The sequence below is a fragment of the Phacochoerus africanus genome, chromosome 6, assembly GCF_016906955.1.
Source record: "Phacochoerus africanus isolate WHEZ1 chromosome 6, ROS_Pafr_v1, whole genome shotgun sequence".
Classification (NCBI taxonomy): domain Eukaryota; kingdom Metazoa; phylum Chordata; class Mammalia; order Artiodactyla; family Suidae; genus Phacochoerus; species Phacochoerus africanus.
Window position 1 is genome coordinate 93,102,732 of NC_062549.1, and position 71,586 is coordinate 93,174,317.

Sequence of the window (71,586 nt, forward strand, 5' to 3'; positions counted from 1 at the left end):
TTCTGTATAATACATAAAAGGAAGCTGGAACACTGCAGTACAGTGTCAAGAGAGGGCTGTGGAGGACATGAAGGAGCATCTTCACTGGTCAGTGTCCAGAGATAGGGAAGGATATGGGTGAGCTTATTCCAGACCACAAATGGTGGGGGTGTGGGAGAAAGCTGATAAAAAGTATGATGAATTAGGGGACTCTGCTTAAGTTTTCTCATCAATGAATACTAGAAACAATTAAAATTACACTATTTCTTTCTTCCCTAAGATTGTGACAATAAAGTAAAATCACTGCATGTGAGGTGATTAACATAGGACCTGACAAGTCACATGCACTTTATCAACTGCTCTTCAAGGTGAGGGGAGAGAAAGGAGACAAGGACATGGCCCAGGTTTCTGAAGTGGGCCACTTACTAAAATAAGAACCCATAAATAGGCTAGAAGTTGAAGATAATGAATGCAGCATCAGACACATTGAGTATGAGTCCCAGTGGTGACGCCTAGTAGAGTTGAATGCAGGGTCTGATGCTAAGCAGAGGTTGTGGTGGGGAAACAGTCTTGGGCATTAGCAGCATGTGAATGATAATAAGAGCCCACAGAGTAGAGGTCCTAGCAAGAGAATGAAAAATGCAATGAAGCGGGGGCTGTTCCAAAATCCATGGAAGCACCAATATTTGAAGTAAGGATAGCAGTAAAGGAAGAGGAGCCAGAAAAGGAACATGAGGGAGAAGGCAGTTTGGAAAGGGAGCTCCAAGAAAGTGTGATATCAAGGAAGCTGAGGGAAGAGAGATTTTACAAAGGAAAGAGGAGTAGGGAGTTCCCGCCATGGTGCAGTAGAAACAAATCCTACTAGGAACTGTGAGGTTGCGGGTTCCATTCCTGGCCTTGCTCAGTGGGTTAAGGATCTGGTGTTGCTGTGAGCTGTGGTGTAGGTCGCAGACACGGCTGGGATCTGGCATTGCTGTGGCTCTGGCATAGGCCAGCAGCTACAGCTCCAATTAGACGCCTAGCCTGGGAAACTCCATATGCCAGGGGTATGGCCCTAAAAAAAATAAAATAAAATAAAATAAAAAGGAAAGAGGAGTCAACACTATCAAATACTGGAATGGTAGCAGGTCACCCTGTGATGTCCTAAGGAGTTCTGATGAAGTATGGCCAAGGAGCGAGGGTCTTGAAGCAAGTGTAGAAGTGTGATGGTGATGTAGAAGAGGAGGAAAAAGGGCAGTAGTTGGGGATATGGGCTTAAGGGTGAAGTCAAGAAGGGAATGTGCGGAGAACAGTCAAGGGCTGTAGGAAAAGAGTGAGTAAAGAGAACACAGTTGAAGCTACCAGAGAAAGAGGAACTGCATTAGAGAGCAGTACTTCTGAAATGGTGAGAGAAGACCAGACTTGAGGCACAGATGAAGGTACTGACCTTTCATAGTAGACCAATATCTCTGGGGGACAAGAGAAAGTTAGGATGGATATAAATCAATCAGGGACAGTTAAAATTTTTTGTTAGGTAGTTGAAGTCATCCCTTTCTGATTTCTATATTTCCCATCATTTGCCAGAGTGATAGGGTGCTAAAGATTTGGAAGAATGTGGGAGGCCATGAGCAGAGTCATTAAGAGGTGGGCTCTGGAACAGAACTATCTGGATTTAATCCTGGTTCAGATTCTTCCCAGCTATATGCCCTTGAGCAAATGACTTCCTTTTTCTGTCTTTGTTTTCTAATCTGTAAAATGGGAATAATAATATACACATCTCAAACAGTGTTTATGAGCATCAAATGAGTTAAAACCTACAAGATGCTTAGAACTGTGCATGATACACAGCAAGCACTCAGCAAGTGTTAGCTATTATTAATTTATATTATATCATATCATATCATATTATATTATATTATATTTGTCTTTTTTGGGCCACACCCACAGCATATGGAAGTTCTCAGGCTAGGGGACAAAACAGAGCTGCAGCTGCCAGCCTACACCACAGCCACAGCAATGTAGGATCCAAGCTGCACCTGAAACCTACACCACAGCTCAAGGCAATGCCAGATCCTTAACCCACTGAGTGAGGCCAGGATCAAGCCCACATCCTCATGGATACTAGATGGGTTCTTAATCCACTGAGCCACAAAGGGAACTCCAAAGTATTATCTTTAAATAGCTGTCATCCCAATGACTGGTTGCTGGGTGGTGTTAAATATTGATTGAGGCTAGATATTGTGAATTTATAATGGCTTTGTCTGGGAGGTTAGTGATTTTGTCAGGTGGCGTGAGTAGAACAATTAGATCAGTCTTCAACAGATGAAACCAAGTGATGGCTGAACAAGGGAATTTAAGAAACTGACACCAGAGTTTTTGATGAGGTGATACATGGCTTCAGCAGAATAGTGAAAGAAATGTGGTGGATACGATGATGAGGTACTCGATGGGACTCCTGGATGGCAGAAGTGGAAAAACGAACCCCACAAATGAGGAATTGAGAAACAAGAAAAAAATATGAGTGATATATACAATAAACAGGAAAATGGCAGATATAAACCTTCTTTATCAATAATTACATTAAATTAAATAGTTACAGGCTCCAATTAAAATATAGAGTTGCCAGAATAAATAAAATAAAATAAAAATATGATCATGTATGTGCTTTCTGCAGGAGATAAACTTTACATTTAAAGATACAAATAGAATGCAAGTAAAAGGACAGAAAAATATGTGCCATATAAACATAAAACCAAAGAGCTTGCATGACTCTACTAGTATCAGAAAAAAACATACTTCAGGACAAAAATTATTCCTAGGGACAAATAAGTATATTTTATTATGATAAAAAGGCCTATCCATAAAGAAGCTATAACAATTATAAACATACATGTGCCTAAAAATAGGGCCTCAAAATAGATGAGGTAATAACTGCCATAATGGAAAGTAGAAATAGACAATTCAACTCTAATAACTGCAAATGTCAATACCTCCATTTCAATAATGGATGGAACATCAAGACAGTTCAACAAAGATATAGAATGTAATAGAACACTATAACTAGACCAACAGACCTGTATTGAGCACTCCACACTCCTTCTACTGAACCATTCTCTGTTGAGTAGATTACACATTCTCCTCAAATATATTTGGAACACTCTCCAGAATAGACTATATATTAGGCCATAAAAAGCCTCAATAAGCTTAGAAAGATTGAAATCATACAAACCATATCATCTAATTCTAAATCAGTAATAACAGGAAATTTGGCAAGCTCACAATAATATGGATATTAATATATTCTTCATCAACGAAAGAGTAAAAAAAGAAATTGAAGGGAAATAGAAAATTCTTTGAGATGAAAAAACAACTGAAAACACAATATTCCAAACTCTTGGGTTGTGGTAAAATCAGTACTTGAGGAAATATATAAATGCCTGTGCTAAAAAAGAGGAAAGATAACAAGTCAATGGCAAATTTCTAACATAAGAAACTATAAACAGAAGAACAAACCAAACCTAAAGCAAGCTGAAGTAAGGAAATAATAAAGACTAAATATGCCTTTGAATGGATAGCTATACCACCTTTTATTTATTCACTCATAAGGCGATCTATATTCAGGTTATTTCCCCTTTTTGAGTATTGGTAACGATACTGATTTTCTGAGAACATGTTTTCATTTTTCTTGGGTGTTTATCTAGGAATGAAATTTCTGGATCAAATAATAACTCTATGGTTAACATGTTAAGGAAATGTCAAACCGTTTTCCAAAGTGGTTGCAGCATTTTACAATATTCCAATTTCTCCACATTCTTGCTAATACTTTTTACTGTGCAAGTTTTTGCTTCTAATCATTCTAGTATCTATGAAATATTTTCTCAATGTGGATTTTATTTTCATTTCCAAAATGACTAACAATGTGGTTCTTCTTTCCATATTTCTCTATTCACTTTGGAGAAATATCTATTTAAATTTTTTGAACCATTTAAAAAATTCAGTTATTTGTCTTTTATTGCTGAAGAGTTCTTCATATAATCTGGATACTAGACTCTTATCAAATTATTTAACTTGCAAATATTTAGTCCCTTCCTCTGGGATATTGTCGGTCTGTTGGTACTGCCACAATAAAAATATCATGCGCAGGTGCCTTAAACAAAAACATCTATTTATCACAGTTCTGGAGGCTAGGATGCACAAGATTAAGGCACTACCAGATAAACCAGCCTAGTTTCCTGGTTTATAGATGACAATCTTCTCTCTGTGGCCTTAATGGTGAAAAGGATGAGAGAGCTCTTTTGGGTATCTTTTTTATGTCTTAAAGCAGAGAGAAGACTTCCCATCGTGATGCAGTAGGGACGAATCCAACTGGGAGCCCTGAGGTTTCGGGTTCGATCCCTGGCCTCGCTCAGTGGGTTAGGGATCTGGCGTTGCCATGAGCTGTGGTGTAGGTCACAGACATGGCTCAGATCCTGTGTTGCTGTGGCTGTGGTGTAGGCTGACAGCTGTAGCTCCGATTGGACCCCTAGCCTGAGGAACTCCATATGCCGCAGGTGTGGCCCTAAAAAGAAAAAAGAAAAAAAATAAGGCAGAGAGAAAAATAACAAAGATGAGATTATTGATGGTCTTAAAGTTTCTAGTCAGAAGTCCTACATGTAACCTCTGCTCATTCTATTGATGAAAACAAATGATATGAACAAGCCCAATGTGAGTAGGGTAGAGAGGTATATTCCTCAAAGAAAGGGCAGCTATTAATAGGGAATAAAAATAAATCCAACATAATAATATATGTGATTTATTTATCTTTCTTGTCTAATTTTATTCTACTCAGGATTTTATAAAAATGTGTTTGCACTCCCTGAAGCACAGACCACTGAGTCTAAGGAGGGCTCAAGTGGAAGATCAGTGAGAAATTCATCATTGACTTGGCACGTCTTACTGGCTACAATATTATTGGCAATTGCTACTATGGCATGTGTGTTGCCAGTATCAGTATATGGCACGGTCCAATGATTTGCCAAGTTTATTTCTTTCACTGCTCTAAGCTATCTTCCAGCACATCAAAACATAGCAGTTCAATACATGCTTTATAGCATCTTTTAAGTGGTCGATGGGGCTGAATTTGGGTTTTTTGTTGTTGGTTGTTTTGGGGTGGTTTTTTGTTGTTGGCTTTTTTGGGTTTTGTTTTGTTTTGTTTTGTTTTTTGTCTTTTGCCTTTTTTCTATTTAGGGCTGCACCCGTGGCATATGGGGGTTCCCAGGCTAGGGGTCTAATTAGAGCTGTAGCTGCTGGCCTACGCCAGAGCCACAGCAATGCCAGGTCTGAGCCATATCTACAATCTACACCACAGCTCATAGCAATGCTAGATCATTAAACCACTGAGCAAGGCCAGGAATCAAACCCCCAATGTCATGGTTCCTAGTCGGATTTGTTTCCAGGAGCTGAATTTGTGTTTCTGAGATGATGTACTGAGCTAGAATTGCATTTTCATTTTTCAACCAAACTGACACTATAGAAGGTCTCTTTTATAAGAGCACTAATTCCATTCATGAGGGCACCGCACTTATGACCTAATCATGAGGCCCAAAGACCTCATCTCTTTTATATATATATATATATATATATATATTACTCAATGAATTTATTACATTTGTAATTCTACAATTATCATCACAATCTGATTTTATAGGATTTCCATCCCACAAACCCAGCGCATTCCCCTACCCCCCAAATTGTCTCCTTTGGAGACCATAAGTTTTTCAAAGTTTGTGAGTCAGTATCTGTTCTGCAAAGAAGTTCATTCTGTCCTTTTTTCAGATTCTACATGTCAGTGAAAGCATTTGATGTTGGTGTCTCATTGTATGGCTGACTTCACTTAGCATGATAATTTCTAGTAAACACCTCATCTCTTAATATCTTCACTTTGGAGGTTAGAATTTCAACATATGAGTGGGAGGCACAAACATTTCAGCTTGTAAGAATTGCCTTTCACTCTCTTGATGAGATCCTTTGAAGTACAAAACTATTTATTTTATTTTAAGAGCTTGTTTGGAGGTTCTAGCAGGGGATCTCAGCTACTCCTATACTCTTGACTAAAGAGCAGTCCTCTTATATTGGGGAAGGTCATTCTCTTTCACCAAACATGCAGCTTGAGGAAGGATGCGCATGGAGCAGTGAGGGAGGAAGGGACACCAGTCCAACCAGCCAGATCAGCTGAATTAACCCTGGTGATCAATGGGGTGACATATTTTGCAACCAGATCACTCTCATACCCAAAACTTTTTATTTTGTTGAAGTCCAATTTATTCTTTCTTAGGTTGATTGTATTAGGTGTCATCTCTAAGAATTCATGGCCTGATCCAAGATCATATTTTGACTTATTGTTTTCTAAGAATTTTGTAATTTTAGATCTTACACTTTAGTTTTGATCCAGTTTGAGGTAATGTTTGTATATGAGATAAGTGTTCAAATTCATTCTTCAGTATGTGGCTATCCATCTTTCCTGTGCCTTTTGTTGAAAGCACTATTCTTTCCCCCACTGAATTGTCTTGACACCTTTATTATAGATTAGTTGGCCAGAGATGTGTTTTTTGCTGTGCTTTCAATTCTACCCCATTGATCTATTCTTGTGCTAGTACTACATTGTCTTGGTTACTCTAACTTTGTGGTAAGTTTTAAAACCATGAAATGTGAGTCCTACAATTTATTTTTCATTTTTAATATTGTTTTGGCTGTTCTGGAACGCTTGTTCCATATGAATTTCTATATAAATTTTAGGATTAATTTGCAAGTTTCTGCAAAAAAAAAATCTAGCCGAAATTTTGATAGGTGTTGAATTAAATCTCTAGGCAAGTATAGAAAATATCACCACTTTACCAATATTAAGTGTTTTAATCCATGAACATGGGAGGTCTCATTTATTTAAGTCCTCTTCAACTTCTTCAACAACTTTTTTCAGTTTTCAGTGCAATAGTCTTGCATTTCTCTTGCAGTTCTTGCCCAAAGATATTATTGTTTTTATAGTTATAAAGAAAATTGTTTTTTAACGTTTTTTAACTACTTACTTACTTGCTTGAAGCCACACAGTGGGATGGGAGAGGGGTTGTGATTTGGGCTGTGGGCTTTAGACAGAGACTAAGAGAAAGAGGAAACTGCACAAAGAAATATATTTGGGTTGATCGTGAGTTGAGAGGGAAGTACTATTGGTTTCCTAGTGTGATGATGCGGAAGAGTCAGAAAACGGATATGTCCTAAGCTTGTTGTCAAGAGTCCAGACCTTGCCTTTTGATTATCTCTGTGATTTTTACAAGTCTCATAACCCCTCTTGGAGTAGGGTTTCACATCCATATAGTGGGTTTAATATGCAGTAACCCGACTAAATTAAGTGCATGGTCATGGGGCCAGTCCTGTGGTATCTGCCCGAACGGCTGAGGGAGGAGATTCAGTGAGAAGAAGGCATGGCCTGGGTTAGGAAGATGGTGCTGCTCCCCCAGGGCATGAGAAGTAAGAGTCTGTGATGTTGTGGGGTATCCAGTCTGGGGAGGAGCCAGGGCCTGACCCTCAGCCAATTGTGTGGAGTTTGAGGGGCTAAGGCTGCGGCCAGGAGTGGGTGTAGATCTCTATCGCTTCCTCCCTGTGACAGCAGGAACAAGGCTGGCAAAGACTTAAAGGGAAACGCTTGGTTGTGGTACAGTCTCTGCGGGGGTCTGGCTTTGCCTTGTATGTAGGGAGCTCTGGTGACGGCCGGGAAGGCCATAAAGATGTCAGCAATATGAAAACACCAATGTTTGTGTTGGGAAAGAGTTTTGTTCTTTGCCCACAGCTTCTTACATTAGGCAACTGAGAAAGTATGTTGAAAATCAGAAAGAAAATGTGACTCATTAAATGGAATAGAGACAGAGGGAAGCCACCAAACCAAAGCAGGGCTTAGCCTCGACTTTTTGCAAAGTGGGGCTTGAGTGTCTGACCATAGGCTGGCATGGGTGAGCAGGGCTGATTGGGGCAGATGTGTTACCTGAGGCAAGCACAGAAGAGCACATGAGACCTCCAAGCTGGCTGTGACTTCATGGGGTGGGGGTGCACAACACTATATCAGGCACATCATGGAGTGAGATTGTGTATACATTCATTCTAAAATTATTTATTGACCAGGTACTCTATGTGCTGGGGATAAGATAAAAGAGCTCTCTCTAGACTGCAGGGCCGTCTCCCCAGAACGAATACGCTGGCGAGTGGTCAGCTAGAAACTAATTATTTAGCTCCTCCCTGAGGGTGGGAAGTTAGGGCTCAAGCTTTTCCTCTTCTCTTGCAGCTACCTCCATCATTGTTTCTTCTGCAGCTGAATAGGCTGGCAGGCAGCCTGAAATGGGGACCTGCTCAGAAGACCCCCACCCCTGCTGGGCATCCCGGCTCCTCGGACTCATCAGTCTCTTTCTCAGTGAGTGGCTCAGGCTCCTGGGGAGGGAAGGACATGGGACAGAGCCAACAAAGCAGGGCCCTGACCACTTTGAGGGCTGTTTAGGCTTTGACGTCTTTGGCGAACAAAAAGGGAGAACAATTCTGTTATGATTTTTCAAATGCAGTGCACTTGCTTTAGAGCCCCAGGGTGAAAGGAAAGAATAAAATGGCCTTTTGGTTGTGGGAAGGGTGAACCTTGAACTCGGACAACTTTGGCTGCAGTAAGGGAACATTTTCCAGGGAAGTAAGGCTGCTTCTGCTTCAATAATAGGGAATATGGGAGAACCTGGAGCTGCCTGGGGAGAAGGATGGAGACAAAGAAGCTAGCCTGTTGGGGCCGGAGGTGTGGGAACAAGGCTCCCCTGGTCTGGGTCCAGAGGGGACCTGATGGCCTCTGCAGCTGTCCTGTAGAGAGTAGAGCCAACGAGAATCCCAAGTCTGAGCTGGAGGAAGCAACTCTAATCCGGGCTCCTTGGGCTTTTCCCAAAGAGGGTGAACATGTACTCCCCACCTGGGTTTGGGGCTCAGCTCCTAGCAAATCACCATGAAGGAGAGAGTCCTTGAAGTCTCCGGTTTATCTCAAAAGAGCTTATGAATTTTGGATTCCACCTCAGTGTTAGTTTTCATTTTCAAGGTTAAAAATGTTAGCTTCAGGTAAAAATTCTCTAGGATGATGCCCTCTGTAGATGTAAAGCACAGTTTTAGAGCATAGCCCTGGAAACAATGGACCTGTCCATCAATTCGGAAATGGTTGAACAAGATGGGAAGTATCTATGCCATAGTGTATTACGATACCCTAAGAATAACCCCTCCAAAATGCACCAATTGGCTGGGAGTTATTTCTAATTTCCATAGGTCAGATGCATGAATTTCTCTTAGTAAAATGCAGAAAACTGTGTATAATAAAATCCTAATTTTTTAAAGGAAACAGTAGCATTTGATATTCAAAACATCTATACACCCATATGTTTATAAGAGTACAGGGGAAATGCAGAAAAAAAAATAACAGATTGCTAACAGCGACTAAAACAGAGAAAAGGTTTGAAGGTAAAGGAGAAAAAGTTAAAAGAACAAGTTTTTGGAGTTCTCGTCGTGACTCAGTGGTTAACGAACCTGACTAGTATCCATGAGGATGCAGGTTTGATCCCTGTCCTTGCTCAGCAGGTTAAGGATCCCGTGTTGTTGTGGCTGTGGTATAGGCCAGCAGCTGTAGCTCTGATTGGACCCTAGCCTGGGAACTTCCATATGCCATGGGTGCAGCCCTAAAAAGAGAGAAAGGGGGGAGGAGTCAGAGAGTGGGGAAGAGAGAGAGAGAAATGGTCTGAATTTCATTTTAGGAATGGGACTGTCTGCACCCAGAGAAGAAAAGTGACTTTCTCAAGGTCACACAGGATCTGGAGGAGTGAAAGTGGTTGCCCCCTTAATCCCAACCTCCTCGGTACTGAGTGAGATGGATACCTTCCAGTGGAGACTGGCCAGCCTGGGTGAACTGGAAGAGGCATCATTGGGAGGAATATCACTGCTAAATTGCTCTACATATCGGAGGCGGGGATGAGGGTGTTGATGCTGTGGGTGAAGAATTCGTCTTTATCATTCTTAAAATCTTTAACTCTTTCCTGGACACAAGTTTGGAAGGAGAAATGGGAAAGGAAGCCTGAGGATGGGCTCAGTTCACACTGTAAATTCCCACAGACATAGAAGCTGCTGATAGGGACAGTCCTTGTCCCATGGGACCCCCTCACCCTAGCAAGAACAGCATTGGTGAATGTGTCCCTACGTCTGCCGGCAGAACCTGGAGAAGAAAGAGTTCCTGCCACTATGGGCTCTAGACAGAGACTAGAATAAAGAGGAAACTGCACAAAGAAATATACTTGGGTTGATCGTGAGTTGAGAGGGAAGTACTGTTGGTTTCCTAGTGTGATGATGGGAAAGAGTCAGAAAATGGACAAAATTTTATGTTGATCATTGCATTTTTAATTTTATATTATTTAAATGTATTTTAAATCAGTTTGCTTACAACCACACCTTCCCCTGGCTTTATTCCTTCATCTCAAGGATTAGATCTTTTGTAGATCACAGCTCCTGCTGCCTCCCTTCTCTTTCTAAGTCTTCTTCCCTCTTCCTCCCAGTTGGACTTAGCAGCCCTTCTGGGTGGGTCCTCCCTGCAGCCTGAGGGCTGAGCCTCCTCTCCCCCTGGTCCCCTCTTCCCAGCAAGTGAAGGATGTGGCTGGGTTGCTCAGCTGGCCAAAGTCCCTGCCTCGTGAAATCCCACTGAGTGCTGGCTTCCTCTTTCCCAGGAGAGGCACAGTGGAGGGTGAGCCTCCAGTGGCTGCTCATATGCTGACAATACTGGGAGGGGGAGCTCCTGGGGAGGATGGGGCCGGGGTGGAGAGCTGATGGGCAGCTCCCGCAGGGGAGAAGCACTGTGCAGGGAGGGAGGGGCCCTGGCTCCAGGTCTGGCTCTGCCCTGTGTGACCCAGGCCAGGGTCACCCCTGGGGAGCTTCCTCCTCTGTGACAGGAAGGGTCTGGGCAGATCCCTTCAAGTGTTCCCCAGTTGTAATGTTCTGGAATTTGGTGCCTCCAACTAGACCGGACTCTCTTCGGGGACTCCAAAACCTCTGCTAGGTCCCTTCACCCTTTTCTGTCTTATTCCAGTATCCTGACACGGACTGATAGCTAGTGACCCTGCTTAGGGCACCTTCTGGCCATCATCTCCTTCCACATGTGGGTGGAAACGTGCCTGCAAACCACGCTCTGGAAAGCATGCTACAGCTGTTCCATTTAGAAGCAGCTAACTTAGTCTTCACCAGAGCTTTGCACATGTTCATTTAGCAGAAAATGCCAGCTTCTTCCCCCCTCTTTCCCAGGTGGTGACCCTTTCTTACCTCTCCTATTGGGAGTAACAAAAACATCATTTTGGTCACAGTTAGCCAGTGAAAATCCCTTAAGTATGTGCCACATTGGAGACTGAAATACTGTCCCCCAGTAAATCTTAAGGCACATTTCCCCCTGCTGGAACGAAGTTTTGTACTTTGAGGCCCAAATTAAATAAAGCACTTATGTGATGTCCTTTTTTGCACAGAAAATTATATATTTAAATGGTAGATTAACTTGGAATGCGATCTTGACTGGGGTATTAAAGAATACTTTTATTTTGCCTATAAATTAATGGAGGAACCAATAGTATACTACAACCAATTCAAAAGAAGAGTCAGACATACAGGTCATTAGCAATGCTAAAATGAATTTTAAAATAATGTCCTGTGTTTATTCGAGTTTCCAGCATTTGTCACTACATAAATAAAGGCCAGAAAGAAGACACATCAATAACAGTGCTTACCTTTGGGAAAAAGTGCACTTTTAACTCTTATTTGAAGCAACTTTGTAACCCATTGTTTTCAGTGTGCAAGTAAACTTTTCTAATTACAAACACATGGAGGTCAAACACTATGCTACTAAACAACCAATGAATCACTGAAGAAATCAAAGAGGAAATTTAAAATACCTAGAGACAAATGAAAATGAAAATAAACAATCCAAAACCTATGCAACTCAACAAGAGCAGTTCTAAGGGGGGGAGTATATAGTGATACAATCTTATCTCTGAACGAGAAAAAATCTCAAATAAACAACCTAACCTTATACCTAAAGCAGCTAGAGAAAGAAGAACAAGCAGAACCCAAAGTTAGTGGAAGGAAAGAAACTGTAAAGATCAGAGCAGAAATATAAAGATCAGAGCAGAAATAAATGAAATAGAAACTTAAAAAAGAGAGAGAGAAAGAAAAGAAAAGATCAAAGAAACCAAAAGCTGGTTCTTTGAAAAGATAAAATTGATAAACCCTTAGCCAGACTCATCAAGAGAAAAAGGAAGAGGGTCTAAATCAATACGATCAGACATGAAAAAGAAGTTACAACGGACACCGCAGAAATACAAAGGACCATAAGAGACTACCACAGTAACTATACGCTAATAAAATGGACAACCTAGAAGAAATGGACAAATTCTCAGAAAGGTACAATCTCCCGAGACGAGACTGAATCAGGAAGAAATAGAAAATATGAACATATCAATTACCAGCAATGAAACTGAATTAGTAATTTTTAAAACTCCCAGCAAACAAAAGTCCAGGACCAGATGGCTTCCCTCTGCCTACACCTTGACAGCAATGCACATCTGCTGTCACAGTCAGTATTTCAGAGCCCAGTGACAAAGGACACCTTAAATACCTCACCCTGGGCTGTGTCCCATCCTGTCTACCTTGGGACAGTCCCAAGCCCTGCATAGAAAGATCTTAAATTTTTCTATATATGAATACGAGCGTGACCTAGTCTCTGCTTCTAGTGAGAGCCAGGAATGGGTCTAAGTACGGCAGGAGGGAGGCAGTCTTGATAAGGAGAATTCAACAAACTAGACAGAGGTCTGTGGCCCTGAAAGGCGACAGCAAACCCAACCTGCAGGGAAAAAAAGCAGATTGTCCATTTTTCAGGATAATGTCATTCTGCAGCACATTCCTTCATCCCACTTTGTCCTATCTTGGTCCTCAGAAAGAACAGAAGGTATCATGAGGTATCCTAGAGCCTGTGTCTGAACGGGGAGGTTGGGCTCTGGAGGAAGTGGCCCTGAGGGCAACGTGCCCACTGGTCACAGCTCTGTAGGGAAGTGACTGAGCAGAAAGGCCCACTACAGCCTCTTGGGGACTGGTGCTCTGGCTGGGGAAGTTCTCTCTTGGTGGAGAGACAGCAGAGCTCACAAAATCATCACTTGCTCCCCACATATCCTAATCCCTGGCAGTTAGCCAGGACCTTGTGACCAGTGCTGACCAAAAGGATAAGCAGAGGCCATGCTTCTTCTGGGTAGATGCAGTGAAACCCCTGTGTGACTCTCCTGCCTCCCTTCCCTGCTGTGGGGCTGGGAGCCTGTGAGGACACTGTGGGTTCCATGGGTGCAGCTACAAGGTGTAGAGGCTCCACCATATGTGACAGGACCCTTCTCTCACCCTCTCATGGGACTTGTGGTGGGGGATGTAAACCCCCCTTGTTCTAAGACCTGAGATATAGTGACTGTTTGTTACACAGCACAGCCTAGCCTGCCCTGACTGACTACTACAATGCCTAGAAGGAGCAGGGAAGGAGAGCAGCCTTCATATTTGTATTAGGTATCTACTTCTGTGTGACCTGTCACCCCAAAACTTAGTGCCTTAAGCACCACCAAGTGTGGTCTCACAGTCTCTGTAGGTCAGCGTCCAGGGGTGGTTCAGCCAGGTCCCCTGGCTCAGGGTCTCCTAGACTGAAGTCAGAGTTTGGTTGGGGCTGCATCAGCTCAAAGGTCAACTGGGCAGGATCTGCTTCCAAGCTTACTTGTGTGATTGCTAATAGGAGGCAATTCCTGTGGCTATTGGACTGAGCACCCCAGTTCCTCCCTGGATGTTGGCCAGAAGCTCCCTCAATTCGTTGCCATATGGGCCTCTCCATAGGGCAGTTGACGAGACACGGCAGCTGGATTCCTCAGAGACAGCAAGAAAGAGAGTAAAGGAGAGAGAACATGTGTGTTTGAGAAAGAAGGAAGTCACAGTCTCCTATAAGCTAGTATCACTGAATAACATCCATCGTGTGGGCTGTGTTCCGTTCCTTAGAATCCAGTCACTAGGTGCAGCCCACACTCCAGGGGAGAGTATTGTGCAAAGATATGAATGGGGGGCAGGGGACCTCTGAAAGACACTTTAGAGGTTCCTCCTACAGTTGAGCATTCATATTGACAGAAACTCTGCTAGAGGCCTTTGATCACCTTTAATTTCACTGTCATTATCAGGCAAGTAAGAAACAACAGATTGGCAAGTTCAGTCCCTGTTCAAGGTTATATTCCACTAGAACCAGGACTTGATACCGGCAACCACTTCAAATTTATTATACTAGGCTGTCTGTCTAGATCAGTGGATTATATTTGATGGATTTCATTAGAAAGAGGTTTCTGTGGTTCTCATCTTTATCCTTGAGGAAATAACATATTTCCTGTTTCCAATGCCCTAGGCGTCTGCAGCAGTGGGACCAATAGTGGAGGTCCTGCTCCTGGAGTTCAGGATTCTGGAGCTCCTGATCTTCTGCAGGGGATCCGAGGAGGTTCTGTGCTGTTTCATGTGCTCAAGAAGCAAGACGCTGAGCTGGAGGAGGTTGCGTGGGGCTTTGGTCCTGGGTCAGAGTACAGAGTCCTGCTGCAAGTCCGTCCTGGGGAAGCTCCCACCTGGGTCAGCCTCCAGGACAGGTACCAGCAGAGGGTCCATGTGCCCAACATGACATCCCTGAAGATTGAGAACCTGACCACTGAGGACAGTGGGCTGTACCGGGCTCGAGGCAGCTTCACTGGAGGAGTAGAATTTACCCATGTTTTCCACCTCACTGTCTATGGTACGTGACCTCCCTCACCCCAGTTCCATGCTTTACTTCCTTTTGTGCTAGGAGGGGCACATAGGCCTCATTTTGCCGGATTTCCTTAAAACTCCAAAGTTCAGATTCTGTTTTCTCCCCTGATAATAAGGTATGTAAGTTAGCCACAAAAGGAATGTATAAATGAAATCCACAAGGAGAAAATCAATTCAGTGTTTTGGGAAAGGAAAATGGAAATTTGAGGAAAATGGGAATTTTTGTAATAACATTGTTCTTTCTAAAACTGGGTTACCTAATTTCTGTATTAGTTCTCTATCATTACAGTAACAAATTATCATAAACTCTGTGTCTTAAAACAACTCAAATCTATTATCTTACCATTTTGTAGGTCATACGTCAGACACAGTTCCTTCAGGGCCAAATCAGGTATTGGCAGGCAGTGCCTACCTGGCCGCTCCAGGGGAGACTCTATTTCTTGCCCTCTCTACATTCATGTTGCTGCCTGCACAGCTGGTATCCTCTCTTCCTCCATCTTTAAATTAGCAGCAGTGGGTCAAGGTCTTCTTACATTGCATCCCTCTTACTTGCTCTTGCTGAGTGCTTTTATTATGGGTCTGTCACAAATAAACCATATTCAGTGTTGTAGTTAACAATTACAGGGAGTTCCCATTGTGGTTCAGCAGTTAAAACCTGACTAGCATCCACGAGGATGTAGGTTCAACTCCTGGCCTCTATCAGTGGGTTAAAGATCTGGCATTGCCACCAGCTATGGTATAGGTCAAGGATGAGGCTTGGATCCTGCATTGCTGTGGCTGTGGCTGTGGCCAGCAGCTGAAGCTCTGATTTGACCCCTAGCCTGAGAACTTTCATATGCCACAGCTGCGACCCTAAAAGAAAAAAGAAAAAAAAAGCAATGGAACGAGGTTAAGAAGCCCTTGAAAATGTGGAGTTCTCAAAAAACATAGATATTAAACAATGGAATCTAGAAATTAAATCTAGATAGTAAACACTAAATGTTCATATCTATAAATGGTGGTGACAGAATCAAACAACTGAGGTGCTGTTAGGATGAAGCTAATATTATTTTTCAAAAAACCATTTTATTGAGGTATGATTGACATACAGAGAGCTATACATATTTAATGTATACAACTCAATGAATTTGGATATGAGTATACACTTGTGAAACCGTCATCATAACTTATGCCATAATCAAATTCATGTTTTCCAAAAGTTTACTCCCACCCTCTTTAATTTATTACTATTGTTGTTCTTTTATTTTGTTGGGTAACAGCAAAAAACATAAGATCTACTCTCTGCAAAATTATAAATTGTATAGTATTGTTAACTATAGGCACTAGGCCATGCAATAGAGCTCTAGAATTTACTCATACTGTATAACTGAAACCTTGCACCCTTTAACTAATACCTGCCTTTTCCCCCTCCCTCCAGACCCTGGCAAGAATCATCCTACATTTGCTTCTATAAGTTTGATTATTTTAGATTCATCATATAAGTGATATCATGTAGGATTTGTCCTTATCTCTCTAGCTTATTTTACTTAGCATAATGTCTGACTCATCCATGTTGTCAAAAAAGGCAGAATTTCTTTCTTTTTTTTTTTTTTTGGCTTTTGTCTTTTTTAGGGCCACACCTACAGCATATGGAGGTTCCCAGGCTAGGGGTCTAATCGGAGCTGCAGCTGCTGGCCTTTGCCACAGCCACAGCAATGCAGGATCCGAGCCAAGTCTGTGACCTACACCACAGCTCACGGCAATGCCTGATTCTTGACCAACTGAGAGAGGCCAGGGATCAAACCTGCAACCTCATAGATACTAGTCGAGTTCATTAACCACTGAGCCACCAAGGGAACTCCAGGATTTCCTTTTGTAAGGCTGAATAATATGCCAGTTTACCTACATTTCCATCAGCAATGTACAAGGGTCTCATTTTCTCCACATCATCAGCAGCACATATTTTTTTTCTTTTTTTGATAATAGCCTTTACAACAGGTGTAAGGTGATACTCACTGTGGTTTTGACTTGTATTTTCCTGGTGATTAATGATATTGAGCATTTTTTCAAATACCTGCTGGACATTTTTACATCTTGTGTTGACAAATGTCCATTCAATGCATATGTTCTTTTTTAATAGAATAATTTGGTTTCCTGCTCTTCAGTTGTATGAGTTCCTTGTGTATTTTGAATATTAACCATTTATCAGATATGTGGTTTGCAGATATTGTCTCCCATTCTGTAGATTGCCTTCCCATTCTGTTGATGTTTCTATTGCTGTGCAGAATCTTTTTAGTTTGCTATAATCCCATTGGTTTTGCTTTGTTGCCTATCCTTCCGGTATCATGTCCAAAAAATTACTGCCAATGTGATTGTCAAGATTTTTCCCTTTGTCTTTTTCTAGGAGTTTTACAGTGTCAAGTATTACTTGTAGTTGTTTGATCCATTTTGAGTTGATTTTGTGTATTGTATAATATGAGTCCATTTCATTCTTTTGCATGTGAACATTGTTTTCCCAATAGCATTTATTGAAAAGACTCTCCTCTCCCCATTGTGAATTCCTGGTGCTCTTGTCCAAATTCAGTTGACCATATATGCATGAGTTTATTTCTAGGCTCTTTATTATTTTCCATTAGTCTATGTGTATGTTTTTATCTCTGTAGCACACTGTCTTGATTTTATTTATAGCACTATACTATAGTTTGAAGTCAGGAAATGTGATGCCTCCAGTTTTATACCTCCTGTTCTAATTTACTTTGGCTATTTGGGGTCTTTTGTGGTTCCAAATGAATTTTAGGATTGTTTTCTTTCTATTTTTGCAAAATTCCATAAGTATTTTCAGACAGTTGCATAGAATCCAAAGACTGTTTTGGATACTATGGACATTTTAACAATATTAATTATTTGAATTTGTAAACATTTAATACCTTTCCATTTATTTCTGTGTTTTAAAATTTCCATCAATGTCTTATAGTTTTCAGTGTATAGATCTTTCATTTCTTGGTTAAGATTATTCCTAAGTATTTTATTCTTTTTGATTAAAATGTGAGTAGGAGTGTTTTCTTGATTTCCTTTTCAGATAGTTCATTGCTAATGTACAGAAATACAAGTGATTTTGTATATTGATTTTGTATCCTGCAATTTTACTGAATTCATTTCTTAGTTCTAAAAAGATTTTTGTTAAATCTTCAAGTTTTTCTACATAAAAGATCATGCCATTTGCAATTAAAGATAATTTCACTTTTTTTTTTTTTTGGTCTTTTTGCCATTTCTTGGGCTGCTCTCGCGGCATATGGAGGTTCCCAGGCTAGGGGTCTAATCGGAGCTGTAGCCACCGGCCTACGCCAGAGCCACAGCAACGCGGGATCCAAGCCGAATCTGCAGCCTACACCACAGCTCATGGCAACGCCAGATCCTTAACAAGGCCAGGGATGGAACCCGAAACCTCATGGTTCCTAGTCGGATTTGTTAACCACTGAGCCATGACGGGAACTCCAAATTTCACTTCTTCCTTTCCAATTAGGAATGCCTTTTATTTCTTTTTTCTTGCCAAATATCTGTGCCTAGAACTTCCAGTACTAAGTTGAATAAAAGTGTCGAGTGGGAGTTCCCGTCGTGGCGCAGTGGTTAACGAATCCAACTAGGAACCATGAGGTTGCGGGTTCGATCCCTGCCCTTGCTCAGTGGGTTAACGATCCGGCGTTGCCGTGAGCTATGGTGTAGGTCGCAGACGCGGCTCGGATCCCGCGTTGCTGTGGCTCTGGCGTAGGCCGGTGGCTACAGCTCCGATTAGACCCCTAGCCTGGGAACCTCCATATGCCGCGAGAGCAGCCCAAGAAATGGCAAAAAGACCAAAAAAAAAAAAATAGTTTCAAGTGGACACACTTGCCCTATCCCTAATTTTAATTTGAGAGGAAAAAACTTTCCATATTTCACTATGGAGTATAATGTTAGCTGTGGGCTTTCTATGTGACCTTTATTGTGTTAAGATAAGCACCTTCTATTCTTAATTTGTTGTGAGTTTTTATCATGAAAGACTATAGATTTTTTTTGTCATATGCCTTTCCTATATCTATTGAATGATCATGTGACTTTGCCCTTCATTCTGTCAGTGTGGTTATCACATTATTGATTTGCATACATTGAACCACATTGTATCTTTGGTTTAAATGCCACTTGGTCATGGTGTGTGATCCTTTTAATGTGTGGTATTGAATTCAGTTTGCTAGTATTTTGTTAAGGATTTTGCATTTATGTTCATCTGGGATATTGGCCTGTCACTTTGTGTGTGTGGTGTTTTAATCTGACTTTAGTATCAGAGTATGCCAACGTCATTAAATGGGTTTGATGGTGTCCCTCTTCTATTTTGGGAGGAGAATTAAGAAAGATTAGATTAGGAGTTCCCTCTGTAGCACAACAGGATTGGGGGCTTCTCTGCAGTGCCAGGATGAAGGTTCAATCACTGGCCCAGACCAGCAGGTTAAAGATCTGACATTGCTGCAGCTGTGGCTTAGGTCACAACTGCAACTCAGATCCGATCCCTGGCCCAAGAACTCCATGTGCTGTAGGGTGGCCAAAAATGAGGGGGAGGAGGGGAGGAAGAGTTTGATTAATTCTTCTTTAACTGTTCAATAGAACTCACCCATGACTCCAACTGACCCTGGGCTTTTCTTTATTGGGGGTTTTTAATTGATTCAATCCCTTTTCTATTTTTGCTCTGTTCAAACTTTCTATTTCTTCTTGATTCAGCCTTATTAGTTTTATGTTTCTAAGAATCTATCAATTTCTTTTGGAAGTATTGGACAATATTGGAAAATATCAAAATGGACAATTTGATGATGTATAATTGTTCGTATTAGTTTCTTATGATCCCTTTCATTTCAGTAGCATCAGTTATAATGTCTCATTTGCTGATTTTCTTTCTTTTTTCTTTTTTTCTTTTTTAAATTTTATTATAGTTGATTTACAATGTTCTGTCAATCTCTGCTGTACAGAAAAGTGACCCCTCATAAATATATACACATTCTTTTTCTCACATTATCTTCCCTTGTGTTCCATCACAAATGACTAGATATAGTTCCCTGTGCTACACAGCAGGATCTCATTACTTATCCAATCCAAATGCAATACTTTGCATCTACTAACCCCAAACTCCCAGTCCACCCAACTCCCTCCCCTTCCCCCTTGGCAACCAAAAGTCTGTTCTCCCTTCCATGAGTTTTGTTTCTTTTCTATAGATAGGTTCATTTGTGACATATGTATTAATCTTATTAAGAGCTTGTCAATTTGTTTATCTTTTCAACAAACAAACTCTTAGGTTCACTGAATTTTTTATTATCTTTCTACTCTTTTATTTTGTTCATTTCTGCCTAATCTTTATTGTTTTCTTCCTTCTGCTAGCTTTGGGCTTAATTTGTTCTTTGTCCCCTAGTTCTTTGAGGTGTAAATTTAGGTTTTTCATTTGAGATATTTCTTATTTTTTAATGTAAATGTTTATCACTATAACCTTTTCTCTTAGTACTTCTTTTACTGCCTTTCATAAGGCTTATTTTTTTTTCCTTTTCTTAGAAAAGAATGTGTATTCTGCTGCTGTTGGGTATAATAGTCTATATATGTTGGTTAGGTCCATTTGTTCTACAGTGTTGTTCAAGCCTGCTATTCTCTTGATATTCTATCTGAATGTTCTATCTATTACAGAAAACAAAGTATTCAGGTCTACTATCATTGTGTTGCTGTCTATTTCTTTTGTCTGTAGATGTTTTCTTTATATATTTATGTTCTACGATATTGGGTGCATAAATATTTATCACTGTTATATCTTCCTGTTAAATTGACCCTTTTATCATTATATAATGATCTTCTTTGTCTTTAGTTACAGTTTTTTTATTAAAGTCTATTTTGTCTAAGTATAGACTCCCTGCTCAGTTTTAGTTAGCATTTATTTGTATGAAATATATTTTCCATCTATTCATGTTTAGCCTATGTATGCCCTTAAATCTAAAGTGAATCTTTTGTAGACAGTATATAGTCAAATCTTGTTTTATTCATTCAGCCATTCCATGTCTGTTGTTTGGAAAAGTTAATCCATTTACATTTAAAATAAACTATTGATTGTAAGGACTTAGAATTGTAATTTTGTTATTTATTTTCTGACTGTTTTATAGTTCTTCTGTTCTTTTCTTCTTTCCTTTGTGATTTAAGATTTTTCTGTATTAATATGCTCTAAATTCCTTTTTCCTTTTTTTGGGGGGGTTATGAAATTTTAATGAGAAAAATATATAATACTCAAGGACACTGTGTTTGATGTGGCACTGGGCCAAGCGTTGGGGATACACAGAACAGAACCCGTGAACAAGAGATATGTAAACAATGGAAGCAAAGATATGCACAGTCACAGAATGAAAAACTGGTGCCTGGAATGGCTTTAAGTCTTGGTTTCCTCATCAGTCATCAGTGTGTTGGGGATCCCACAACTGGTGGGAAATAGACATCCAGACTCTGGACACTACAGGGTCCAACATATCCACCTCCAAACAGCACATGGTGCATCTTCCCCAGAAATTCTCATCATGCTCATATGCCTGAATTGGCTCTTTGGGCACATCAACCAGATGCAAGGTGTCAGCTACCTCCAGAAGCACTGCCTACTCTACTTTGGGTATTGTCCATGCCACAAAGTCAAAGTTGAACTCCACAGAGCTGATGCAGACCTCAGTGACTTGGAGGCATAGGGAGAAGCCACGGGTCCCCACCCCAACTGCACAAGCAAGCTCAGCGGGTTGTGGATGAGCAACTTTATGTCACCAAGACAGGCTCTCACCAACCCAGAACCCATCTTTTTATTTTGTGTATCTTTTTTTTTTTTGTCTTTTGTTGTTGTTGTTGCTGCTATTTCTTGGGCCGCTCCTGCGGCATATGGAGGTTCCCAGGCTAGGGGTCGAATCGGAGCTGTAGCCACCGACCTACGCCAGAGCCACAGCAACGTGGGATCCGAGCCGCATCTGCAGCCTACACCACAGCTCACGGCAACGCCGGATCGTTAACCCACTGAGCAAGGGCAGGGACCGAACCCGCAACCTCATGGTTCCTAGTTGGATTCGTTAACCACTGCGCCACAACGGGAACTCCATATTTTGTGTATCTTTTTAAGTATATTCTTTGTGGTTACCATGAGGCTTACATAAAATATCTTATAGTCACAACAGTCCATTTTAAACAAACAATTTAATTTCAATCACATACACAAACTCTACCCTTTTACTTCTACCCCCACACCTATGCTACCATTTCACATCTTATATCTTTTATATTTTGTACCCATTAACATGTTTCTATTATAGTTATTCTTTTTTTTTTTTTGTCTTTTTGTCTTTTAGGGCCACATCTGTGGCATATGGAGGTTCCCAGGCTAGGAGTCCAATCAGAGCTATAGCTGCCAGCCTACACCACAGCCACAGCACCGCAGGATCTGAGCCATGTCTGTGACCTACACCACAGGTCATGGCAACACCAGATCCTTAACCCATTAAGCAAGGCCAGGAATTGAACCCACGTCCTCATGGATGCTAGTCGAGTTCACTAACCATTGAGCCACAACAGGAACTCCTCTATTATAGTTATTCTTAACCCCTTTGTTTTTTAAATTTTCTGTTAAGGTTAAAGGTAATTTATGCACCAAATTACAGTAATATTATTATAATAGCTCATATTGCATTTGTCTGTGTTGCCAGTGAGATTTATACTTTCATTTGACTTTGTGTATTTTTAGCATCTTTTCATTTCAACATGAAGACCTCGCTTTAGCATTTCTTCTAAGACAGATTTAGTGATGAAAAACTAAATCTGACTAGGAACCATGAGTTTACGTGTTCAATCCCTGGCCTCACTCATTGGGTTAAGGGTCTGGCTTTGCCATGAACTGTAGTGTAGGTCTCAGACACAGCTCAGATCCGATGTTGCTGTGGCTGTGGTATAGGCCGACAGCTGTAACTCCAGTTGAACCCCTAGCCTGGGAACCTCCATATGCTGCGGGTGTGGACCTAAAAGAAAAAAAAAATCTCATATTGCTCCAACTTTCATTTAGTTCTCTGTGTTCTAGCTCACTAAGCTTTGTTAGGCATTTTGTAGATCTCAATTTCTTTGACGTTGGTTACTGCAGCTTTATTTTTTCCTTTCCTGTTGTCATGTTTCCCTGATTCTTCATGCTCCTTGTAGGCTTGCATTGATGTCTGTGCATTTGAATAAGCAGTTACCTTCCAGTCTTGAAGGACCAGCTTTGGGAGAAAAATACATGCACCTGAAACCGCAGGAAGATTTGAGGCTTCAGCTGCAGGGGAATGTGGGTTGCTGACTGCAGGGTTGCATTGGTCACCATCAGTGGGGATATGTGAGACATGATCTGCAGGGACATGTGTCCCAGGTTCTTTGAGTCCCTGCCGCATATCTATGTTCTAAGCTACCCACAGACCACCCAGCCATACTGATTTCCTCACTGTTCTGGATGCAGCAAGACAGAAGCAGACACCCAGGCAGTGCCCCCCGATTCTGCAGAAGCTGGACGTTAACTTCATCCTCTATTTCCCCTGTGGGAAAAGCCACAGGCTAGGGGTATATAAATCTTTCAATCTTAGTCCTGCTGGCATGGAGTTAAGGTGATGAGGTAAATTGAAACTTCTCTTCTTACTATTACCCTGTGGCTGATCTAGAATTTTGTGGTCCACTAGCCTGCTAGAACCTTCCAACTGGGTTCAAGTGCTCTCATAAAGCCATTTCTGTCTGTGTGTAGTTGTTAAATCACAAAGCCTGCTGTCTTCTTGGCATCACTGCCTTCTTTCACTTTTTAGGATGCTTGTGATTACATTTTGCTCATCCAGATATTCAGAATCTCTGATTAGCAACCTTAATTCTATCTGCTGCCTTAACTCTCCTTTTCCTATAGAGTAACATAGTCACAGGCTCCAAGAATTAGGACATGAACATCTTTGAGAGACCGTTATTCTCCATCACAATTTTGAAATCCAAGTGTAGTTAATTCTCCCAAACCCTGTCTTCTCACTCTGAACCAACTCATTACCAGTCTCATTCAGAAAAGACACTACAAATCCAATTCTTAAAGGCCACATATATATGGGAGGAAGTTTACACTGCATCACTTATTAAGGAACCCACTTAGTGAATTCTCTTTCTCTAAAGTCCCTCTTTGCATAGGGAAACATCCTTCTATGGAGAAAGTGGCTCTTAGGTCCTCAAGTGATTCCTAAGGCCAGCTTGTAAATCTGTTACTTCACTTCCTGTCTATACCACAAATTGACTGGTATGTTCTAACCACACTTGAAGTTGTCATTCTTAGATGCTACCATTACATCTCCCACAAATATCTCCACTTTTGGAAGCATGGGATGTTTCTCTGGCCTCCCAGAGGTGACCAGATATGATTCCAGATATAAGGGCTGTGTTGTCTCAGGCTTAATCTCAGCAGGAGACACAGGGCAAGGGCCATGGACCAGAACAAGCCTTTCTACCCCAAGCTTCCTCCTAAGTGTTTTCTGGGGAAAATTCCAATTTTGAGAAGATGGAATCCAGATTGTATTTTCTTATGGACGATTTTTTTTTTTTTTTTTTTTGCTCTTTAGGGCCACATCCATGGCATGTGGAAGTTCCCAGGCTAGGGATCAAATGGGAGCTACAGCTGCCAGCCTACACCACAGCCACAGCAACGAGAAATTTGAGCCGCATCTGTGACCTACACTGCGTCTCACAGCAACGTCGGATCCCCGAGCCACTGTGCAAAGCCAGGAATCAAATCTGCATCCTCATGGATACTAGTCAGATTCGTTCCTGCTGCACCATCATGGGAACTCCCTCTTAAGGATGATTTTTAAGGCTTGTTAAATCTATTGAAATCACTTAGGGCTTAACCCAGTGTTTCCCTTCCTTGTCTTTTGCTGAATAATTAGCTTTAGGAAAATTGTATTTTAAATATAAAATGCACCCTCTTTCCTTATAAGGCTTTCTTATAAACCTGGGCTTCATTGAAGTCATGGGTACTAAACTGCGATATAATATTCTCCATACATCTGAAGTTCCATTCTTCTACTGTTTCCTACCCCAGAGCCTGTACCCAGTCCTGAGATTCTGGCTGGGCCACGATCCATCACACCAGGCTGGTGCAATGTCACCCTGGAGTGTGGGCCCAGAGGAGTCACAAAGGACCTGAATGTGACCTGGAAGAGGGAGTACATCCCTGAGGAGCTGGAGCAGACAGGGACACTGGGACCTGCCTCAAACTCCCACACCCTGGCTGTGAGGCTGCCCCTGAGTCAGCCCTACTCCAGTATCACCTGCGTGGTCAGCAACCAGATGGACCAGAAAACTGCTACTGTAGGTCTTGGGGAAGTCTGTGCCCGTGGTGAGTGCAACCTACCAGAGGGGAGGGCACTTTTAGAGCTCAGATAGTACTGGGGTCTAAGAGCTCAGGGTTTTCTTTCTGCCCTTTTATTAGCACTACATTCCACCTGGTCACTCTATACAGGAGACTGAGACGTAAGTTCAACTTATTTTGCTTTTGAATGTCTCTCACATCCATGATCTACTCTAACCCCCTTTCCCTGGCTAGCCTTCCAATACTTCTCCCTCCTCCCATTCAGTGTTCATTGTGCATTCAGCATGGTCTTTTGGAAACTAATCATACTGGGTCTTTTGTGCCTTTTCCTCAAGTCTGACCTCCACAACTTCCTGCAGGATTCAGGGCTCAGACATTCCTCTGCCCACATTTCTGGTCTCACATACTCAACACTGAATTGCTTGCTTATAGTTTCCAGAACTTGTCCTGCTAGTACAAGCTTTTATGCCTCTGGACATGCTGTTGCCGCTACCATCAGCCCTTCTTCACTCAGTGTCCTTGACTTAACTGTCTTATTCTTTATAGAGGATTTTCTTCAGTCACTTCAGATCTGTGGGCATGTGAACACACACTCACACATGGCTCTGCCCTAAGAAGGGGACCATGATTGGTTTAAAATCTGCCGTTGCTCTCCTGAAATTTTAATACTTTCTCTTTTTTTGTCTTTTTTTTTTTTTTTTTGCCTTTTCTATGGCCGCTTCCACAGCATATGGAGGATCCCAGGCTAGGGGTCTAATCGGAGCTGTAGCCACTGGCCTACGCCTCAGCCACAGCAACGCGGGATCTGAGCCACGTCTGCAACCTACACCACAGCTCATGGCAACGCCAGATCCTTAACCCACTGAACAAGGGCAGGGATCGAACCCGAAACCTCATGGTTCCTAGTCGGATTCGTTAACCACTGAGCCACGACGGGAAATCCGACACGGCCATTTCCTGATTGCGGTGCTCCTCCCTCCTGGAATACTATGCCCATCCAGAGTATCTGGTAAACCCTTACTCATCCCTCAAAGTCAGTTTAAGCATCACCCCTTTGCCAGGCCCTCCCTGAAGACCTCTGGGCAAGGGGCAAACCTCTAGTTCACTGCAATCCCACTGGCTGGCAGACTTTAGTATTTTCTCAGTCTTCCCTTTGAGTGGCCACATCTTGTTCATCTCAGTATTCCTGACACCAAGCAGGAGCTCAGGATATGGTTGAATGAACCTGCCATACTCTTCCCTCTTCAGCTTCTGAACCAGATACTTTCAGACCTCTCAACCTGCTCAACCTCTCTATCTTCCCTTGGCAATGGGCATGTCCGATTCTCTCTTGACCTTAACTCATTTGCTGTCTATGTGTAAGAAAAACAGGTTCTCAAGGACTGCCCATTGCTGGCTGCCTAGGAGCCATTGTGGTTCTGCTGCTGATCCTGGGATCTGGACTGTGTTTTTGGAAGAAATGTGGAAAGAAGAAGATAGAGATGAGAAGAGGCAGGTTGCACTTTTCCTCCCATACCCGGATACCACTTTTTCCTCACTGGACTCTTGACATCCTTTCTCCTGCATTTTTCTACCTGGGGAATGTCCCCATAGAGGGCGGGTGTGGCCATATGGTTTAGTGGGGGAGGGTACAGATGTCCATAGTCCAGATTCAAGCTCCACTCTGCCCATCACTCAGGTGCAGGATCACCAGAGGACCAAAAAGATGATGACAGCATCCAGTATGTGGAGCTGAACCAGCAGGAATCTGAAGAGGGCGTGTACATGGTAAGACTTGGAAGCTGTGCTCACTTAGGCCTGGGTTTGTCAAATTCAGTCCTTGCTGTTTCTGTCCTTACTGCCTCTTTAACTCTTTCTGGACAACCAAAAATAGTAACTAAGAAAGTTTTTATCTGAAGCCAAAGTAGTACTGGGCACTTGGGGGAAATTCATAAGCATTGCATGTCGGCAGCATTGGTTCTATGCTGGTCCTTCTAGGGTTCCTGCTGTTTCAGGAACACTTTGTCTTGCATTTACAGGGTGTCAGTGAACAACATTCAGGGCCTCTCACTACTATCTACAGTGAAGTCTGTAAGCCAGGCCATGCTATGAAGATAATTTAATTGGAGGAAACAGAAGAATCGGCGCTCCTAGGAGTTTGATCCCTGCAGACACCTGCCTCTTCCAGCTCTGGTCCAGCTCCAGCTGCCTTTGGTCTGGTTTACCCTGATGCTCGCGGCTGACTCTGGGAATATGTAGCCCTATCACTTCCTCTAGCACCTCCTTAAGCTCTTTTCCCTCTCAGGATCCTCACACCTGCAAATTGAGTGCCTCTTCTCTGTCCTGACCCCTCTTCTCCTGAAGCTTCCCAAAGAGGACCTTCCTGACTGTGCATGTGTTGACCCCTACAGCCTCTGCCGCGTGGCTGGTGTGTGTCTTTCTGAGAACACAAGCCCAGGCATGGGGACTATGTGGAAGTTTTGTCCACACCACAGAGAAGGTAATTATTAACGAAGAAAGTTATTAACTGCTGCTGGATGCTGAGTCAGGAGTCCATGGAGGCAGCATGGGCAGGTGAGAGCCCATAAAGGGACTGGCCCAAGGATTCTTTTACAGCTTGTGTAAGGCAAAGGATGGGTGTGGGGCCATGTGCGTGCTTGTGTTGGGAAGAGAATCTAGTGCACATTATGCACCTTCTTCCTGGACCCCAGTATTAACCTAGCCTTCGGCCTCAGCCTTGGCCCATGGGCCCAAAACCCACCTTTACAGTGGGGAGAGAGGAGTTCCCATTGTGGCGCAACAGAAGAAATCTGACTAGGAACCATGAGGTCAAGAGTTCCATCCCTGGCCTCACTCACTGGGTTAAGGACCTGGTGTTGCCGTGCTGTGGGTAAGTTGCAGACGCAGCTCAGATCCTCTGTTGCTGTGGCTGTGGCATAGGCCGGCAACTGTAGCTCTGATTCAGCCACTAGCCTGGGAACCTCCATGTGCCATGGGCATGGCCCTAAAAAGCAAAAAAATTAAAAAATAAAAAAAAAAGTGGGAAGAGGAATTTGTACTATTTCAGGCCCTTCTGAGCCTTATGTTTCTCAGAGAATAACCCCAAAACCCCAAAGTTGGGAGTCGTGTTCCTATGAAAACAGCCTCAGCCCTTCCCTGTGTGGAATAGTGGTACTTAGTCATCATAATGGAAGTGTAATATCCCCCCACCCCCTCCCTTTGATGAAGCTTCCATGGGATGGGAAGGGGTGAAGTTTGTGGGATGGTCTGAACCAGCCCTCTCAAGGCTTGTTTATTGACCTTCTCCCCGCCTCCAGCCCTGCTGGTCTCAGATTCTAGGTCAGCCTCTTCTTTCCTCTCTCACATCCCTCTACCTGGCATGATGGTTTTCATTCCCTGTTCCTTGTTCCCGTTGCTGTCTGTTGGAATCCCACCATCCTGCCCAAAGCCCCCTTCCAAACCACGTGTTCCATGGAACCTATCTGGTTCCTAAAGGTTTAGAAATGGTCTCTCCCAATTCTGACCTTTTCTAATACCTTAACCATGAGTAAGGTACCTGCTACAGTCTTCCCTGGACTGGTCATGAGTCTTCCCTGCAGGACTCACCCGGGGCTCCCTCTGGAGGATGCTGGGGCTGTATGAAGCCAATGCCAAGAGGACAAGCACCACCCCCTATAAAAGGTCTGGACAACACTTCTTCCCAACTCCTGAGGGACTCGCAGACTGAAACCCAGAGCATAGAGACTTCTGAAGGTCTTTCTGGTGGTGAGTCCACATGGGAGCAAAAATGGACATGATGACCTCCAGTGACCTGCCTGGCCCAGAGGGCTGAGGTGAGGACTTCCCCACCCCACCACCAGCCTCACACTGACGTTTCAGCTGCACCACAAGGTGGGGGAGATCTTCCCCTCCCTGAGCGTCCTCAGGTCCTGGAAGCCCCTGCTTCCTGCCTTGGGTCACAGATCTTGGGTCACAAGTGGGTTTAATCTAGGACCATGAGCTGCTATGGCTTGTCTGATGACCCAGATTCCTGGGTCAGTTGGTTTCCTTCCTTGCTCAGTTCCACTTGGCCAACTCATGTCTGCCTTCAGACTGTCTAAACATGGTCCGGGCCAAGGGCATGGACATTATGAAGCAACGCTAGAAGCCTCCTGGATGATAGATGGGTGAGAGTGGAGGTGGACGAATCTATAATAGGACTCCATTCCTGGTTTCCAGTCCCTCAGGTGGAGCAAAGAACTGAGGGAGAGATAGGCACCATGGCCTCATAGACTTCCCAGGTAACTGGTCATGGCTGTGCCTTAATGCCAATATGCCCAAGAGCATTATAAGATGTGACCATCCAGTAGCCAGTCCCACCTCACCACAATCAGAAAAAAAATAAAATAAAATGAAGGGACCTGGGTTTTCTGAACCTATAACAAACTAAGTTTTGTCCCAGGCACTTTGGAAATATTATTCTTCTAATTTGTACAAGGACCTTCTAGAGTTAGTATTATTATTCCCCCTTTTGCAGAACAGAAAACTAACATCCTAAACTAGTTGGTGGCAGAGCAAAGTCTTCATCCAACAAAGGTCATACCTTACCCTTCACCATTTAGTCACTGACGGCCTTGGAATCCTAGTGTATTCAGATGGGATTATCCTCCATTTGTTCCTCTCCCAAGGATAGTAGGCTCTGACTGAGGTGTCTCAGTATTTCCGTTGATATGGAGCAGATGGTGGTTCAAAAGGAACTACTCCTTAAATAGACAGTGGGGCCTTGGTGGGTGAGACATAGAATGAGAGACCTTGACTTTTGATGCAGATGAGACATTCCAAGAGGAGATGTTTCCCCCTCTTGGGTCTTTGTCCAAGGCCTTCTTTTCCATGTAAGATGGTTGTATGTGTCATCACCATCTTCAATCCAGTGTTATTTGCAGTGTTATTCATAAAATCATTTAACATTCAACAGGCTTTCCATGAGTCTTTCATTTAGACCTTAAACAATTCTGTGAGCAGAGATCCCTATTACACAGATGAAGAGATAAAATCTAGAGATGGGAAGTACTCCCAAGGCTTTCTCCTGGGTGTAGATAGTGGAGGCATGATTTGGACCACAGAGGATCATAACTTCATTCAATTTTTGACTCCTTCTTCTCCCTCATCCCAGATACCTAAGCAATCACCATGTGCAATTGAGCTAATCTTCATTAAGCTTCTTGTATTCCATCCTCCTCTTATTTTTTTATCCCTATTGTCTACCTAAAATATCTACTGCTTACAGGACATCTTCACTTGGATGTCTAACATGTCTTAATTTGAACTTCTTGGAGTTCCTGATGTGGCGCTTCGGAAACGAATCCGACTAGGAACCATGGGGTTGCGGGTTCCATCCCTGGCCTTGCTCAGTGGGTTAAGGATCCAGCGTTGCCGTGAGCTGTGGTGCAGGTTGCAGACGTGGCTCAGGTCCCGCATTGCTGTTGCTGTGGTGTAAGCCAGCAGCTGTAGCTCTGATTAGACCCCTAGCCTGGGAACCTCCATATGCTGCAGGTGTGGCCCTGGAAATAAAATAAAATAAAATAAAATAATAAATAAATAAATAAATAAATAAATAAATAAATAAATAAATAAATTTGAACTTCTTAACATGCTTCCCATACACTCAATAAATGTTACCTCTATTCTTGTTCTAGTTCTGGCTACTAAACCTTGGTGTCATCCTTGATTTCATTTTTTTTTCCACACCCCATACTTTCTCAGCAAATGCTGATTATTTTTTCATTTCATATGTATATACACATACATATACATAACATAATTACCTGTCTCTTTCTATTTGACCCACTATGACCATCACCTCTCAGCTGGGCTACTGCAATAGTCTCAATCTCCCTGCTCCTGTTCTTGGTCTCTTAAAGAACCATTCACAAAATAGCATCAAGACTGATCCTTTCTTCTGGCATTGCCATGAGCTGTGGTGTAGGTTGCAGGTGCGGCTCGGATCCCACGTTGCTGTGGCTATGGTGTAGGCCAGCAGCTACAGCTCTGATTCAACCCCTAGCCTGGGAACCTCCATATGCCGAGGGTGTGGCCCTAAAAAGGGACGGGGGGAGAAAAAGAAAACCTGATCCTTTCAAATGTAAGTTTCACGTTATTGCTCCTTAGCTGAGTACTCTTCCTTCACTTCCACTTTTTCTGAAAAGCCCTGCACCATCTGACCTCATTTCTCATACTCCTTCTTTCCTTTAATCCACCCTAAGACACTTGGCTTCTTTTTTATCCCTTTAACACAACAGGCATGCTCCTGTCTCCGAGCTTTGCTTCTGTATGGAATTTTCTTCTTCCAGGTGTCTTATTCCCTCACGTCCTTCAGGTCATCGTATAAATGTTATCTTCCCCATTCCCCCTTTTAATACTGCACCCTCAGCACTGCTCACAAGGATGTGAGGCAGGATGCACTTAATCCAGGCTGTCCTCTACAATAAACATGCAAATTAGGTCTCAAAGAGTAACCTGCAAATGCTAGTATGCAGATATCATTACTATTCCCAGGAAACTGCAACACCAGTAAGTTAATGAACTTGCCCAAAGTCACATAGCTAATAAGTGGGAAGGGCTCTGATTCAACATTGCAGTCAGATTCTAAAGGCTCTGGTCTTGGCCACTACATTATATTGATTAAATAAATTGTAGTCTATCCATATGAAGGGATATTTTTTTTATAATTTTTTTATTTTCCCACTGTACAGCAAGGGGGTCAGGTTATCCTTACATGTATACATTACAATTACATTTTTCCCCCACCCTTTGTTCTGTTGCAACAGAAAGTTTTCAATGCTATTCAGCAGGATCTCCTTGTAAATCTATTCTAAGTTGTGTCTGATAAGCCCAAGCTCCCAATCCCTCCCACTCCCTCTCCCTCCCATCAGGCAGCCACAAGTCTTTTCTCCAAGTCCATGATTTTCTTTTCTGAGGAGATGTTCATTTGTGCTGGATATTAGATTCCAGTTATAAGTGATATCATATGGTATTTGTCTTTGTCTTTCTGGCTCATTTCACTCAGTATGAGATTCTCTAGTTCCATCCATGTTGCTTGTGCAAATGGCATTATGTCGTTCTTTTTTATGGCTGAATAGTATTCCATTGTGTATATATACCACCTCTTCCGAATCCAATCATCTGTTGATGGACATTTGGGTTGTTTCCATGTCCTGGCTATTGTGAATAGTGCTGCAATGAACATGCGGGTGCACGTGTCTCTTTTAAATAGAGTTTTGTCCGGATAGATGCCCAAGAGTGGGATTGCGGGGTCATATGGAAGTTTTATGTATAGATTTCTAAGGTATCTCCAAACTGTTCTCCATAGTGGCTGTACCAGTTTACATTCCCACCAACAGTGCAGGAGGGTTCCTGAAGGGATATTTTTTAGGAATAAAAATGAACCTAGAGATACCATACTAAGTGAAGTTAGACAGTGAAATATAAACATCGTATGATATCATTTATATGTGGAATCTAAAAAAAGATACAAGTAACTTTTTTGCAGAACAGGAACAGACTCAGAGATTTTGAAAACAAACTTATGGTTACCAACGAGGTCAAGTGGAGAAGTGGGATGGACTGGGGATTTGATACTGGCATATGCGCATGGTGGTACATGGAATGACTGGCCAACAGGGACCTGCTGTATAACACAGGGAACCCTACCCAATATTCTGCAATAATCTATATGGGGAAAGAATCTGAAAAAGAATGGAAGTATGCATATGGTAAAAAAATAATAATCATTTTTAAAATAAGTAAATGAAAATGGTAGAGTGCATCTTTATACATTTCAATTGGAAGGTGTCTATGAACATTAAATGTATTTTGGAACAGCATGTGTAGTGTTATCCTGGAATTGCATATAAATATACTTATATACATATATATGTGTGTGTGTATATATGTATTCATTTGTGTTTAGGTGGATATAAAGAATATCTAAATGTTGATGAGCCATTAAGTCAACTGTGGTTATCTTCAAAGGTCTGTCTCTTTCTCTATATCATCAGATTATAGCACTCACCAGACAAAAGATCAGCTATTAAAATTTTTGAACAGAACAGTGACATAATCAGAGCTGTGCTTTAGATACAGTCACATTTATGCCAGCAAGAAGCTTATCATTTTTGGACTTCCTGTCGTGGCTCATTGGTTAACGAACCCAACTAGTATCCATGAGGACTCGGGTTCAATCCCTGGCCTCATTCAGTAGGTTGGGGATCCGGCATTGCCGTGAGCTGTGGTGTAGACCGCAGGTGTGGCTCTGATCTTGCATTGCTGTGGCTGTGGTGTATGCTGGCAGCTACAGCTCCAATTAGACCCCTAGCCAGGGAACCTCCATATGCTGCAGGTGCAGCCCTAAAAAGACAAAAGAAAGGAAAAAAAGAAGAAAAAAAAAGAAGTTTATCATTTCGGAATCTAACTAAAGTATTTTTTTCTCATGTTCCCTCCTTCACTTTCCATTGTGTTTACATGACCCCTTCAGTATCTTTATTGAAATCAACCTGAACAACTCTGGATCTGCCTAGACAATACAGGAAAAGTGAAAGTTTGAACCAGTTGATCCAAATAGATATTTCTTGTGTACTACACAAAACCCTGGCTATATATCAGATTGCCTATAGAGTCTCCCCCCCTCCTCCGAGAAATAAGGAGTCTTTAAATGTTCAAGGAGCAGGATGTGATCATCTCAGGGACATTTTCCTGATTGGTTAGTGGTGAGGTACTTGGAAGTCAGCACCCTCAACCTTCTGGTTCCAACAGGTCTGGAGTCTACGTGCTGGTGGGCAGCATACAATTAACTTCTTCCACCCAGTGGGGGCTTCAGCACCTGCAAAACAGCTCCAAGGACATGGCTCAGAGTATTATCTATAGTCCTTGAGGAAGAACTAAAGGTCCTTGACTTTGTTGAATGGCTAAACTATTATTATTTTGCCTTGCTGAACTGTTTTCCTTTTTCTCTGTATTTTCTCACTTCTCTGATAAAATTGATTCTTTGACTAAAGTTTTTCTTTTTCTTTTTTTTCCCACTGTACAGCAAGGGCATCAAGTTATATACATTACATTTTTTTCCCCCACCCTTTGTTCTGTTGCAACATGAGTATCTAGACATAGGTCTCAATGCTATTCAGCAGGGTCTCCTTGTAAATCTATTCTAAGTTGTATATGATAACCCCAAGCTCCTGATCCCTCCCACTCCCTCCCTCTCCCATCAGGCAGCCACAAGTCTCTTCTCCAAGTCCATGATTTTCTTTTCTGAGGAGATGTTCATTTGTGCTGGATATTAGATTCCAGTTATAAGTGATATCATATGGTATTTGTCTTTGTCTTTCTGGCTCATTTCACTCAGTATGAGATTCTCTAGTTCCATCCATGTTGCTTAAAGTTTTTCTATAGACAAAATGCCAGGCAGAGAACATGAGCAGGGGTCCACTGTGGGAAGACCCCACAGGGTCCTGCTCAGTTACATTACCAATATCCCTCCATCCTATTCCCAGAAGAAAAGGTTTTCTGTTTTTAAACTGTGGGATCATGATAAAATAATCAGTTATGAAAGAGGAAAACAACACTATTTTTCATCTTTTGTTGACTAGCAAATTTTTCATCCAGAGAGAAAAGTATAATGCTATATCCGTGGGTGATATGTATCCTTTTCAGACCCTGGTGAAAATGTGCACTATTTCATTTAGGCTCCTCTCAAAACTTCTGACCTTCCCTTCCTGCCCCATTTCTAGGAAATTTATCTCAATAGGGAAACAGTCACTCCCTTAGTGTTTTTTCCTATCTGGATTCCATTTCCTTTTTCTACTCAGCAAATGTTACCATTTCCTGATTAAAGCCATGGAGTCTTTAGGGTCAGTGAGAAGTTCAAGGAGACCTGCATGTTTGTTTTGTTTTTTTCTTGAGATGTAGTTACATGTAGGCTGGTTCCTCTGTGTTCCCTGAGCATCACCACTGTTCTGCCATTGTAGCATTTGTCACCAATCTCAGAGAGCTATGTAGGTAACAGGGCAACGGGTGCATGGGGAGCCCCCCCTGCCTCCAGCAGCTCTCTATTTATGTGCTGTTGGCTACCCAACAAACGCTGAGGGCCAGGCATCCCTCAGAGAAGGCAGTGCAGCTGTCTTTTATAAAAGAATTTTAAATGGTAAAGCATATGATATTTAATCATTATGTGTAATCTTAGTTCCTTAAAATTTACAAGGGGAAAGTTTTATGGACATGTGTTTGCATGTCACCTCAAGGCAGGGTGCAGGATGCGTAGGTACACGAGAGGTGGAAATGACCTTAATCCACAGCTCCTTACCCAGCCTGTCAGTCATTCCTAGGTTTGGTCCTTTTCCTGTATGTCTTATGGGTTCCAGAAGTGCAGTAAGAAGAGAATTGGAAACTGAGCTCTGGTTGTTACGAGGATTACAGCACCAAAATATTTCTCACTTGGATTACCAATGGGAACTCCATGTCCCTGGTCATGGCAAAAAAAGAAACGTTTTATAGAAACTGTGAGAAATAGCTTAATAAATTTCTTTATAGGAAAGAGAGAGAGAACAAGAGTCAGCAAATTCAGAGACCACACAGATCTAGGTTCACTGCTATGTGAAGCTCTTACAGTTCTCTTGAAACAGTTGTTTATCCGGAAATTCCTTCCTTCCTACCTTTTCTGGGCCATTTGCCTTCTCTTTAATGATTTAGCTCCCAGTTCAAAAGACCAACATTGCTTTGGGGTGAACAAAGTATCTTCTCTGAAATGTCTTGTCTGAAAGAGAGCAAATCTCTGAATCATTGCCACTAGCTCTCAAGCATGATCTAGTGCCTCCAATCTTTCAAAACCCCTCCTTTTAAAGCCTAAATAACCAAAAGAGCAAATAAAAAAAATCAGAAAATAACCACATACAAAGGAAGTTGAACAAACTATTTTGATTATTACTATTTTACAAATTTATTGAAAATCTGGATTAAATAAATAATTTCCTTTTTTAATTTTTTTTTGCCTTATTTTTTTTTTAGGGTTACACCCACGGCATATGGAGGTTCCCAGGCTAGGGGTCAAATCCAAGCTGTAGCGTTGGCTTACACTACAGCCACAGCAATGCAGGACCCAAGCCGCATCTGTGACCGGCTTGGATCCTGCATTGCTCCTACACCACAGCTCACAGCAACGCTGGATCCTCAACCCACTAAGCGAGGCCAGGGATTGAACCTGCCTCCTCAAGGATACTAGTCAGATTTGTTTCTGCTGAGCCACAACAGGAACTTCTAAATGAATAATTTTCTAGGAAGCTATATAATTTGCCAATAGTGACTCCACAACAAAAAGAAAATATGGACAAACAAATTACCCTATGTTTTAAAAATTTGTCAAAGACTACTCCTAAGAAAGTAACTGGCAGACAACTTCATAGATTAATTACGACCAAAGTTTAGAAAACAGATAATTCTGCCATCACCACTACAATTTTATAGCGTTAGACATACTAATTAGCACAGTTAAATCAGAAAAAGAAATGATGTATAAAAAAATTTTTAATGAAGATTATATTATTATTATTTATTGATTTTTAATTTTTTACTTATAAACCCAAGTTAATGAGGGAGTTCCCATCATGGCTCAACAGTTAAGGAACCCAACTAGTATCCATGAGGATACAGGTTCCAACCCTGGCCTCACTCAGTGGGTTAAGGATCCAGAGTTGCCTTGAGCTGAGGTGTAGGTCACAAACATGGCTCAGATCCTGCCTGGCTGTGGCTATGGTATAGGCCAGTGGCTACAGCTCAGATTTGACCCCTAACTTGGGAACCTCCATATGCCGTGGGTGCGGCCCTAAAAAGACAAAAAAAACCTATGTTAATGGGCACACACTGTATAAAGCTGTAATTTATGACAATAACAAAATAAGATGGACTCACCAAGTTCTAGATAGAATATTTTATTTATTTTTTAATTTTTTAATTAAAGTATAATTGATTTACAATGCTGTGTCAAATTCTGCTGTACGGCAAAGAAACCCAGTCATACACATGTATACATTCTTTTTCTATTATCTTCTATCATGTCCAGATAGGATATTTTAAATTAAGAAGACAGGCACAGAGTTCCCTTGGTGGTTCAGAGGGTTACAGATCCAGCATTGTCACTGCTGTGGCTTGAGTCGCAGCAGTGGCACGGGCTCAGTCCCTGGCTCTGGAACTTTTACATGCTGCAAGCACAGCCAAAAAAAAAAAAAAAAAAAAGGCACGCCCTTGAGTTCTTGGTTTGGAAGAATTAACATTGTTTATATGGCCATACTACCAAAAGCAATCTACAGATTTAATGTGATTTTTATCAAATTACCCATGATTTTCACAGAACTAAAACAAAAAAATCCTAAAATTTTTATGGAAACATAAAAGATACAGAATTGCTAAGGCAGTCCTGAAGACAGACAACAAAGCAAGAGACATAACTCTCCCAGACTTCAGTAATCAAAACAGCGTGGTATTGGCACAGCAAAGGAGGCAAGAATACACAATGGGGAAGAGACAGTCTCTTCAGCAAGTAGTGATGACAAAATGGAACAGCTTCATATAAAGCGATAAAACTAGAACACACCTTCACACCATGCACAAAAATAAACTCAAAATGGCTTAGGGACTTAAACATAGGACATTATACTGTAAAACTCCTAGAGGAGAACATAGGCAAAACATTCTCTAACATAAACCTATAAATGTTTTTTTTCTGTCAGTCTCCCAAGGCAATAGAAATAAAAACAAAAATGAATAAATGGGACTTAAACTTAATCAAACTTACAAGCTTTTGCACAGCAAAGAAAACCATTAAAAAAAGAAAAAATTAAAAGACCACCTACAAAATGGGAGAAAATAGTTGCAAATGATGCAACCAACAGGGGCTTAATCTCCAAAATATACAAACAACTCATACAGCTCAATAACAAATAAACAACCCAATCGAAAAATGGGCAGAAGATCTAAATAGACATTTCGCCAAAGAAGACATCCAGATGGCCAATAGGCACATGAAAATATGCTCAACATCTCTAATTATTAGAGAAATGGAAGTCAAAACTACAATTAAGTACCATCTCACCCAATAAGTCTTAATAAGTCTACAAACAACAAATGCTGGAGAGAGTGTGGAGAAAAGGGAACCCTCCTGCACTGTTGGTGGGAATGTAAATTGGTACAACCACTATGGAAAACAGTATGGAGGTTCCTCAGAAAACTAAATATAGAACTCCCATAGATCCACCAATCCCACTCAAATATATGTATTTTTACACATAGGTACCTACTAGACTTTTTAAAAGATTTTCTATTTACTATAGTTTCCTAATTTTTTCTTGCCTTTTATTAGATTAATAATGTTTTCTTTGATGCAAACTTCTCTAGTAGTTTGTAAGTTATACCACCTTGTATTTTTATCCTACTGCTTACTAAACTTAAATTTTTACTTTAATATATAAAGATAATCAGTATTATGTTTTTCTCCTACATGAAAAAAGAACTTGAATCTGTTTTTCCACTATATGCTCAAATCAGCCCATCTCATGGTTATTATATACATTATATTACCACATACATTATATAATTGCCATATCTATAATTATCAGGTATGCATAAACATATCATTTTATGTAAATCATAATTATTTAATTATCTAGACTTAACTGAGCATGGAAGGGACTCAACCATCTACCCCAGGGCTGGGAGTCCAAACTCCCTGGGCCAGAACTTCCCCAGACCTATAGTGAGAAGCCTCACACAGCTGCATCACTTCAGTGAGAGAGACAATGTACTTGGGTGGGTCCCTAATGCTGAAGCTCAGTTTCTCTCTTGTCCCCTCTCATCCTAAAGCCCATCCCCGGCCCCCAGATTCAGATCCATTCATCATCTAACATGTCAGGTTGGTGCCACCTCAAACTAGAGTGTGGGACCCCAGGAAACACAGGGAAGCTGATGGTGACCTGGCAGAGCCAGGGGCTCCCCTAGGAGCTAGAGCAGAGCGGGACACTGGGGCCATCCCCCAGCTCCAGGAATCTAAGCCTGAGCCTGCCCCTCAGCCACTTCAACAGCCACCTCAGCTGTGTGGTCAGCAACCCTGTGGATGAGAAGAAAGAAACCTTATACCTGGAGAGAATCTGTCCATGGAGGGGTGAGTGTCATCTGCTGGGAAGGGGATGGAAATGGGCAGGCAGAGACATGGGGAGGGCAGGGCTGGGAAGACTTGGGAAAATGAGGGGACTGAGGAATATTTTAAGGCAGTTTATGTGATTCAACCAAAAACTCTCCACCTCAGTGAACAGCCACACTTCATTATAGTCTTCAAATCTACAAGTCCAGGAGTTCCCATCATGGTGCAGCAGAAATGAACCTGACTAGGAACCATGAGGATGCGAGTTTGATCCCAGGCCTCACTCAGTGGGTTAAGGATCTGGCGTTGCCATGACCTGTGCTGTAGGTTGCAGTCACAGCTCGGATCCCGAGTTGCTGTGGCTGTGGCGTAGGGCCGAGGTTGTAGCTCTGATTTGATCCCTAGCCTGGGAATCCCCATATGCTGTGGGTATGGCCCTGAAAATCAAAAAACATAAATAAATGAATAAACAAATAAATATTTTTTAAAAAATTAAAAAAACAAATCTTCAAATCCAGACGAATGCATCCCCCAAGACATAAATGTGGGACTGGCATGTGCACACCCCCGTCCCCAGCACTGAGGAGCTGGGAAGCTGAGTTAGACATCTGATCCAAGCAAGGGAGGAAGAGGATATGAGGAGTAAGGACTGAGGAACCTCAGAGTCCCCTGTTCCCAGCCCTAGAAAGCTTGGGTCCCCCAGACTCAGGCCCCCACCCTGGATGGGCTGGACATGCATAGCACATTCAAGTTGATAATTGCCCTTTTTTGCTGCATATCAGACTTGCCCTTTCAAAGGATGGTTACCACCTCTGAGTACATAAACCACAGCTCAACCCTCCTCTATGCAGTCTGAGCACCTGCGGTCACTACCATTTAACACACTTCCTCCAACAGACTAGGGTGACGCTTTGGCTATGTAAAGGGACCATACAGGGTAGGTTAGAGGGTGGGAGCCATTTCAAAGAGCAGCCGGCCCTGATGTCTTAAAATACCAAAATTCTGTACTTTTCCTAGGAATACAGAGCAGGAGCAACTGATGTTATGAAGGAGGTGTACTTATCAGTTCAGCTGCCCCATCCTCCCAATGCCCTCCTGACCTCTGCCTGCTCACATGGGGCTCTCATCAGAACACTCTCTTCCTTCTCATTTCCTTATGCACTCAGCATTCAACCTTCACTCTCAGACTGAGTGCCTACTAAGTGCTGGTGGGGGGGGGGGAAGTTTCAGTGAAAAATAGGATCAGCTCCTGTCCTCAAAGAACTTAGAGAGCAGTGGGGGCTTCACCACATACTGGCTGTGTGACCCTGAACTGGTTATGTAATTTTTGTAGCCTTCTATAATTTGGACAATAATTGTGTCTACTTCATAGGGCTGTTGTGAAAACTAAAAGAAATAATCTATGTAGAGCTATCAGCACAGCGTATGACACATAATGTGTCAATAATGATCAGAAAATAGTTCAAAAAGGGGGAAGAGTAAATTTCTAAATATAAAAATAGATGTTAAATGCTAAAGTTGGGGTAAACACAAAGAAGGAAAGAAGGGAATAAAGAAAGAGAAAGGGAGAAAGGAGAAAGAAGGGAGGGAGGGAAGAGAAAGAAAGAAGAAGAGAAGAGAAAGAAAGAAAGAAAGAAAAAGAAAGAAAGAAAGAAAGAAAGAAAGAAAGAAAGAAAGAAAGAAGAAAGAAAGAAAGAAAGAAAGAAAGAAAGAGAAAGAAAGAAAGGAAGGAAGGAAGGAAGAAGGAGGGAGGGAGGAAGGACGGAAGGAAGGAGGAAGGGAGGAAGAAGGAAGGGAGGAAGGAAGGAAGGAGTTGAATAACTGAAGGGAACATCTGGATTGAGCTTTGAAGGATGAATAGGAATTTCCTTGTGGCATTGTGAGGATGCCTCAAACAGAGAGCAAAACATGCTTTGAGGTCTCATGACCCCAGATTCTTCTATACCCTCTCCCTCTTGGAATGTATTCCTCTTCTGGGAGTCTGAGGAAGAAAAGACAAAAACAACTCTAATGTAACAAGATGGATGTTTTTGTTTTGCTGAAACTAAATCATTGATGCTAGGATTAGGAGGAAAAACTATAGCTTCACACCAGGCTACACATTTAGTTTACTTTTTAACTTAAATATAAAGACTGCTACTCACATACATTTCTCATACAACGCTTGATTAAAATCATTGTTTACCAGAACCTCATTTTTAACCCAAACTCTGCCAGGCAACAATTGATAGATCAGAAAAATTGCTTTACTCATCAAAAAAAAAAAAAAGAACATTACAGCATTATTGAAATCTTCCTTCAATATATATCTACCAACTTGCCACTGGAATCATAGAACATGAAGGTGCTTTGTTAGGTATTTGGGCCCATTGTGGGTATTTACTACATTATGGCTAACGAACATTTAGAAACTGGTGCCACAAAGATAGAATCCCATACCTCTGCTTACAAGTCAGAGGTACTCCTGACAGCTACAGGACAGGAAATTCTGACCTTGACCATGTCTGTTTGGGAGGTGCTGGGGCGGGGGTGGGGTGGGGCTGGGGTTGGGGGGGAGGGCAGTTTGCCACATGCTAATTCAGTGAATAATCAAGTCATCAAAATTATCAAATCTATCCATTTAGCAGAAACTTCTTTCTCATTTTCCTGCAAACAATTCATATTGGACAGATGGTTTAACAACTTTTGAAGATTCCTGTCATTTCAGTTGACAGGTTTTCATTGTTTCTTCCTAAGAGCACCTAAAGCAAATTTCATGTCTCTCTACCCAGCTCCCTGCTGGAGACAGAAAGAGGTCAGCTCACAGGACAGCCTGAGAGGGGAAGTGGAGTGGGGGGCAGAGTGATGAGGAGACTGACAGGCTGAGGGTGGGGGGACGGAGGCCAGGGAGGCGGTGTGAAGCCAGATCCAGGCATCTTTGCTCCCCAGAGTTCTCACAGGCTCTGCTAATCCAACTGATTCAAATTGTTATAAACTTTACTAATAAATGAAAGAAGTAAATAATTTATAAATCTATCAAATTCAGCAAATTGGTCATTCAGTAATTTCCTCACTTGGAAAACTGATTTTTTTGAGTTCCTCTTGTGGCTCAGCCAGTTAAGAACCAGAGGGAGGCTCCATGAGGATGCAGATTTGATCACTCAGTGGCTTAAGGATCCAGTGTGGCTGTAGCTGTGGCAGAGGCTGGCAGCTGCAGCTCCAATGTGACCTCTACGCCAGGAACTTCCGTATACTGCAGGTGCAGCTGTAAAAAGAAAAAAAAAAAAAACTGGTTTTTCCACGAACTTGTTTCAGCTGAATTAACCTTTGGGCAAATGTACCTGAGTCTTACAGATTAATGGGTAAGGAATGTGGCTTCAGGGCCAGCTGCTTGCATAAACCCTCACACTACTTACCGACTGTCCTCTCCTGAACATGGACTTGACCCCCAGTGCCCTGGTCTCCTCAGCTGTAAGAGGGGAGTATCCAGGCCTCCCTCACAGACTTGTCCACAGTGTCACTGAGTTAATACCCTCACAGCACTCAGAGCAGCATCAGCACATGCTACTACTATTGTCACTCTGCCCTGCCCCGTCTGACACCGGTCCTCCCACTTATCTCCCCGACATGAACCAGGCACCAGGTAGCCTCCATCAGGACGATGCTCTGTGCCATTATCTGCTCCTCCTGTCAAGATGCTTTAACACAAAAGCCAACACAGCTCTGAAAATGCCTTTGCTGTAAGGTGGGCACCTGCAGGCTCTAAATACGTACCTGCTAAGTACCGGATGATTAACTTGAAATGAAAGCATGAGATGGAAACATTCTAACAGAGCCCTTGCTAGGCCCCTGAGACCACCAAGCCCACCAGCTGGAGAAACACCATTCCAGGAACAAGGGACCCCGATGGAAAAGGCACCAGAGAGGTGGGCAGAGGGAAAGCCCTTGAACCACAAGGATGTCACACCATGTGGGTGCCCCGACTGCTGGGGGAGGGGAAAGGAGTGGAATCCCAAGGGCTCCTCCTGGACCAGGACCCCTCGCTCGGAGGAGACCATTTCTATGTGGTTTTTGCCGACCTGGAGCAGGGGGAGCAGACAGGGCTCTCCAGCCCCCATTGCCCAGAGTCCACACTCTCTCCCCACCCTCCCCAGGCAGCGCGGAGACCAAGCAGAACACGTGCCACTACACCTGATTCTCTGACTCATGTGCTCGGAACTCAGGGTCCTGACAGAAGCAAAGCCAAAGGGAACTGAAACACACATATTTGCTGAGGCAAACATCACAACAAACAGAAAAACCCATCAACGATGAAGAACAGTGGAGAAAAAACCTAACATGAGACCTACGAAGATATTTGGTCCTCCAAAATAAAGGAAACAAACAACAGTTTCAGGGGGAAAAAAAGTGATGAAACCAGAGGTAACAAATGAACAAAAATATTAGACCTCATTCTCAAGGAAGCAGAACCTCCCTCTGGGGGCTGGGCTCAGAACTTCATTCATGGGCCCCCAAAAGGGTCAGAGTGACACAGATCAGCAGGGAAGGTGGGAACACCCCTTGGGTGACCTCCGTCTCTCCAACTGGACACACACACTTACAGAGCAGAGATAAGGTGCTAAATACGTGCACAGTCTCAGGACCATCACTGAGGAATCCATTATGTATGGTGGTTTAATTTAACTTTTTATATATTTTGCTTGTAAGAAACTTTTTGAAAAAATCTGGAATATGGTTTCCTGCACGACCAAAAGAGAAAATGAAACAATTGCATGGTTCTGTATAAAACCATTAGGAAGTATCTCTCTTTTGAACGGAAGAGCAGCCTATAACAAACCATTCTGGGGAGGTTCTGGATGGTGCTGCAATAACAAAACTGACCGGTATCCATGAGGATGCAGGTTCCATCCCTGGCCTCACTCAGCACGTTAAGGATCCCGAGTTTCCGGAAGCTATGGTGTAGGTCTCAGACACAGCTTGGATCTGGTGTTGCCATGGCTGTGGTGTAGGCCGGCTGTTAAAGCTTCAATTTGACAGCTAGCCTGGGAACCTCCATATGCCACAAGTATGGCCCTAAAAAAAAAAAAAAAAAAAAAAAAAAACACAGAGAAACCATTCTGGTATGTGAGGTTCCCGTAGGCCCAAGGCCATGACAATGGACCCCTGCCCTGCATTAATTTCTAAAGGGTTAAGAATGGGAGAAGTCTAACCCTTGGAAAAATGGGGCATTGCTTCATCTGTTCCTGCTGAATCTACAGGACCCATCTCCCCTGGTCTCCAGCCAGAATTAAAGCATCATCAGCGCCCCCCATTTGTCTATACAGTCCAGTTTACCACCACGTCCACCTGAGAGGCAAGCAGCTACCTTTCTCTTCTCATTATTCAGGTGAGGAAACTCAGGTTCCACATAGGGTGGTAACCCAGGTTCTGGAAAGTCAGTAATAGCAGGACCAGGCCTGAGACCAGGTCTCAGACCCCAAACCAATGGTCTTTCCGGATCCATGTCCCTCTCGGTACAGTGACTGTCCCACACAAGATGACTTCAGACCTTGAGAAGCCGCATGAGGGGAAGGCCGGGCCTGACCAGGGCAGCCTCTCCGCTCCCTTGCATCACCGCAGGCAGAGGAACTAAGGCCTGTGGCTGCATCTCAGCAGCCTCTGAGATCAAGCCGGCCCTTGTCCAACCACAGCCGCCTCCCCAGGTCCTCAGTGCATCACAAGGCAGCCGGCACCTCCAGCCACAGCTCAGACCTGCACAGGCTGCTGGTGTGAGAAGCCTCAGCTGGTCTCCCAGCAGGACCAGGGACCCCAGTGTGTGTGAGCTGCAGGCTGGGGGACCTGCCCTCCTTCCTGGCAGCCAACTGTTGGCCTGGAGAGTCTCAGGGTCCTGGTCTCATGAGGTCTTTTCGACTTAGTCTTTATCTTTTCTTTTTTTTTTTTTTTTTTTTTTTGTTTTGGCTTTTTAGGGCCTCACCAGACATTATGGAAGTTCCCAGGCTAGGGGTCGAATCAGAGCTACAGCTGCCAGCCACAGCCACAGCCACAGCAACACAGGATCCAAGACATCTCTGGGAACTACAAAACAGCTCACAGCAATGCCGGAACCCCAACCCACAGAGCAAGGCCAGAGATCAAACGTGCATGCTCGTGGAAACTAGTTGGATTCCATTCCACTGTACCACAGCAGGAACCCCCATCTTCGTTTTAGTCATAACATCCATCCCATCAGTCACTCCAGCTGCATTACCTTTTAAAGCTGGAGAAGCCCCCCCACCCCCAAGTGGAGAGAACGCTCCCTTCCCTGGATTGTGCCTGGCTCCCAGGCACGGACCCTGCCAGACCTCAGCCCAGCTGCAAGTTGGGTCCCTTTCCTGCCGGGCTTTCTTTATCTCAAGGTTTCCCTCCTGATCCTTGACTGCACATGTCCTCAGCATCTCGCTTCCATTCAGCAGGCAGAGGACAGACCACAACACCCAGCACATCCTCCTACACACCCAGGGGCTCAGGCCACAACAGCCACCCCACAGGGAAGAGGGTGGGCTCCAGATTCTCACCCACAGCCCCCGAGATGATGCCCACTGACCTTTGAGACTCTCCCACTGGGGGCTCAGAGGGAGGGGGAGCCCCCGCAGAGCAGGGACCTGGGAGAAACTTCCCCATTTCATAGGTCACACCCTCCCTCCTGGGCCTAAGAAAGAGCCCCCATCAGCCTCCAGCCGGTCACCGGCTCTCGCTCCCTGGAGTAAGACCCTCCCTCCCGCCCCTGTCAAATGTCTGCCAACCCTTCCAGATGCAGCTCACACGGCCCCTGGGAGCCACCCCGTCCTGCCCAGATGGAACCAAGTGCTCTCTGTGCTGGGCTCCCATGCCCTGCAGCAAGGGGTCATCTGTGATGTGACCAGGATCTTGCCCCTCCCCCTTCTGAGGCAGGTCCCGGGCCCCAAGAACAGGGGAGACCAGCAGGCCCCACTCTCAGGCTGGGGCAAGGGCAGGGTGGGCTCCTGAGATGGGGGTCTTGTGGTCTCACCCTCGTCCCAGCCCTCCTGTGAGGACACTGGGTGTCACACACGCTCTGGACCAAGGCAGGAAGCTCTCAGCTAAGCTGCACGTGGCAGCCGTGACTGGTTCCCATGCAGCAAATATGTACTTGAGCACACCTGTACCTCAGCACAGCCAGGGCTCTCCTCTCCTGGCTGTCACCATCGGCTGCTCTCACGGAGCCCCGAGGTGGCTTCACAGGCACCACGAGCTCACCCAGCACCTCCCCTTCTGATAGGACTTCAGTCCCTAGGGCCCAGGGCTCAGTGCTCTGTGGGAAAGCGAAGGCAGGCTCCTTTCTCCCGGCCGTCCCCAAGGGCCCTGAGCACCAGGTGGGGGACTGTCCCTCCACAGGGGACACCACAGCCACCCGGTCCCATGTGGACACCCCCCTTTTAGGCCTGGCCAGAGTCCATCCCTGGTTGGACCCAAGGACACAGTCCATGTCAGCCATCTCGCTCTGCAGGGGAGACACTGCTTATGCAAGTTTTATACTCAAATTCCCGGCTTTGCTCTCAACAACAGTAAAGAAGAGAGAAAGGAAAATACTAACTTCAATGTGCAGCAAGTCTGCTCTAGAAGAATCTCCTCTCTTCACAAACTGGAGGCCTTGGAGTGAGCCTGACACGGAAGCTGAAAATCCCTGGCTTCCTGGGGTCCCTGGTCCATCTCTGCTCCACCCCTGCTCCACCCGCCTCCCCAGGGGCAGGGCTGGGCCCCCAACTGGGTAACAGCTGCTCCTCAGGAGGAAGAGACCTGGTCTCTAGCCTTTGCCCAGCCCTGGGTGTAGCTACTCCCTCTAAGGCTCATTTCAAACCACCACCACAATGACACCGAGCAGAGACCTGGGGAAAGATGCGGAAAACCAGCTCTCCCAAGCCAGTTCCAGGTGTTTCCAGCACATCGCTGTCTGGGGGCGTCTATTGTTTCAATATGCGACACACTCTTCAGACAGCATGACCAGGAAACACAGCCACCTGCTTCCAGGAGGAGAAGGCAGCCTCTCCCAGAGCAGGAAGACAGCTTGCCCAGGGGGGTGCGCTGGTCTCAACTCAGCAGCATCCTGAGGGCTTCACAGGAGCGGTATTCACTGCAGTTTATTTCCACCTTAAAACCGAATTCTCCCCTTCAGTAAGCAAAGCTAACACCTGGATACCCCTCACCCACCCTCCTCCTTCACTAGACACCCCTGGCCCAGGCTCAAGTGGGGTCCCCCACCTGCCTCCCCACCAGACTGTGTATCCTGAGGGCACAGCATGATGTTTTCTTTGGGAGCCCAGCCTGCCGGGAGGCAGGACTTTGCAGGCAGACAGACGTTGATGCCATTCCTGCTTCTACCACAGGCCCGGTAATCATGGTCAGATCCTCAATGGCTTCATCTGTAAAAGGAGATAATTCCTACTTCCCAGGGTTATTGGGAGAACTAAGTAAATATGATGCTTAAGCATCCAGCACAGGGCACCCCCAACAGTCACAAGGCCCCTGCTTGCCCCTTTCCACCCTCCCGGGGAAGGCGGCCTGATTCACGGTCTGGCAATGATACCACCTGGTGGCCCAGTTCAGAACTGCCCATAAGGCTGCCAGCTGTTCTGGATTTCAGGGAAACTGCCTGGGGAAGGGAAGCGCTGCTGGGTGTCTAGGAAGAATCAAGACCACGGTTGCTGGGAGGGCACCTGGTATCATGGAAAGACATGGGGCACTGGCATTGGGTTCAGGTAACAGTTTTGCCATTTATTAGCTGTCTATCAAGTGGAATATTACTCGGCCATAAAAAGGAATGAAATATTGCCATTGGCAGCAACATGGGTGGACGTAGAGATTATCATATTAAGTGAAGTAAGTTAGAGAAGGACAAATGTCATATGATACCACCTATATGTGGAATCTAAAAATGATACAAAGGTATCTATATGCAAAACAGAAACAGACGCACAGATATAGAAAACCAATACAGATGCTCATGGAGACGGGATTAAGATGGAGGAATAGAAGGACTGGAGCTCAATTTCTCTCCTAAAAACAACAGAATTCACAACTAAAGACTGAGCAATCTCCACCCAAATGGACTGGAAACCCATACCCTACTCCAGAAGAAAAAGAGGAGGCCACATCAAGAGGTAGGAGGGGGGATTTCGTGATATAAACAACCCCATACCTCCCAGATGGGAAGCTCCACAGACTGAAAACTAACTGGTTCACAGAGACTCACCTACAGGAGTGAGAGTTCTGAGCCCCACATCAAACCCTCGCATGCTGGGATCTGGCACTGGGAGAAATAGCCCCTGGAGCATTTGGCATTGAAGGCCAGCGGGGCTTGTGTGCAGGAGCTCCACAGGACTGGAGGGAAACAGAGACCCCATTCTTAAAAGGCACACACAGACTTTCACGTGCACTAGGTCCCAGGACAGAGTGAGGTCTCCACAGGAACCTAGCTCAAACCTGACTGCAGTTCTTGGAGGACATCCTGGGAAAACAGGGGTGAATGTGGCTTGTTGTGAGGGAAGGACATTGAAGGCAAAGCTCTAGGGAATATTCAGCAGTTGCCTTTCTCTGGAGGTGCCCATTTTGGGAAAATCTGGCCCCACCCGTCAGTCAGCCCTGAGAAGCCCCAGGGCAAACAACAATCCAGGTGGGATCACAGCCCCACCCCTCAGTAAACAGGCTACCTAAAGAGCCTCAGGCACACAGCTGCCCCTAAACCCATGCAGAGACTAAGCCCCACCCACCAGAGGGATTAGAATCGGCTCCACCTACGAGTGGGCAGGCATCAGCCCCTCCCATCAGGAAGCCTACAGCAAGCCCCCATACCGACTTCAGCCACAAGGGGGGGCAGACACCAGAAGTAAGAGAGGCTACAGCTCTATTATCTATAAAAAGGTCACCACACCAAAAACCTATAAAAATGAAAAGACAGAGAACTATAACTCAGATGAGGGAGAAAGGAAAAACCCCAGAAAATCAGCTAAGCAATGAAGAGATTCTCAGCCTCCAGAAAAAAGACTTTAGACTGTCGATGCTGAAGATGATGCAAGACATTGGAAATAAACTGGAGACAAAGATGGATAACTTATAGGAAACACTGAGCAAAGAGATACAAGATATAAAACTTCAACAAGAAGAGATGCAAAATACAATAACGGAAATAAAAAATGCACTAGAAGCAGCTAACAGCAGAATACAGGAGGCAGAAGAACAAATAAGCGAGATGGAGGACAGATTAGTGGAAATTACGGATGCAGAACAGAAAAGAGAAAAACGATTGAAAAAAAATGAAGAGAGTCTCAGAGAACCCTGGGACAATGTTAAACACACTAACATCAGTATTATAGGGGTGCCAGAAGGAGAAGAGAGAGAGAAGGGGACAGAAAAATATTCCAAGAGATAATAGCCAAAAATTTCCCTAACATGGGGAAGGAATCACTCACTCAAATCCAGGAAGCACAATGAGTACCATATAAAATAAACTCAAGGAGGAATACACTGAGACACATATTAATCAAACTGACCAAAATTAAAGACAAAGAGAAAATCTTGAAAGTAGTTAGGGAAAAGAAACAAGTAACACACAAGGGAACCCCAATAAGGTTATCGGCAGATTTTTCAGCAGAAACTCTGCAGGCCAGAAGGGAGTGGCATGATATACTTAACATGATGAAAGGAAAAAACCTCCAACTAAGATTACTCTACCCAGCAAGGCTCTCATTCAGATTTGCAGGAGAAATAAAAACCTTCTCAGATAAGCAAAAGCTGAGAGAATTCAGCAACACTAAACCAGACTTACAACAAATTCTAAAGGAACTTCTCTAGGCAGAAAAGAAAAGACAGCAACAGGAAACAAAAATGCCACAAATGACAAGGTTCACCAGTAAAGGTATATATACAGTAAAGATACAAAATCATCCATGCGCAATTATACCATCAAAATCAGAAATCATGAGAAGAGGTGGGTACAGATGCGGGACACTGGAGATGAACTTGCAATTAAGAGAACAACAACTTAAAACAATCTCAACAGTTTGGAGATACCTTAGAAATCTATACATAGAACTTCCATATGACCCCGCAATCCCACTCTTGGGCATCTATCCAGACAAAACTCTACTTAAAAGAGACACGTGCACCCGCATGTTCATTGCAGCACTCTTCACAATAGCCAGGACATGGAAACAACCCAAATGTCCATCAACAGATGATTGGATTCGGAAGAGGTGGTATATATACACAATGGAATACTATTCAGCCATAAAAAAGAACGACGTATTGCCATTTGCACAAGCAACATGGATGGAACTAGAGAATCTCATACTGAGTGAAATGAGCCAGAAAGACAAAGACAAATACCATATGATATCACTTATAACTGGAATCTAATATCCAGCACAAATGAACATCTCCTCAGAAAAGAAAATCATGGACTTGGAGAAAAGACTTGTGGCTGCCTGATGGGAGGGAGAGGGAGTGGGAGGGATTGGGAGCTTGGGCTTATCAGACACAACTTAGAATAGATTTACAAGGAGATCCTGCTGAGTAGCATTGAGAACTTTGTCTAGATACTCATGTTGCAACAGAACAAAGGGTGGGGGAAAAAATGTAATTGTAATGTATACATGTAAGGATAACTTGATGCCCTTGCTGTACAGTGGGAAAATTAAAAAAAAAAAATCTCATATACATATAGACTCTTACATCAAAACTTCAGAATAACTGCAAACCAAAAATCTACAATTGATACACAAACAAGGAATCTCTGGAGAAGAAATATATCTCATAGTAAATAAGTGCATAATCCACCATGAAGGGGGTCATTTGACATCATTCTTGGAATGCTGAAGTCTTACATCTGATTCTGATTTCCTCTCCATCAAAGAATTTATAATAATTATAATTAAACAATGTCACTATACAATTAAATAATACAGTTCTACAATTGTATTATTAATAACCATTTCTCTCCATGGTGCAATGTAAGGTCTATAATGTCTTGTTTATCACATCACCTAGAATGGTGTAATGCCTATAAGAAGCAATAAGATGTAACAAATTGTGAGGACATATTTATATAGTTACATTGTTTTTTAACCAATTTATGCATTTTAATTTTACTTATTTTCAGAGGGTGTATTATTTTTGTTATTCTTCCAGTTGTTATTCTTTTTATTATGCTATATAAAATATTTAAAGGTATATAAGGCTTTCTTCTTTATAAATTTTAGTTGCATAATATAACAATTTTAATATAATGCTAATTTCTAAAGAAAAATTGAAATGTAATAGATAAAACTAAGTAGTAAAGATGAAAGCCATAAAAATGGGATAAAGTATAGAATAAATTTCCTATTTGTCTCAGCATATTTTCCATTCCACTTCTCCAATGGGAGTCACTTAATCTGTTTCTTAAGATCCATGATATAACAATCTGTGTGAATGTAATTGTGTTTAAATGTATGTATTTTATTCTGTAAAAAATAAAAATAAAATTTCAGAATAAAAAAAAAAGAAAAATAAATTAGGAGTGTGGGATTAACAGATAAAAGCTACTATACGTAAAATAGATAAGCAACAAAGATTTACTCTCTAACACAGGGAATAATATTCAATATCTTGTAGTAAGCGATAATGGAAAATGATCTGAATGTATATACACAAGTGAGTCACTTTTCTGTACACCTGAAACTAATTCAATATTGTAAACCAACTATACTTCATTTTTAAAAAGAGTCTCCCCGGAGTTCCTGTCTTGGCTCAGTGGTTAACAAACCCAACTAGCATACATGAGGACTCAGGTTCCATCCCTGGCCTTGCTCAGTGGGTTAATGATCTGGATTACCATGAGCTATGGTGTAGGTCGCAGACGTGGCTCAGATCCTGAGTTGCTGTGACTTGGAGTAGGCCAGTGGCTACAGCTCTGATTGGACCCCTAGCCTGGGAACCTCCATGTGCCTTGAATGCGCCCCTAAAAAAGACAAAGAGATTTAAAAAATAAAAAAGACTCTCCTTAGTCTGGGGATATGGGTCAAACCAGGAACCCTAGACACCCCCACCCCGTAAACAAGGTTTCTCCCCAACAGCAGAAGGGTTTGAGGGGCACGGACCCCGTGATGGTCAGGGTGGGAGCTATTTCTCCCACATTGGGGACTTCCTGAAGCTTCCTGACCCAATTGGAAACACCTCTCTGGTGGGCACATTGCTGCGTGTGACCCCAATTCCAAAGACACACAATGACTAGAGTTGCTTGTGTGCTGACCACTGCCCTTCAGGTCATAAATCTCCCTGATGAGCCAGAGCCACGTCTTATTTACTTATTAAGTCTGAATCTCATCTTACTTATTATCTGAGTGGCTCTGGACAAATATCTGAACTTCTGTGAGGCTGCAAGTTGTCACATCATCGGGGATGTGTTTCTACCTCAGGAGTCTCTGGGTTTAGTAAGTGGTGCCCTGTGCATGCGCCCAGGGAGGCCACAAAGGTTCAACAACACTCCTCTTTTCCAGAATCCCTTCTCCAGGCCATGCTTCCTCTTACAAATGCTTGGTTTTCATGAGACCAGGTTTCCAGGCACGCCCCCTTGTGACACATTTTCCTAAGTTCCTTTGAAAAAGGAAGACTGTCCTTGGGGACAGAAAACAAAAACAACTGAGGAGAGATCCTCATTCCTTCACCAACTCCTTTCTACATTTTTTTTTCTTGGTCTTTTTGCTATTTCTTTGGGCCGCTCCCGCGGCATATGGAGGTTCCCAGGCTAGGGGTCTAATCGGAGCTGTAGCCACCAGCCTACGCCAGAACCACAGCAACGCAGGATCCGAGTGGCGTCTGCAACCTACACCACAGCTCACGGCAACGCCGGATCCTTAATCCACTGAGCAAGGCCAGGGACCAAACCCGCAACCTCATGGTTCCTAGTCGGATTCGTTAACCACTGCACCACGACTGGAACTCCTCCTTTCTACATTTTAAATATGAGCCTCTAAAGCGCGTTTACAAGGAAACAAAAATGTAATGTGTATCAATAACGCACCAATCCCTATAAACGCTGGATTCTTCACTCATCAGAAAGAAATGCCTTTCTACCAAAGCAAATGCATAAACAGAGTATATTTTATAGTGTGGCCAGAGGACAGGAACAAACAGATCACAAAGCAAGAAAGGAAAATATTTCACACGTGCAGTAGAAAACAACACAAGGTTTATCAGTCAGCTCAGGCTGCCATTGCAAAATACCACAAAGTGAGTGGCTTAAATAACAGGCATTTATTTTCTCACACGGTGGAAGCTAGAATTTCAAAATAAAGATGCAATCCATGTTGGGAGTTTCCGTTGTGGCTTAGTGGGTAAGGAACCCGACTAGTATCCATGAGGATCCGGGTTCCATTGCTGGCCCCATTCAGTGGGCTAAGGACCCAGCATTGCTGTGAGCGGTGGTGTAGGTCACAGACGAGGCTCAGATCCCATATTGCTGTGGCTGTGGTGTAGGCTGACAGCTGCAGCTCCAATTTGACCCCAAGCCTGAGAACTTCCGTATGCTGCAGGTGTGCCATTAAAAAGAAAAAAAAAATTGCCAAGAGTGTTGATTTCTTGTAAACCCTCACTTCCTTGTTGTAGGTGGGCACCTTCTCACTGTGCTCACATGACCTCTTCCCTGTGCAGGAAGAGAGGGAGAGAGAGAGAGAGAGGTTGCCCTGGCATCTTTCTCTCTTTATTCCCTTGGGAACTCTATTTCTCAATAAATAATCAACATAATTTTTTCATAATTAAGTAATTTTTTTCTTTGGAAGGCCACTCCTGTTGCACATGGAAGGTCCCAGCCTAGGGATCGAATTGGAAATGCAGCTGCAGTCTACACCATAGCCACAGCAACGGCAGCTCTGAGCCTCATCTTTGACCTACACCGCAGATTGCAGCAATGCTGGATCCTTAACGCACTGAGCAAGGCCAGGAATCTAACCCATATCCTCATAGACACTATATCAGGTTCTTAACCCACTCAGACACAGTGGGAACTCCTATTTTATTTTAAATTCAGGTATAGTCAATGTATAATATTATATGTCTCAGGTGTATGACATAGTGATTCATAATTTTTAAAGGTTATATGCCATTTATAGCTATTGTAAAATATTAGCCATAATCCCTGTGTTGTAAATTAGATCCTTGTAGCTTACTTATTTTATACATAGGAGTTTGTATCTTTTTTTTCTTTTTTTTTTCCTTTTTTTTTTTTTTTGGTCTTTTTAGGGCTGCACCCACGGCATATGGAATTTCCCAGGTTAGAGGCCAAATCAAAGCTGTAGCTGCCAGCCTGCTCCACAGCCACAGCAATGCCAGAACAAAGCCGTGTCTGAAGCCCACACCACAGCCTCACCAACACCGGATCCCTAACCCACTAAGCGAGGCCAGTGATTGAACCTGCATCCTCATGGATGCTAGTCAGATTCGTTTCCACTGAGCCACGACAGGCACTCCTAGTATGTGTCTCAATCTCCCTACCCCTCTATGGCCCCTGCCCATTTCTCTAACACACTGGTAACCACTAGTTTCTTCTCTATGTCTGAGTCTGCTTCTTTTTTGTACTTTTGATCTCAGATATACTGAATGATCTCCTTAAGGCCGTTTCTCAAAATACTATCACACTGGGGATTAAGGATACAACCTGTAAATTGGGGAAGACAATTTAGTCCACACATGGGCAATCAAGAAACTGTTGGACTCTAGGGTTGCTGTCTCTGGGGTGGAATTTTGAGTGTGTAGCATCCTCACAACTAATCTCACCAACCAAAAGAACAATCAGAGATGAAACCAGTGTAACAATGAGGCCGAGGCCAGTCCATCCATCTAGGGAGAGCAGCTGTTCTTGCCATGATCATTATTTGAGATACCAGCTCTATCAGGAAGTGGTAGGTGGGAGTTCCCATTGTGGCTCAGTAGGTTCAGAATGGTATACATGAGGATGCGGGTTCATTCCCTGGCTTGCTCAGTGAGTTGAGGCTTCAGTGTTGCCATGAGCTGTGGTGTAGGTCGCAGACTCAGCTCGGATCCTGCGTTGCTGTGGCTGTGGCATAGAATAGCAGCTACTGCTCTGATTCAACCCCTAGCCTGGGAACCTCCATATGCTGTGGGTTCAGCCCTAAAAAAAAAAAAAAAAAAAGAAAGAAAGTGTATGGTGTTTCCCCAACAGGTCTTCAGAGGCCAGGGGATCTCAAAAGTGATGCTGGCATCTGTTGCCAAACGCTTCAAAACGTCTCCATGAATGGTAGAAGAACCTCTCCCTCCCAGAGATGCTCTCCTAGGAACTCAGCCCACCCATCTATTTAGTTCTTCCTCTGATTCTCATCAGAGCTACCCTGATGAGGTAGAAAGGGTAGGGGAGAGAGCTACCCTTTGTCCATTAGAATAATGTAACTATTCCACTGCTCTGTTCAACTCTGGGCCGTTTGCCTGGAAGATTTGTGGAGGAGCCGAGGCAAGTCCACATCCATTCTCTGTAGGGTCAGCAGATCTAGGAAAACTCACTGATCGGAATCTGAGCAATAGAGCAATGCCTCCACCCACACCTGGGAAAAATAACTGCCACTCACTGCTCCACCCAGGTGTTGCTACATTTGGGGCTCGGAAATATTTCTGACCCAAATCCTAGAGCTGTCCACATCAAAGGCCAAAATCTACTATTCTAATAAACTGTATCTGCATGTATCTGAATAGGCCTTTTGTACCTCAGAGGTCTGCTGCATATGCTTAATCCTGACCAAGGGCTCCCTGGCATATTTCCTGTGGTTGACATTTATTGAGTTCTTACTCCATACAAGGCACTGAGACTAAGCACTTGGTGTGCATTACTTCTTTCATCCTCACTCAGACGACTCTAGCAAGTAGGTATGTGTGTAAATGCTCCATCCTCAAGGACAGAAGCACAACCTTCACCGCTTAAGTGTGGACTGCACGTAACGACTTCCTTCCGATGAGAAGCGTGTGGAAAGGGGGGAGGGGGAAAATAACATCATAATGAATGAGCCTGACAAACACTCCCTTTGGCCAGGTCATCAAGGTCAAGGTCACCATCAGATAAGTCATATTGATATTATGTACCCTTGATAGCTGATTTAAATGACACTTTACCTCTGTGGATTTCTTCAAAAAGAATTCCAGTTTAATCATGAGAGAAACAGCAAACAAATCTTCACTGAGGACATTTAAAAAACTCCTAACTGGTATTCTTTAAAATGAGTCTGAGAAACTGCCAAGAAGAGCTCAGGAGACATAGCACCTGCAGGTAAGGTGGTGTCCTGGGTAGGACCCTGGAATAGAAAGGGAACATTATGGCAAACTAAGCACATCTGAATACAGGCCTATCCATCACCAACTCAACAAAGGTTGGCATCTGTCCAAAATGCCAGAATGCTGGAGAATTCCACAGGTCTATACACTGGTCCCAGAGTTAAATTCTCAGTGTATTGTCCAGAAAGAATTAAAGTGGCAGGAGGAGTGAAAAACAGCAATGCGTGAGTTAAACAAACCCAGGCCTGGGCAGTGAGGGAACCAGGAGAGCACAGGTTGGGCACAGTGCCCAGTACTCACTGGGTACATCTCACCTCAAGAGACTCCTGATGGCTCAGTTCTGCACTCTAGATGCCACAATCACAGACCCTGTAGTCCTGTTGCGATCCTGCTCCTGAGTCACACACAGAGTGGAGCTTTAATTGGGGCCTGGGAAACTTGGACCCTCCCCCCATTGCTATGAATCCTAAGGCCAAGAACAATGCCACCATCCCCTGTGCACAGATATTCCTTGAGCAGCAAATGCAGGAGGAAGGGCGCCAAGGGTCCAGTGGAGGAGGGGAAGTAACTAGGGCAGGAAGGAGAAGTGCCACCTGCCTCTTGCAGTCTCCATCTTCTTCTTCTTCTTCCTGTGTGCCTTCCAAAGGTACAGTCCACCTCTGAGGACCAACACCATGACCACGACAGACCCTAGGATGCCTCGAAGGGAAACAATAATCGCCTCTCCAAGTGAACCTGTTTCCCTCACACGGAGAGAATGAAGAACATTAAGGCCAGACAGAACTTGAGATGCCCATTGCCAAGGGGAAAGAGAGCGAGCGAGCACGTGGAGAGGTCTGAAGGGTCCTGGTTCAGGAGCTGAAGAGGGAGGAGCTTGGCAGGTTCATTCAATCAGCCTCCTCCTGAGCTCCTGCTTGAGTTCAGGGAGACTGGAAGGAACAAGGTGTGGTCACCCAGAGAGAACACTGAGAAAATACCAAAGTCTACCAGCCAGAGAGACTGCCATGCAATAGAGGTTTCCACCCGTACACAGGTCTTCAGGGAGGGCTTCCTAGAGGAGGTGATGTGTAAAATTGAGTCTTGAGGCAGGAGTAGGAGTTTACTAGGTATTCAGGTTGGGCACAGCACGCCGGGAAGGAGGAGGCCCACGTTCAGGCAATGGCTGTGGCAAATCATTGGCCTTAGAATTGCCATCACCTCACTGTGGCAGGCAGGAGAGGGACATAGCAGGGAGGAGCTGGCTGAAGAGGATCAGAGGGACAACAAGTCTCTTTCCACAGGGTCTTAAGGGACATGCTGAGTGTTGACCTTCATCTGAGACTCCAGTTTGGGCCCCAGAAGAGGGTAATACAAGGTTTTAAGTGATGCTGACACATCACATCCCCCCAGCAGCTGCTATAGGCTGGGCTAGAGGGGCAAGACTGCACACAGGGGACCAGGCCATTCTTCCATTCAAGGCAACACCCTGAACCACTTTGCAGGATGTCCCGCTTGGGACAGGGATTCAAAGGACAACTAGACCTGGCCCCTGCCCTCAAGGAGTTCCAGGCTACAGAGGAGACAGATCCATAAGCAGAACATTGCTACTTTGTCTGTGGACCTCAAGGTCAGTGGCGTGTTCCACACGTGGGGGTGACCATGACTGCCCCTTTAGGGGGTGATGCCTGGGGCAGGGTGGCTACAGCACCTGCAGGGCCCTGTGAAGATGAAACCCCAGGACCCCTATTCAAAAGCTAGTTAACATGTCAAGATGGCACCTGTACAGTTTTAAACCAAGAGAGGGGCCTTTCTGAGTCCAGGTGACAACACAGGTCACATGCATAGGAAGTAGCTGTGCCTGCTGGGGCTCCTTCAATAGGAATAAGTCAGGACATGAAGGACGGGGGCAGGAGGGCTGATGGTGGAGGAAACCGCAATACCAGATGCTCAAAAGCTCGCAATAGCAGGACACATTCAGGAACACCACGCAAGCAGCTCAGTGTGAAGCCCAGAAATGTGGGCAGAGGAGCGTGTGAGCCCTGAATCCCACAGGGAGTCACTGTGTCAAATCCCACAGACAACAACCACCAGGGATATATCTGATTACTTTTCCAAAAGACCACTCCAGACACACAATGAATGAGGAATGAGTGTGAGGAGAGGAGCTGGAAGGCTGCTGCCTGGACCAGCAGGGGCAAGGGGTGGAAAGGAGAGCCTGGACTGAGAGACACTTAACAACAGACACAACCTGGATGGGCTGCCCAGGCTCCTGAATGGGGTGACCCTCTGGGAGGTGGTGCTAATAACATGATGGGGAGAAAACCCAGAACCTTCATCCCACTGCACCCGAACTCTGAGAGTGCCCCTCCCCTGTGGCAGGTGCACTCACCATGGGCGTCCCCGAGGTGGCAGACTTCCCCAAGGTCGAAGGTGGCAGTTTTCTGGTCCACTTCGTTGCTGACCACACAGGTGATGTTGGTGTAGGGCTGGCTCCAGGGAAGGTGCACAGCCAAGGTCCAGGAATTGGGGGCTGGTCCCAGTGTCACTCTCTCCTCCAGCTCCCTGGGGAGGCCCTTGCCCTCCCAGGTCACCTTCAGGTCTTCTGTGTCCCCTGAGGTTCTGCACTCAATGGTGACATTGCACCAGCTATGAGTGATGGATGGTGACTTAACCAGGATCTGGGGAATGAGCACAGGCTCTGGGACAGGAAGGAAAAAGAATGGAGCCTCACATGAGTGGAGAAGGTCACGGTTCTTGGTTTCACATCCATTATCTCACTGAAGCTCTGGCATCCTCACCCTCAGGATGGGGAGGGCTTTTTCCAGATAAAACTCAGTGGGTACAGACCCCACTGTATTTACATAGAAGTGACTGTAAGAAAGGAAACCACTGGGCTAAGCCCCACATGAGCTCACTAGACTGAGCAAGTGTTAAGACTCTTCCATAAGAAAACTAAATGTGGAGCTCTCCTTGTGGCTCAGTGGGTCAGGAACCCGATGGGGTGTGTGTGAGGATGTGGGTTTGATCCCTGGCCTCAGTGGGTTAAGCATCTGGCATTGCCACAAGCTGCGGTGTAGGTCGCAGGTGCGTCTTGGATCTGGTGGTGCCTTGACTGTGCTGTAGGCCAGCAACTGCAGCTTCAATTCAACACGTAGCCTAGGACCTTCCATATGCTGCAGGTTTGGCCATAAAAAGAAATACTGAAGAAAAAGAAAACTAAATGCTGGGTCATCTTTGAGGACCATTATTTGCCAGGAAACGGGGTGTTTCCTAGCGGGGGAAGACGTCTGGAATGAAGGAATTGACCTGGTCCAGGACCTTGCCCTGCTTCGCCTGCTCAGATGACACCTGGAACTGCAGGCCCTGGTGGAGGCTTGACCTCTGCCTGCACTGGATGTCCAAAGAAGAGCCATTTCTGAGAGATGCGGTCATAGTGACCAGGCATGACACCTCCAAGGGTGGAATGGGCCACTCAGCTTGAGGTCAACACAGAAAGCGAAGTGACAGATCAAGGAGTCAGTCTCACAAATCACATGGGAACCTAAAGCTGCAAAAGACACTCTCTCATAGCAGATATTTCCCAAACAGTAGGAACTTTAGGGCAAGAAAGTGTTGGTTAACTGCTTTTAAGTGGTGCAATGTACGCTTTCTGCCTTACCTACCAAGACTCTTAGAGCTGGATTTGGGGAGTCTGTGTGGGTGAAGCTGGCCTCAGGCCTGTGCTCAGGAAAAGGCAAAGGGGCATGAATTTCCAAATGCTGGGAGGCAGACAAGGGCCCCCAGCCACTCTAAGGATGCCCACATGATAATCCTCAAAACCTATGAAGATGCAGGTTACATGACATAGGGGGAATTAGGGGACAGAGAGACTTATAGTTGTTCATTGGCTGCCCTTAAAATAGAGGTGATTCTGATGATCTGGAGGGACCCAATGTCATCACAAAAAGGCTTGAAAGTGAAAGAAAAAAGAGTAGCTCAGAGGGATACAATGTGAGAAGGATTTGGTCCTGTGACTGCCAGCTTTGAAGGTGAAAGAAGGCGGTCATGAGCCAAGGAGGGCAGGCAACTGCTAGAAAGTCGGAAAAGCAAGGAAACTTTGTCTCCCCTGGAGTCTCCGGGAAGGAACACAGACCTGCCAACCCCTCGAAAGCCCAGGGAGACCATGTCTGATTTCTGACCCACCACACAGGAAAATAATAAATATGTATAGTTCCATGCCACTCATTTATAGTAATTTGTTCCGACAGCAACACACAACCAATGCACAAATGAAACACACTCAGTCCTATAATGAACAATGAACATTATGGCAAAAAAATCCTTTTCCCTTAAGTTTCCATTCTCCTCTCCCAAAACACTGAAGCAATTTGCTCCCAATTGTGACTCTCAGCTCTGCTCTCCATTTGTGGTGAACCCAGTACCCTCATTTCAAGGGAGAAAAGAGAATCTGAAGGCTGGTGTCTGGAATGAATCCTCCAACCAGTGTGGGGCCTATGTGACACTCCTAGGGTTAGAAGAAGGACATAAGCCCTGGGATAGGGTGGCAGGGGTCACATACCATACACAGTGAGGTGGAAAACCTGGGTAAATTCTACTCCTCCAGTGAAGCTGCATCGAGCCCGGTACAGCCCACTGTCCTCGGAGGTCAGGTTCTCAATCTTCAGGGACGTCATGTTGGGCACATGGACCCTCTGCTGGTACCTGTCCTGGAGGCTCACCCATATGGGAGCTTCCCCAGGACGGACTCGCAGCAGGACTCTGTACTCTGGCCCAGGACCAAAGCCCCACATGACCTCCTCCAGCTCAGCGTCTTGCTTCTTGAGCACATGAAACAGCACAGAACCTCCTCGGATCCCCTGCTGAGGATCAGGAGCTCCAGAATCCTGAACTCCAGGAGCAGGACCTCCATCGCTATTGGTCCCACTGCTGCAAATGCCTAGGGAATTGGAAACAGGAAACAGGAGGATTGTCTCAAGAACAAATGAAAACCACAGAAATCACCTTTCTCATGAAACCCCTCCAGTCTTCTCTCTTCATTCTTGGAAAGGAGCCTAGGACATGACTTTGAAGCAATTCTGGAATCCAATCCTGATGCTGGTGGGTTACAACATTAGACATGTTACTTTACCTTGCTAACCTTCACTTTCCTTATCTGCCTCATCAGGATAGTATGAACTAAAGAAGATAATGGATCAAAATCACTGATTTTGTACATTTTCAGGGACACACAGCAGGTGCATAACTGTAAGAGGCAGCTTCCAAAGTGTCTCCCTAAATCCCTCCCTCCTGCTGGTCACAGCCCCGTGGAACCCCCTCCCCTGGAAGCTGGGCTGCACCTAGTGACTGGCTTGTAAGGAATAGGACCCGGCAAAGGTGAGGGGATGTCACTGGGTGGTCCTGGGTTATATAAAACCGGTCCTTCCATCACGAGAGTCACAGTAGCCCTGAAGAGATGGCCTTGGTGGGAGAGGGGGGGTTAAGTCTGTGGAGAAAAAGCCATCCGTGATCTAGGGTCTTGCTTAGCTGGGTGGGCTCAGGCCCAAATAAACGAAAGCAAAGTGACCGTAGAGGAACCCCCCCCCCCCGCCCCTTTCCCTTCACACTCAACCTCTTCCTTGGGCCTCACAGACCCTGACCCTGGAGCCTCTCCATCTTCCTCAGCAAGGATCTCCTCTAGTTCTCCCCTCACCTGACAAGGCTCCACCCACACTCACCCTCTCCAAGGGAGGCACTCTGGGTGGCTCAAAATGCTGAAGTTCTGGTCTCTCTCTCCTCCTCTAAACAACCTACTTATACTACATTTTTGTATGCAAGGGAGAGCGCCTGGGGAATTTTTTTTTTTTTTTGATGACCTTTTTCACAGTGATTTGTTCTTGTTTATTTAAAGATGAATCTGGAGTTCCCATTGTGGTGCAGCAGAAGCAAATCTGACTAGGAACTATGAGGTTGCAGGTTCAATGCTTGGCCTCGTCCAGTGGGTTAAGGATCTGGCGTTGGCGTGAGCTGTGATGTAGGTCCCAGATGCAGCTCGATCTGGCGTGGCTGTGGCTGTGGTGTAGGCTGGCAGCTGTAGCTCCATTTCAACCCCTAGCCTGAGAACCTCCATATGCCACAGGGGTAGCCCTAAATGCAAAAAATAAAAATAAAAAATGAAGATGTATCTGAAACATAGAAAACAAACTTTCGGTTACCAAAGAGGATGGGGAGGAGGTGACAGATAAATTAGGAGTCTGGAATTTATACACACTATGTACATAAAATAGATAAACAACAAGGACTTACTACACAGCATGAGGAACTCTACTCAATATCTTGTAATATCATATAATTGAAAAGAATCTGAAAAAGTATATGTGTGTGTGCTTGAGTGTATAAATCAATAACTGAATCATTTTTCTGTACACTTTACACTAAATTAAACTAATTAATTAGTTAGCTGTGCTTTAGTGAAAAATGGCCAATAGAGAGTTCCTGTCTCGGCACAGTGGAAACAATCCAACTAGGAACCATGAGGTTGTGGGTTCCATCCCTGGCCTCGTTCAGTGGCTTAAGGATCCCGCGTTGCCATGAGCCGTGGTGTAGGTTGCAGACACAGCTCAGATCTGGCGTTGCTGTGACTGAGGCGTAGGCCGGTGGCTACAGCTCCGATTAGACCCCTAGCCTGGGATCCTCCATATGCCAAGGGTGCAGTCCTAAAAGGACAAAAAAAAAAAAAATGCTAAAAGAGCAAGTTTGCTTATGGCACAACAGTTTAAGGATCCAGCATTGTCACAGCAGTGGCTTGGGTTGCTGTTGTGGCATGGGTTTGATCCTAGGCCCAGGAACTTCCACACGCTGCAGGTGCAGTGAAAGAAAGAAAAGAAATAAGGAAGGAAGGAAGGAAGGAAGGAAGGGAGGGAGGACGGAAGGAAGGAAGGAAGGAAAAGAGGGAGGGATGGAGGCGAGGAAGGAAGGAAGAGGGAAGGACGAATTCACTGCCTGGAACAAGACGTAGCCCATCTGCCATGAGCAAGTCACAGTCCCTACCTTTCAGCAGCTCTGTCAGATACCAAGTATCTAGTAATCCTCAAGACAACCCATCAAAGCTGGTAGGTACAGATGATTATCCCCATTCAAAGGGTGAGCAGATCGCATTTCAGAATTTTTGAAATTGTAAACATATTATACATTTATATGATTTAAAAAAAAAAAAAAAGGAGGGGAGGTAGAGTTTGAAAATGAAGTTTCTCCCATCTCTCACTCCCACTGCCCAGGTCCCTTCCCACAGGACAGTGGTAAACGTGGAGGGAAGGATAGGCTGCACGTTTTCGCAAGGTTGGGCTGGAAATTTTTATGTAATTGGCCCTCTTGGGTGTGGGCATCTCTCTTTCCCTTAATGGGTTGCTTATAAGTATTGTGTTATTTTTTATTATTTATTGAAAGCAATTCAATGGCTTCTGGAGTTGATTAACAGTTTGAAGTGCACCCCATCCCATATAAAAGCCCTGTTACTGATGCCTATCCTTCCAAACCTTTATCGATGGAGCTGCAAATACCATAAACCCGTGTGAACACAGCATATCTATTTGTAATTCATTTCCTCATTCCTGATGGTCATTACAGGTGTGATTTTTGACTCTTCCTTTGAACCACTTGTTAACAGCCTATACTGCTTCCTCCATTCATAAGCGAAGTGAAAGTATTTTTTAACACCAAGGTCAGTCCCACACTTAGAATTCATCCATGTTTACATATGCAATTTTAATACAACAATGGACCCTACATGTAAATGTTTATTTAAGCTGAGGCTCAAAGAAACAGCCCTCGTGCCATAATCCTATGCGCATTTGGACTTCCTGAGAGACAGTATTTCAGTCTCCAGGGTGCCTCCTTCCTAAAGGATTTTCACCAGTAATTCTGATCAAACAGGGTTTGTCTTATTTTTCCCCAGAGTTGGTAACAGAGGGGGCAGCACCAGGGAAACAGGGAGAAAGAAGCTGTTTTTTTCTGCGAAACAGCCAGGAGCCGAAAGAGTCTGGCCAAGGCTATTAGTTAGCGGATGCTAAACAGCCATCGCCTGCTTTCCTGAGCGTGGCTTGCAGACACGTCTTCACACCCTGTGGGGAAGGAGATGATGGTCAGCAGGTGGACTCAGCGCGCTGGGTGCCGAGACCCTCTCAGGAGCAGAGACAGAGAAAACAGAGGGGGTGCAGGCTGGATTCCTACGGGAGGGACTTGAAGGGCAGCATTCTCTCCCTCCCTCCTTGGGGGGCTGAGAAGTGATCATGAGATGAGTGGGGGGTCTTCTCTTGGAAGGTGCCCCACCCAGACCCTGCAGCTCTCAGTCCCTGTCGGGACACAGAAGAGGACAGGAGAACAGGACAGGGTGAAGATTCAGAGCAGGAGCATCCTGTCTGCCCAGAGCCACTGAATCCCAGAACATCACAGCTGGGAGAGGCCCTCCAGGGGGTCTGCTCAGTCCCCTCCTGTCACAGAGGAGGAAGCTCCCCAGGGGTGACCCTGGCCTGGGTCACACAGGGCAGAGCCAAACCTGGAGCCAGGGCCCCTCCCTCCCTGCCTGCCCTGTGCTTCTTCCCTGCGGGAGCTGCCCATCAGCTCTCCACCCCAGCCCCGTCCTCCCCAGGAGCTCCCCCTCCCAGCATCTCCAGCATCTGGGCCACTGCTGGAGGCTCACCCTCCACCAGGCCTCTCCTGGGAAAGAGGAAGCCAGCACTCAGTGGGGCTTCGCAGGGCAGGACTTTGGCCAGCTGAGCAGCCCAGCCACGTCCTCCACTTGCTGGGAAGGAGGGGACCAGGGGGAGAGGAGGTTCAGCCCTCAGACTGCAGGGAGGACCCACCCAGAAGGGCTGGGAGCCCAGCTGGGAGGAAGAGGGAAGAAGACTTAGAAAGAGAAGGGGGCAGCAGGAGCTGTGATCTACAACAGATCTAATCCTAAAGAGGAAGAAAATAAAGCTGACGAGTGTGTGGGTGTAACAAGGTGAGTTAAAATAGATTTAAATAGTATAAAATTTCAAACTCGCAAAGCAACATAAAATATTGTCCTTTTTCTGACTCTTCCGCCATCATCACACTAGGAAACCCACAGCAGTTCATTGACTGACCGATTGGTTCATTGATTGTAAAATGAGAACTTCAGTTTTTCTCTCTCTCTCTCAAAATTGTGAATCTCCCAGCTTCAGAATCTAGAGAGAATATTCCATAATATTGAACATATTTTTCCAGTTAAATAGCATTAGAAAAAGGGCAGAAATCCCACATTTTTTAGTTTAAAGGAATTTAGTCCTTAAAATGCTCACTGTTATATCACAGTGTTACAAGCACTCTCCAATTCACTGAATTTCATTCGTTTCTCTGATAAAAGAAACACTTGATGTGACTAGATATTAAAACAATAGATTATAACAATAAAAGTGGCTAGATGTTAAAACAAAAGATTAGAACAAGAAAGGCCTTCGAGGGAGTTCCTGTTGGCGTGGCTCAGGGGTAACAACCCGTCTAGTATCCATGAGGGTGCGGGTTTGATCCCTGGCCTCACTCAGTGGGTTAAGGATCCTCCATGGCCCTGAGCTGTGGTATAGGTCACAGAGGCAGCTCCAATCTGGCGTTGCTGTGGCTGTGGTGTAGGCTGGCAGCTGCAGCTCAGATTCGACCCCTAGCCTGGGAACTTCCATGTGCCAAGGGTCCTGCCCTCAAAAGACACACACACAAAAAAGCATTCAAAACTTTCATCAGAATTCTCAGTGTACAATACCTTCTTTGCTTCATTAGTTTTTCCTTAATGTCTTTATCTGTTACAATCATGCAATTTTTCAAAACACACAAATATTTATACATTCTTTTTTGGGACATTATTTTTCTTCCCGTTCCCTTTTATTGCTCAATTCCTCATCCTGCCTGCTTTCTATCCTCTATTTCCAATCTTTTCCCTATTCGCAATCTACTGTGTCTCTTTCTGCGTCTTCTCCATCCTCCTATAAACATGTGGGTGTAGAGATGCTCTTAACTACTGAAGACTGCCCACTTCCTTTGCAATATCAGGATTTTTATCATACGGAGTTTTCTGCATCTTACTAATGGAAATCCATGCATCTGGCATTATAGAAATTGGAAATACCTCCCAACCAATTGGTACGTGCATTTTTTTTTGTCTTTTTAGGGGCGCACCCACAGCATATTGAGGTTCCCAGGCTAGGGGTCAAGTCTGAGCTGTAGCGGCTGGCCTACATCACAGCCACAGACACGCGGGATCCGAGGCTCGACTGTGATCTACACCACAGCTCATGGCCACGCAGATCCTTAACCCACTGAGCGAGGCCAGGGAGCAAACCCGCCTCCTCGTGGATATTAGTTGGGTTCCTTAACCGCTGAGCCACAACAGGAACTCCTCCCCGTCCTTTTTTAGCGGAGAAGCCCAAGGATCCCAAGCTAGTGTTGCTTCCTCCAGCTCAGACCTGCGGTTCTAGTTGGCCCCCCTCCACAGGACAGCTGCAGAGGCTGTCAGGTCCCCTCTGGGTCCAGACCAGGGCAGCCTCATTCCCAAACTCTGCTCCAAGGAGCCGCCCCCACTTTGTCTCCATCCTTCTCCCCAGGGACCACCAGGTTCCCCCAGCTTCCCTGCCATTGCAGCAGAAGCAGCCTCACCTCCCTGGAAATGTGTCCCTCATGCAGCCAAGGCTCCCAGCTCAGGGTCCCAGCCTCGCCACAACCAAAAGGCCACCTGGTTGTTCTCCTTCACTTCGGGGCTCTAAGCAAAATGCACCGCCTTTGCTACCTTATAACACAACTGTTGTGTCTTTTGGTTCCTCGACCACATTAGACACCGAAAGGACACCCTGTGTCATGCTCCCCACACTGGCCCTCCCGCCCAGGAGCCCGGGCCACTCACTGAAGAGGAGGCTGAGGAGTCCCAGGAGCCGAGAGGCCCAGCGGAGGTGGGGGTTTCCTGAGCAGGGCCCCATCTCCGGCTGCCTGCCAGCTGTTCAGCTGCAGAGGAACATCTAGCAGGCAGACACAGGGGAGAGAAGAAGCCCTCTGAGCCCTTTACACAGCACTTCCCCCCCAGGGAGGGGCTAACAAATGATTTCCCCTTTGACCACTGGTCAGCAAGTTAGTTCTGGGAGACAGCTCTGTCAGTCTAGAGAAAACCCTTTTATCTTGTATTTTTAATTTGTTTTTTGGGAGTTCCCGTTGTGGCTCAGTGGTTAACAAACCAAACTAGCATCCATGAGGATGCAGGTTCCATCCCTGGCCTCACTCAGTGGGTTAAGGATCCAGCCTTGCCATGAGCTGTGGTGTAAGTTGCAGTCACGGCTTGGATCTGAGGTTTCTGTGGCTGTGGCGTGGGCTGGTGGCAACAGCTCCAATTCAACCCCTAGCCTGGGAACCTCCATGTGCCACAAGTGCGGCCCTAAAAAGACAAAAAATAATAATCATCATCATCATTTTAGGATGAGTGTATAAACCTCAGGGCCTGACATAGTCTTGGACAGACCCCACTCCATGAAGTCTCAGCCAGTCTGGAGTTCTCACACACTCTTTCTTGCCTCCCTAGGGCAACAGCTCCCCCCAAGGCAGCCCTGCTCACCAGTGTCAGCCTCTGGGCTGGCACAGAAGTCACCCAATTACAGTCAGAGTGGGCTAGGCTACTCCTGCTTGGACCCTGACCTCTGTCTACACAATGTAGTGAGTCAGTTTTTTGTTTTTGTTTTTGTTTTGATTTTTGGCTGCACCCATGGCATGCAGAACTTCCCAGGCCAGGGACCAAACCGACACCACAGCTATAACCAGAGCTACAGCAGTGATGATGCCAGATCCTTAACTCACTGAACCATGAGGAAACTCTTTAAATTTCTTCTTTGACTTTTCATAAACTTCAACTCTCGGTGGCCCAGGTAGAAGCTGTGCACAAAAGAGCAAACCACGGAGTTCCTGTTATGGCACAACAGAAACGAATCTGACTAGGAACCATGAGGTAGCCGTTTTGATCCCTGGCCTCGCTCAGTGGCTTAAGGATCCAGTGTTGCCGTGAGCTGTGGTGTAGGTTGCAGACACAGCTCAGATCTGGCATTGCTGTGGATGTGGCATAGGATGGCAGCAACAGCTCCAATTAGACCCCTAGCCTTGGGAACCTCCATATGTTGCCCTAAAAGGACAAAAGACCAAAAAAAAAGAAAAAAGAAAAAAAAAAGCAAAGCTCTTTGGGGCAAGTGGCTTGCTCTTGTGTGGTTTCCCAGCTGCCACACACGGGGCAAAGCAGGCACCCCTCCCACAGTATCAGATAAGGACTCGTCTGCATCACATCCAGCATTTCCTTTAAGCCCCTGCTGGCCCTGCTCCTGCTGTCACAGAGGGTAAGCTAGCTATCTACTCATCCTCCTGGCAAAGCCTCAGCTTCCTCAGACTCATTCCCACCTACTGAGGCTCAGGTCCTGACCTCCTCCCCCCAGACTGGAAGTCATGCAACATCCAAGAATTCCTGCCTCCGGCACCCTAGGGAAGCAGCACCATCTACCCAACTCCGGGGCAGGGCCCTCTCCTTCTCTCCACCGAGTGCCCTTGTCTCCTCTTCTCAGCTACTCAGACCCAAAGGCTGGATCCTCAGGGATGGCCCCACGACCACATGCTCAAAGTAGTCGCAGCACTGCCTATTAATCGCATTTTTCAGACGTGAAGCCTGAACCTAAAGTCATTATGTGATCTATAAAGATCACAGAGCTAATCAAGGTGCAGAGCCTGAATTCCTGACAACAAGCTCTGGAAAACCCCCACAGCATCACACCCTCTCGCCCATCCCGCTGTGCAGCCTCAAGCAAGGCATCTGGAGTCCAGTCTGTGCTCCCTCAAAACTGCTCCAGAGACTCAGGCAACCGAATAGGCAATGCTGGCTGGATCCCCCTCTGCTCCTTCTAGCAGAGAAATTACCTCCAGAGGTGGTTCATGCACCTCATGATCAGAAACTTCTTATATTGGGAGGTCCTATTGGGGCTCAGCAGAAACGAATCTGACTAGTATCCATGAGGATGCAGGTTCAATCCCTGGCCTCGCTCAGTGGGATAAGGATCCAGTCTTGCCGTGAGCTGTGGTGCAGATCACAGACGCAGCTCAGATCTGGTATTGCTATGTCTGTGGTGCAGGCTGGCAGCTACAGCTCCGATTCAACCCCAAGCCTGGGAACCTCCACATACCTTGGGTACAGCCCTAAAAAAAAAAAAAAAAAAAAACTTCTTATGTTGAAAGGAAGTCACACATCCCTCCTCCACATTTTCCATAACTGTGAGAAGAGCATTCTGTGTGTTTTGTTACTGAAATCATTTGGGTCACAGGCTTGGGGAGAAGGAAATGAGAGAGGAAACTAGAGAGAAGGAAGCCAGAGAGCAATGTGGCTGGAGACCAAAGCCACTGGGAGGAGAGTCAGTCAACAGATAATCCATGCTGGTACAACACTGGGGACTTGAAAAACATCCAGATGTCTCTCTCATTGTGAGCATCCCTGCCATCCTGCGCTAAGGCATGAGTCACACACATGTACACACACACACACACACACATACACCACACACCACAGAACCTCTGGTAAGAGGTTACTATAAACAACTACCTGGTACTGGTAAGGTTTTGGAGAATCGAAGGAAGGTACACCTCTCTGTTGTAGCAGAGTGTGTGTGTGTGTGTGTGTGTGTGTGTGTGTGTACACTGGGGGCACATGGAAGGTGCAGGATGAGAAAGAAACGTAGACCTGAGTGAGATGGAGAGCTCAGGAGGGAACAGAGATACGAGAGGTGACCATGAGAATGAAAGATCCTGAGAAATTGTAGCAGGGCTGCGGACCTCTATAAAACACGAGGGGTGGGCACATCTATCTTATTTGAAGTCCAAAGAGCAGCCCAGCTAAGAGCTGCATTACATGCATAATAAATTATCGAAAATCTACTATATGTCAGAGGCTTTCCATGTGTATCTCAATCACATCACAATATCAATCACGAGTCCTCAAGACAACCCTTCTGTCTAAGCATTACATACGTATTATAGAGGGGTATCCTGAATATCTAGAGAAATTAAAGAACTTGTTGAAGGTCATGTTTTCAGGAAGCGGCAAGGGGTTCACAAGCTGCCAACAGCTGCCCAGCCTTGGACATGACCGGGAGGGGAAGGAAAGTATTGATTCTGAGAAACTCCTATGATGACTGTGAAAGGCCCTGGGTAGAGAGAGGATGGACGTCTCCTGATGTGGGAGGAAATGGCAGCCCTGGGAGTGAGGAGAGCAGGGCTTGTGCAAAGGACGTGGCAGGAGAAGATCTCAGGTGTGGTCTTTCCAAGACCACCCTGCCTGCGTGAAAGAGAAGAGCTGTCAGCCCAGCCACGCATGGTTTGCCTCAGAGCAGCAGGGCTGCCCCAGCGCTGAGCTGCAGAGAGGGGCAGCCAGAAGCAGGTATAGACTGACAGCCTCTGACCCTCACTAGCCAGTCTTTCCTCCATCCTTCCTCCCCTCCAACCCAAGTCACCAATTGGCTGTTTTTAAACTCATAATTGTTTTTCTTAAAACAGATAGAACTAGACCTTTAGAAAATAGTAACAGAATGAAGAATGGTTTTTCAGTGGGTCATGAAGAAGTATACAAATATTTTAAAAAAGAGGAGTTCCTGTCATGGCTCAGTGGTTAACGAAGCCAACTAGGAACCATGAGGTTGTGGGTTCGATCCCTGGCCTCGCTCAGGTGGGTTAAGAATCTGGTGTTGCCATGAGCTGTGGTGTAGGTTGCAGACATGGCTCAGATCCTGCATTGCTGTGGTTCTGGCGTAGGCTGGCAGCTACAGCTCCAATTGGACCCCTAGCCTGGGAACCTCCATATGCCGTGGGTGCAGCCCTGGAAAAGACAAAAAGACGAAAAAACAAAAAGCATATATTTTTAAAAAGACTCTGGCTGTAACTAGGAAACAATTAATAATTCAGCATGGATGGTTGGTTCAGCCAGTATAGAAACAGTATGAAGGTG

The 71,586-nt window shown here is 44.6% G+C and overlaps 2 protein-coding genes across 3 annotated transcripts; one reads left to right on the forward strand and one right to left on the reverse strand.

The window, feature by feature from the left end:
• The first annotated feature begins 8,277 nt into the window (after positions 1-8,277).
• LOC125129506 (SLAM family member 9-like) lies at positions 8,278-30,537 on the forward strand. Of its 2 annotated transcripts, XM_047784260.1 has the most exons (8): positions 8,278-8,392; positions 14,441-14,815; positions 24,920-25,216; positions 26,561-26,680; positions 26,868-26,956; positions 27,208-27,742; positions 28,768-29,001; positions 30,435-30,537. In XM_047784260.1, exons 1-6 carry the CDS (start codon positions 8,320-8,322, stop codon positions 27,289-27,291), a joined length of 1,038 nt encoding a protein of 345 aa, XP_047640216.1. In that variant the 5' UTR covers positions 8,278-8,319; the 3' UTR covers positions 27,292-27,742; positions 28,768-29,001; positions 30,435-30,537. The 2 variants fall into 2 exon arrangements, with proteins under 2 accessions (XP_047640216.1, XP_047640214.1); XM_047784258.1 differs by lacking the exon at positions 30,435-30,537 and having other exon boundaries at positions 28,768-30,124.
• A 25,925-nt stretch (positions 30,538-56,462) lies between these two features.
• Positions 56,463-67,617, reverse strand: LOC125129507 (T-lymphocyte surface antigen Ly-9-like). Its single transcript, XM_047784261.1, has 6 exons — positions 67,477-67,617; positions 61,150-61,527; positions 58,981-59,289; positions 57,210-57,347; positions 56,927-57,006; positions 56,463-56,632 (listed from the first exon to the last, which is right to left on the reverse strand). Exons 1-5 carry the CDS (start codon positions 67,547-67,549, stop codon positions 56,960-56,962), a joined length of 945 nt encoding a protein of 314 aa, XP_047640217.1. The 5' UTR covers positions 67,550-67,617; the 3' UTR covers positions 56,463-56,632; positions 56,927-56,959.
• Positions 67,618-71,586: the final 3,969 nt, after the last annotated feature.

What these genes read in the sequence shown, in the direction of transcription:
- LOC125129507 (XM_047784261.1), bottom strand. Translation starts at nt 67,549, where the DNA reads ATGGGGCCCTGCTCAGGAAACCCCCACCTCCGCTGGGCCTCTCGGCTC. An exon ending in CCACCTCGGGGACGCCCATG is followed by an intron (nt 57,348 to 58,980) that starts GTGAGTGCACCT and finishes TGAGGGAAACAG; the next exon opens with GTTCACTTGGAGAGGCGATT. An exon ending in GAAGATGGAGACTGCAAGAG is followed by an intron (nt 57,007 to 57,209) that starts GCAGGTGGCACT and finishes TGTGTGACTCAG; the next exon opens with GAGCAGGATCGCAACAGGAC.
- LOC125129506 (XM_047784260.1), top strand. Translation starts at nt 8,320, where the DNA reads ATGGGGACCTGCTCAGAAGACCCCCACCCCTGCTGGGCATCCCGGCTC. An exon ending in ACTCATCAGTCTCTTTCTCA is followed by an intron (nt 8,393 to 14,440) that starts GTGAGTGGCTCA and finishes CCAATGCCCTAG; the next exon opens with GCGTCTGCAGCAGTGGGACC. An exon ending in GAAGATAGAGATGAGAAGAG is followed by an intron (nt 26,681 to 26,867) that starts GCAGGTTGCACT and finishes CCCATCACTCAG; the next exon opens with GTGCAGGATCACCAGAGGAC.